This window comes from Ovis aries, chromosome 1 (genome assembly GCF_016772045.2).
Source record: "Ovis aries strain OAR_USU_Benz2616 breed Rambouillet chromosome 1, ARS-UI_Ramb_v3.0, whole genome shotgun sequence".
Classification (NCBI taxonomy): Eukaryota; Metazoa; Chordata; class Mammalia; order Artiodactyla; family Bovidae; genus Ovis; species Ovis aries.
The window spans coordinates 265,519,888-265,589,319 of NC_056054.1; the positions used below are offsets into that span (position 1 = coordinate 265,519,888).

The window sequence follows — 69,432 nt, forward strand, 5'->3', positions numbered from 1 at the left end:
ATGCGTGGGCTTTCTCTAGTTGCCACAAGTGGGGGATCCTCTTTGTTGCTGCGGTACCTGGGCTTCTCATTGAGGTGGCTTCTCTTGTTTCAGAGCACAGGCTTTCGGTTGCAGGGGCTTCAAGAGTTACAGTACACAGGCTCAGGGGTTGTGGCATGCAGACTTAGTTGCCCCGCAGCATGTGGAATCTTCGAGGACCAAAGCTTGAACTTGCGTCCGCTGCAATGGCAAGTGGATTCTTAACCAGTGGACCACCAGGGAAGTCCTAATTTATTTATTTTTAATTGAAGGATAATCGCTTTATGATATGGCAGGCAGATTCTTAACCAGTGGACCACCAGGGAAGTCCTAATTTATTTATTTTTAATTGAAGGATAATCGCTTTATGATATGGCAGGCAGATTCTTAACCAGTGGATCACCAGGGAAGTCCTAATTTATTTATTTTTAATTGAAGGATAATCACTTTATGATATGGCAGGCAGATTCTTAACCAGTGGACCACCAGGGAAGTCCTAATTTATTTATTTTTAATTGAAGGATAATTGCTTTATGATATGGCAGGCAGATTCTTAACCAGTGGACCACCAGGGAAGTCCTAATTTATTTTTAATTGAAGGGTAATTGCTTTATGATATGGCAGGCAGATTCTTAGCCACTGGACCACCAGGCAAGTCCCACTCATGGAGCTTTTGAAAACATTACAGTTTTTTTTTTTTTTTTTGAGGGGAGGGTCTATATCTGGATTTACAGAGCAATTTCTCATTAAATGTCCTGCTTCTACTTCCTAACGCTGAGCTTGGGGGAACAATTTAACTTCTTTGCATTGGTTTCTTTTCATGTGATAACAGGAATCAGATTCTCTACTCCTTCCCTCCCAGAAATGCGGTGCAAAGGTGAAACTGGCTCCATGAGCTGAGAGAAGGCATTAAGGAGGAGGCAGAGGAAAGCATGGCAGCTGGGGCCTTCCTGGGGGGCGGAAATGTGGCACCACTGGCTCCTGCCCACTTGTGAGATTTCGGGGGAACATCTGAAGAATTCTCTCCTCGCTCCTTGCCAGGATCCCTGGGAAGGTCCATGAAAGCCCACTTTCAACCCATTCTCCGCCACGGGGATCCCAGGCTTCAGCCACGTCTGATCACCTGCCACTTCCTTGTAGTCATCCATATTGTCTCACCTGCATGGTGGGCTATGAGACCACCCCCCACCACCCACACATTCCATCCTGAAGGGTCCCACCTAAACCCTGCTGGCCTGTGGACCCCTTGTCCCTGCTGTGTTCCTAACTGGTCAGGAGCTGTCCCTTCCTCTGGCCCCAAGTGGCACTTTAGAGGCAGGTGTCACATTGGTTGTGCAGAGGTGAAGGGCAATGGCTTGGGTGGGTGGCCTGGGACTCAGACGTGAAGCCAGACCTTCACCCACCAATGAGAACACTGATCACAGCGCTGTCACCCAGCATGGGGTTGCAAGCCACATGGTCACAGAGGAAGTGTAGTGGGTCTGGAGGGTGGCAAGGGGCAAACTTTCCTGGGGAAGAGCATATAGCACCTATTTTTGGCCTGGCTGGCCATGTGACCTGTGGTGTGACAGCCGCAGTCCATCATGCTGTGAAGAAGCAACTGGGTTTAAAAATGGGCAGAGGGCCAGTCTGTGGGTTGGGGTTCCCAGAACTCACTAGAGATCAGCAGTTCTCTGGGAGTGGGGACACTGGGGGAGGGACGGGGGAAGGAGCACCTGGGTGCCTGTTGGGAATGCAGTGGATGCTTGTCCAACCCACTGGATCAGACTCAGTGTGGGGCCAGGGTATCCGTGTAACAGAACCTAGTGGCAGGTCATCAGCAGGGGGGACAAGCCTGAATGGGACCCTGAGCCCCATGCCATGCTGGCCTGCATGGGAAGGTGCTAGGCACTGGGAAGGAAGGAGAGGTGGGAACAGAGCCTGAGACCACCCGACGCTGAAGCGGACCCCAAGGGTCATTTCTGTCTTGGAAACCTCTCTTGGCTTTCCTTGTCATTTCAAGACTCCTCCTCTTCCACCCAGAACCTCCCAGGGTGCACTAGTGGTAAAGAATTCACTCGCCAATGCAGGAGACACAGGAAACAAGGGTTTGATCCCGGGGTCGGGAAGATACCCTGGAGGAGGAAACGGCAACCCTCTCCAGTATTCTTCTTGCCTGTAGAATTCCACAGACAGAGGAGCCTGGCAGGCTACTGTCCACGGGGTCACAAGGAGTCGGACACGACTGAGCACACACACAGCTCTTCCTCCACTGCAGCATCTCACTGGCTCCCCAGTTCCCACTGAAACCTGAAGGTGGGTGTTGCTGTGCCTGGCCCACTGGGCTCCCCTGGCATCCTTGCAGGCATCTTCCAGGAAGTGGCCATGTGCCCCCTCTGCACACCTGCTCCCTCCTCCTTTCCTCCCCTTCCTCCTCCCTCCCCTCTGGTTCTGGGTGCCAGCCCAGTGGCAGCCTCTTGGCTCAGAAGGACTTCTCCAGAAAGATCTCACACCCTCCATCACTGGGAAGCCCTTGCAGCTCAGGGTGGCGGCGGGGGGAGGGGGGAGTCTGCTTTCTGACTTCTCCCGCTTATGTCTTCTTGCTCAAGGAACTAGCTGCATGGGCTCCATGGGTCAGCCTTGCTGCTGGCACCCAGAGGTGCAGGGTGAGTGAGCAGTGGGGGGCTCCGGGTCGGGGGGGGGGGGCTGGGGTGGAGGACCAGGTACACCCCTCCCCACCAGGACAAGTAGCTGCAGGGTCTTAGACCAGTTCCTCGAAGGTGCCCTTTTTTATCTGTAAAATGAGGGTGGGGTCCCCCTCTCAGGAAGCTGGGATGAAGTGCAGGAAGCTCTCAGCAGAACCTAGGAACATGGAGGCTGGGCGAGGTCAGGGCCAAGGCCAGGTCCCAGCCCAGCCAGGCTTTTGAGGGAGGCAGGGCGGAAGGGAGGAGGGGAGAGTGTGACACCCAGAAGGCGGCCACCGCTGGGGTGAGGCAGAGGGCAAGCAGGAAAGGAACATTTGCCTAGATCTGGGTGTGGCACCGCCCTGCAGGGAGTGACCCTAGGAATCACGTGGGTGGGAGGCCGGCCTGGCTAACAGGCCAGCCGGCCGACCCTGGGCTACGACGTGCTGGGTGGGTACCAGGGAGACATAATCCCTTCAGTTCAATTTAGTTCAGTTCAGTCGCTCAGTCATGTCCAACTCTTTGCGACCCCATCAGTCGCAGCACGCCAGGCCTCCCTGTCCATCACCAACTCCCAGAGTTCACTCAAACTCACTTCCATCAAGTCGGTGATGCCATCCAGCCATTATCAAAATTCCTATTGACTAAGGCTGCACTATCGGCGCGGGTGGGGGCAGGAGAGGACAGAGGCTGCAGGCCTGGACACTATGGGGAACCTCTGGGGAAATGGGATTAAAGGGGTTTTCACTTTAGAAACGGATTTCTGTATTCTCCAAATTGTCTATGAGAGCCACGTAGTAATTTTATAATCAGAAAAGCATGCGACTATAAATCAAGTTTATGAAATGGAAAAGCAGAAACCAAGGGACCCACCCTCTTCCCCATCAGCGGGCTCTCTTCCTAGCTGCGGGAGGGCTGGAAGCAGGGCCTGAGGGCGATGGGCCAGGGCCCCCGCGGAGTCAGGTGGGAAACCTACTGCCCGCCTCATCCTCTTGTCCCTCCCTCTCCACTTCCTTCCGATCACCCCGGCGACCACATTTAGGGCGCACTATTTCACCCCAAGAGTTTCCCAGTGCAGCAACTCCACCACCCCCATAGTTTGCATCAGATCTTCCTGTCGTGTTGCTGGGCGTGGACGGGCACAACCCTCTAGCACCGCGGTGGCCGCCCGCGGAGGCACACCGGTGGGGCCCCGGCCAAGAGGGATTCGTCCTCTTTCAGGGACGCTCAGACGACAAATGGCCCCACAAAGGCCCAAACCGACCGTTTTCAACTCCAATGCCGGCCTCAGTCTAGCAGTCTAGCCAGTGGGGGGAGTCACTCCTCCGCAGCCTGGGCGGGTCTCAAGCCCCGGCATGCTGGAGCCTCCTTCCGGAACCCCTTCCGTAGGGGCCCTCGGGGCGGGGCAGGAAGGTCTGCAGTTCACTCGCGACTTTTCTTTGACCCCCGCCTGGCTCAGGCGTCCCCAGGCCCGCGCGCGGAGCCTCCGCCTGCCGCGGGGCGACCTGCCGGGTGCAGACAATCAGACCCTGAGCCTCACGCTCCGCCGCGTGCGCTACGTACGCACCGGCTCGCAGCCCTGCAATCTGAGCTCTGGCCGCCCGCAGGTGCTTCCTGGTGCTTTACCTGTCGGCCTCAAAGAACCCCTACAGCCGCTCAGTGTAGTGATGGGGAGACAGGCTCCTACCTTGCTCAGGTCACCTCCGAAACTGGCCACCTCCCTGGGGGAGCGTGAACCGGGCCTCCTCTCGGAGGGGAGGCCAGGCGGGGGCTGAGCGGAGAGGAGTGTGGCCGGGGAGGGGGCAGAGAGGACGCATCCCGGGGCTCAGCAGGGCTAAGACAGGCTTATCTGTATTCACGTGGGGAGCTGGTGCAGCAGGCCCACCCAGGACGGACGTCCTGACACAGGGCACGTGGAGACGCGTAGGGACAAGGCACTGGCCAGCGTCCGGATGTATTGGGCCCTCGGGCTTCACGTCCCAGCAAGATCGCTGGCCCGGGCGGCGCCCACGCAGCAGGGAGCTGGGCGCTGGGAGGGGCAGGGGGTCAGAGCCTAGCATCTGCAGCCCGGCTGTTCGCAGGTCGCCGTCCGCTCTCACGTGCAGCCCGGTGGGGTTTGGGAATCCCGAGGGCAGAGCTAGGGGCTGGAGGTCATCAGGAAGTCCTTGCGGCGGGCCCCGAAGGACCCAGTGGACAAGGATGGACTGCGGGGTGTTTGCCCCGCATCCTTCCACGACTGCGTGGGACCCCTGGACCCGCTCGGAGGACCGCGTCCTGCGGAGGCTGAAGGCGCTCGAGGGCCGAGGAAGGGCCCGCACTGGGATCCATCCATCCCCCCAACCCCAGCATCTCCGAGCGTCTGCGGCCTCCGCGCCCCAACGCCTCTGCAGAAACCCACGAGGGCCGTGGGCGCCCTCGCGCGACAGAAGAATTAACTAGCACCACCAGCACGAGGCGCAGGGTCTGTCCAGGGACCATCAAGACCGCGAGGTCCCGCTGGGAGGCCCTCAGAGGAAACAGAGGAGCTGCGGCTCAGAGCTGGGAAGGGCAGAGCTGCTGAGGGAGAGGGCGTCCCGGGAAGCGCAAAGCCGGGGGTAGGCTTTCCAGGGTGACCATAGCCACGACCCCTGGGGAGGCAGGGGCTGCTGTAAAGCTGAAGGGGCCCCATCCTGGCCAGTGGAGGAGGGAGAGGGCAAGAGGCTCCAGTGAGGTGACCAGGGCAGAAGCCCAGTGGGGGTGGAGCCTGGGGGGGGGTTGATATGGGGGCTGCTCAGTTTGATGTGACGGGGGGACTGCATGCAAGCAAGGCGACATGTAAGCCAAGGTGGCACCCTGGTTTGGGGTTTGGGTGGCTATGTGAGTGCTAGTGCCATTTCTTCTGAAGGGGGATATACTGTGAGGGTGGTGGGGCAGGTTGGGAAGGGAACCAAGAAGTCCACTTTAAGATTGCCTTAGTTTCGGGTGGAGACCCAGAGAGAGGTGGAGGCTGCAATGAAAGTGTCAGGGTATTGGGATGTGACCTCATCACCCAGGAAGATGAAGGCAGAGAGGGAAGGGACCCCAGGATTAAAAACTAACATATCCATTTTGCAGCAGCTGGACAGTCTTTTCCTTTAATTGAGAAAGCATGGACTGCACAGAAAGGGCAAAAAGCAAACCTGAAATGCACGCTGCCTTGCAGGCCTCTGGAGCTGGCCAGGGGCCAAGCCACTGGGGGTCAGGCAAGGGAGCAGGCCTTCAGGCCAGGGGCCAAGCCGGGGGCCTCCCTGCCTAGATGGCTCAGGAAAGAAGCCTGATTGGATGCAGAGAATCCAAGTGTTGATGATCAGGTCCAGTGATGCTGGGACCCATAGAACAGAGCTGTTCCTAGAATGCGTCTCCTAGTGTCTTGGCACTGGCTGCCAGGAGGTCGTTCCTGGATGCCAGCTGGATTAGCATGGTGTCTGCATGCACCCCGGCCCTAAGTGTACCCAACAGTCATTACTCTGTGTCTTCCTTAGATCAGGGCTTCCCTGGTGGGTCAGATGGTAAAGAATCTGCTTGCAATGTGGGAGACTTGGGTTCGATCCCTGGCTCGGATCTCTGTGTCAGAAAGATCCCCTGGAGGAGGGAATGGCTATTCAGTCCAGTATTCTTGCCTGGAGAATTCCATGGATAGAGGAGCCTGGCGGGCTGCAGTCCATGGAATCGTAAAGAGCTGGACATGACTGAGCGACTAACACTTTTTCACTTTCACTCCTTAGGCCTGGCACAGCTGCAGAACCAGAGAATGTCTCCTGACACACCTTAAAGAAGTTGCACGTGCCACCAGATGGGTGGGGATATGACTGGGTGCTGGGTTCGACCTTTTCCACGTTCCAGGAAGCCTCCCCAGCAGTTCCATTACTCTTGGTCACAGCCTGGCAACAGGTTCTAGCCAAAGGAAGCTGGTCTAGCAGGCACTGGTCAGACACCCACCCTGGCCCTGCAGAGGCGGTGATAGCAGGACTACAGACAGGGTGGGAGCGCCGGACCTGAGAGCTGGCTTCTGGGGCTTCTTCCAGGGACATTTCTCTCCAGCCCCAGTCCAGATCCGTAAGTCCTGGCACGATGTCTCCGAGGTGCCTGCAGTCCTCAGTCCTCTGCTCTCTTCCTTCCCCGAGGGCATTTTTGACAGGCACAAGCAAACACACTCGTGTACTTCAGCACACTTGATCCCCTCCAGCGTTCTAACCCATCATTCCCCAGATCGCACTGAGGCTGCGATTAACCAACCACATCTGCCCTGGGCGGTGGGGCGGGGCCGAAGGCGGGACCAGGCGCCCCACGACTCCGCCGTCAGCACCGCAGCCTCGCCCCTCTGTGGCCCCGCCCTACTCCTCTCTGAAGCCTAACAGCCGGCGCGGGCGGGATCGCGACTCCTGTTTCCGCCCGGCGGTCAGAGTGCCGGACCAGCTTCCGGCAGCGTGTGCTGCTTGAGCTCCGCGACTTCTAGCCGGCTGTGAGTCTTCGCCGGGAAGATGGGGAAAGTGAGGAGCCTGAGGGCCCGGGTGCACCAGGTTGCCGTGAGGCCCACGGGGGAGGCAGCGCCTGGCCTCGCGTCCCCCGCCCGGGAGGTAGCCCCTCTGCAGGCCTCGACTGGTGGAGTCGCGGGGAAGGTAAGCTGAGGATACTGCGGGCGGTAGGGGTGGGAAGGGGGAGCGGGTGGAAGAAAGGGGCGGCGGGCCGGAGTCGGGCGCCACACTGTGCGGCCCCGGGACCGCCCTCGGCGGGCTTTGCCGCACGGTCTGTGAGCCTTCCCGGTGCACGAAGTGTCGTGGCCTCCGTGGAGGTTGACTTGCTCCGCGTCTGGAGTTCTGCGAGGGAGAACCAGAAACCTTCCACCTCGAATTGTAGAAATCTGCGCGAAAAAGGTAAATATTCCTTTACGTCGTAGCTGCGCTCCAAGGAAAGGAAAGGGGATTCGCAGGATTAAGGAAAAAAGGGAAGAGCAAACTGAAGAGATCACGCTGTGCCCTGGAGCTGTTCCCTCCTCCTCCCCCATCCCCTGCCTCGGCGGTCCCCTCAGCCCTCCCGGCCCTGAGCAGCCGCTCGTCTTTGCCTGTGTCTGTACATTTCACACGGATGGGGTCGTGTAGGTTTCCGCCTTTGCGTTTGATTTTTTGGACTTAGCACAGCGTTTTCAGTGCTCACGCAGGTTGTATGATGTTTAACAATGCTTCATTCTTTTTTATGGTGGAATCACCTTCCACTGTGTTTTGTTTATCCAGGCGCTGACCCTGGAGCTGCCTGGAAGCATTTACTGGTGTTTGTAGTCAAGGGGCCAACCCTGGACAGTGGACAAAATCCTCTTGGTTTGTGGGAACAGTGGCTTTGGGTCAGTAATGCTGAAGAGAACAGCCATGTTTGTTAAGCATTTGCTATGTGCCAGTCACCTTACAGGAGAAGGCAATGGCACCCCACTCCAGTACTCTTGCCTGGAAAATCCCATGGATGGAGGAGCCTGGTAGGCTGCAATCCATGGGGTCGTTAAGAGTCGGACACGACTGAGCGACTTCACTTTGACTTTTCACTTTAATGCATTGGAGAAGGAAATGGCAACCCACTCCAGTATTCTTGCCTAGAGAATCCCAGGGATGGGGGAGCCTGGTGGGCTGCCGTCGATGGGGTCGCACAGAGTCGGACATGACTGAAGCGACTTAGCAGCAGCAGTCACCTTACATCTTTGTAACAGTCCCAGCCCTCATTTTGCAGGGAAAAAACTGAGAGTTTAAATGAACTCCCAGGGGCATTCAGCTGCTGATGGAGGAGCTGATGTGTGATCCCAGGATCTGGCATCAGTGCCCTGGCTTTCATAAAAGCCAGGGATAGAATTCATGTCATAAAATTCATCCATTTAAAGTGTACAATTCATTGAGCATTTTAAAAAGAATATTCACAGATTTGTGCAACCATCACTACCAATTTCTGAATGTTTTTGTCACTGAAAAAGGAAATCCCGTACTTACTATCAGTCATTCTGGCAACCACAAATCTGCTTTCTGTCTCTATATATTTGCCTCTCCTGGGCATTTCGTATAAATGGAATTAATACGATATGTGGCCTTTTGTGTCAGGGTTTTTTCACTGAGCATGTTTTTGAGGTTTTTTCTTATAGCATTATTTTTGTAGCACATATTTCTCTGTTGTCCTCATTCTTTTTAATGGCTGAAAAATATGCCATTGTGTGAATAAACCAGACCACACTGCATTTTGTTTATCCATTCATAAGTTGGTGGATAGATTGTTTCTAATTTTTGGCTGTCATGCTACTGCTCTGTACTAATTTTCCTGTGGATTCATGGAATGGAATTGCTAGGATGTACAGAATTCTAAGTTGAGCTTTTTGAGGAATTGCCAGTTTACTTTCCACAATGGTGGCACCATTTTCCATTCCCACCAGCAATACACGAGGGCTCCAATTTCTCCACATCCTCACCAGCAATTGTTGTTGTCTGTCTTTTTGATTATACCCATCCTGCTGGATGTCAGGTGGTATTTCACTCTTTCGAATTGCATTTCCCTAAGGGATAATGAATAATGTTGAATTTTTTTTTTTTTCCTGGGCTTGTTAGCTGTTTATCTTTGGAGAAATGTCTTTTCAAGTCCTTTGCTCACTTAAAAGTCGCTCACTTAAAAGTTTCTCTTTCTGTTGAGTTGTCAAGAGTTATATATTCCGGACACTAAACTTTATCAGATAAATATGGTTTGCAAATATTTTTTCCACTTCAGTGGGTTGTCTTTTTATTTCCTTGCAATTGCCCTTGGAAGGACAGAGTTTTTAATTTTTGTAACATCAGTTTCTCTTGTTTTCCCTTGTTGCTTGTCCTTTGGGTGTTGTGAGATGTCAGGGTTTAGTTGAAAAGCTCAGGGGAGTCTAAGCAGTTTGGTTAAGGCTCTGTCTCTTTGTTGGTATTCTCTGATGAGACATTGTCATACTTCCTGGTTCTTTAGACATGCTCTCTTTCAGTCCTGTGACCGAGATGAGGCCATTGCCAAGTCCAACCCGTGGACCCCTCGGACACAGCTTCTGTTGCCTAGGTCTTGTTCCCAGTCCCTCTGCGTGCGTCATGCTGGGTTGTTCTTGAGAGCTGGCTGTCTTCGGTAGTGCATGTCAGCACTGACTGGGCTGACGTTTGCAGGTAGTTTCGGTTGTTCCCTGGCCTGGCTCAGTTCCCGTGTGACTGAGTCCATTCCGCACCAGTGTGCACCCTCCTGTCTGCCTATTATGTTTTCTTGTTTTTGTGTTGTAGCCTGGCAGCCTGGGTCGGCGCAAGCCTCTTACTGTCAGATTGTGCTTCAGCCCCCGTGGCCATAGAAACCTTTGCCCTTGACCGCTGGATGCGCCTGTGTGCTGGGAGGCTGCCTTCACAGTTCAGTCCCACCTTCAGCAGGGACTGGAGGCTTTGCGAGTCCAGCTGGTCACTCCTGAGCCAGTGCAGCCTGGCGCTCACACTGCCTCCAACCTGCCATCATGCCGCTTCCTGGAAGCTGCCCCCAGGCCAGGGCAGTGTGGTGCCTGGCCAGTGTCTGCTCAGAGGTTGTGCCTAAGCTGCTGGATTACTGACACCCCTTCCAAGGCCCCCGTCCTGGAGCTTGGACCTGAATGAGGCGGCCGGGCCTTGGAGGTGGGGTCTGGGGTAGCATGGTGTGCTGGGCAGAGTGACCTGGAGGGTTGTAAGACCTTGGTGTGGGATGAATGTGGTCAGAGACCCAGAGATTGCTGGGAGAGTGTGGAGGTGGAGGAGCGGCCATGAATGACAGGAAGAGTAAGACGGTGGGAGGTTTGGGAGGAAACTGGGTCCCCTCACAGGGGCTCCTGAATGTTGAGATTGTGGTTTGTAATTGTTACTGATCCTGGGTCTGGTCTCAGATGATCCTGAGGCTGGAGCCAGGCCCGGGGCGGGGGTTGTGGGGTCGGGGATGAGCTGAGGCTGCAAGGAGTATGTGACCTGAGAGTCCTGGGGTTGGGGGTGGGGGCTCAGGTTCCTCTGCAACTCCTGCTCTGGAGAAGCCAGGGTCTGGCCCTCGCTGAGAGGTCTCTGAAGCTGCAGAGCGAGTTTTAAGTCTCCCCTCTTGCCTCTTCAGGAGTTGGCTTGCGTGAACGCTAATGTGTTTGCTGGGACCACGATAGAACCCAGTGCCTTGGTGCAGAAGCTGGATGTGGAGACGAGGAGCGTCACCTCCGTCAGGAGAGGTGAGAGCTGAGAGCGGACAGGGTGGACCTTGGGGTGGGGAGCTTTCAGTGTGAGCCAGCTTCCACATGCTCATAGGCACAGGCCAGAGCGCAGCTCAGGTCGGCCTGTGCACCTGATAGGTATTTTTATTTGTTTATTTGGCTGCTTCAGTGTGTTAGTTGGGGCCTCCTGCGTTGGGGACGCGGAGTCTTAGCCACTGGACAACCAGGGAAGCCCAAGAGGTGTTTTTTGATTAGTGGAAAGTTTTAAAGATGTGCTGAACAGAAAGATGGTATAACGCATTCCGTGTGCCCATATCCTGCGTTCTGATGGTATAGAGCATTCCGTGTGCCCATCTTCTGCCTTCCGATGGTATAAAACATTCCGTGTGCCCATCTCCTGCCTTTAGCGCACACAGTGCTGGGCTATTTTGAGGCAAACAGCATTTTCATCAGGAATCTTTTAGTCTGTATTTCTTAGGGCTCTTAGAAAAAAAAGACATAAACCCATACAGGGCTGTTAGCACACCTGAACGCATCGGTTGTAATAACCTTATTTCAGGTGAGCAATGTAGAAGGAGCCCCCGTCTTCCTGCTGCCTCAGTCAGGATCAAGGGTGCACTGTGGCCCCCCAAACCCCTCTTCCTTCACTTTTGTATCATGGGGAGAGGTCTTCTTTCCGACAGCACACCCCCCATTTCGGGCTTTGTGACACTGTTGGCCTGGTGTTCTGTCTGGGCTGGTCCTGGAGCAGGGGGCGGCTCTCCTGCCCTGGGCAGCCACACCTCATCCGCTCTCGCGGGTGAAGCCTTCATGCCGCCTGTGCTAGCTGAGTGATTGAGAGCAGAAGCGTCCTCAGTCCTGTTGAAGCACTCTGGCCTTCAGGGCAGGGCTTCTGGTGTTCCGCATAATTTTTCTGAATTTCCATGTGCAATCTGTGAACTGCTGCTGGAGTTGTAATTTGTAGTTACTTCACAGGTATGCCTGTGTCGAGTGTTTCCCATGAGATCATGTTCGCAGCTTGGTTTGGATTTTTTTTTTTAATTTCACTGGAGAGTTTATCCGAATCTCCTTGCTATTCTTTGTACATTGAGACTGTAGGGACGGAAGCCTTCTCGTGTATGCCCTCCTAGATTCTTGGCTAGGACCCTGCAGGTTAGACTAAAAGAAGACAGATTAACAGGAGAAAAACAGAAAAACTGCTGTGTGCAGGTCACATCTCGTGACCGCGTGCAGGCTTCTCCCAAGCCTCAGTGACAGCTCAGAGGCGTGGTGAGAACCTGGGCCTCTGGAGTGTCTCTGGGGCGCAGCGGTGCTGTGAGCGGTGAACACGGCGGGGGGGAAGGTTCGTGTGTGCAGCTCTCTGTGCTCCGGATTCTGGCATCCTCATGGCGGTAAACTTCCCCGGAGGAGGACCCAGGCAGTCCTCATCTCAGAAGCTCCCGGCTTGGGTCGGATGAGGGGAGTCGCAACCTGCCGGCTCCGTTGGCTCCAACCCGGAGTAATCCAGACGCCCAGAGCGGTGTGTTTTCAGCACCATCTTCTCGCCTTCAGACCCTCCTGCTGCTTCTTGGGCTGGATCCTGCAGAGCTCTGGCTGTGTCCTGCCCGAGTACTTTGCCGTCCTGTCCGAGTACTTTGCCATGCTCAGGGGTGGGGATCGGGGGCCACCATGGGGACTTGCTGTCGGGAGGGCAGGAAGGGTCTGGAGTTGGGGCCACTCAGGCCCCTTTGGTAACGCACACGATCCAGCAGTTTTGCGTGTTAAATGGTTCTCCTGTGGTTTGTGTGCTGGGCAGTGTTGGTTGCTTTTCTTAATCCTGAAGAATTTTTATGTGTTGTGGAGGGCAGCTCTTTATCATTTTGGGCAAAAACTTGCAGGGTTTTGAGTTGCTGAGGGAGCTAGTCCTCCAGGGAGCTGATGGGTGCTGCCGTCCCTGCCCTCCTGTGTGCCTCTGTCTCTCTCACTCTCTGTCTGTTGGCAAGTGCAGGGCACTTGGTGCTCAGCATGGCACTCGGACATCTCACCTCCGCCCGGGGCTCGGGGGAGGGGCTGCTGAGTGGGAGGCTTGCATTCCTGCGGCAGTTGACAGACGTCCCCTCGCTGTGAGCCATGTCCACAGAGGCACAGCGCGCATGGTTCCCCGCTTACCCGAGATGGCAGGTCCCGCAGGGAACAGCCTGCAACCCAGGGCCTGCCTCTGACCTCCCTGTAGCGGGACCTCCATGTGGGGCTCAGGGGACCCAGCAGAGAAGCCGTGCTGCCACTGGTGTCCCTGAGGTGTGCAGAAGTGGAGGGGACACAGGGCCGTGCTCTGCTGGCTGTTGGTTCTTGAGCGTTTGTTGACTGCATCCGTCAGGCGAGCGTGGCATCTGCCGGGCAGGTGTGCTGTGGGCCTGCTCGGGACTCGTCCGGGCCCCTTCAGCCTCACGCTGGTGAGGGACTGATGCACAGGCACTGTCTCCTGTGCAGACGAGGCTGCGGTACCTGGGGGTGGGGGGCGACGTGGCTGAGCTCAGAGCCACGCAGCCCGCCCTGGGAGTGACTGCGGGCCTGCCCCTGGCACAGCTGCTGTGCTGTCTCAGCTCTTGCTGTCCTTCCCCCATGCACCATGTGGGTGGGGTGGGTCTGAGCCTTTGCACCCAGTTCGGGGAGGCCTGGGCCGGCACTAGGACCACTGGGGCCCATCCCAGACCTGCTGAACCTTGTTTTCACACACCCCTCCAGGAGTCTCTGATGCTGCCAGGTTTAGGATACTGGCCCAGAGCCTGGCGGGTCCCGCCTCTCATCTGTGGGAGCACAGAAGTGCCCATCTCCTCCCGGCCCCAGGGTGCTCTTGGTCTTGAGCTGTGATGGGCTGTTATCAGGTCTCCTGAGCAGTCCTCGTGGTCCTGGTTGCTGTCTCTGAGGTAGCAGCGCCTTGATGCGTGCCTGTGGCCATGAGAGCTGTGCTCACAGGACTGTCTCTGTGTGCGGGAGACACTCAGTTACCGAGCCTTCACACTGAGTCTGAGGGGTTGTCGGAAAGGCCGTCACAGACAGCGTGGGCTGCCCGGGGAGCATGGCTGATCAGAAAGAGTGAGGTGTCACTTTGAGGTGGAGGGGACACTAAAATCTGAGTGGCGTGGACTGAAAAGCATAGGGGTGCATGAGGGGCAGGGAGAGAAGGGAAGGTGTTTTCTTCTATGGGCTGGTCGGGAGGAGGAGCAGCACTGAGGAGAATGTCTCTTATAGTCCGAGGGGCTGGCATGCAGGGCCAGGAGGCAGAAGATGGGGACTGGCCGGCTCTTGGAAAGCAGTCTCTCCAAAAAAAAAATGTCATAAAGTACAGAAAGCTAAAGGAGAGTGACAGGAGGAGACGGCCCGGAGCTTGGAGCTCAGAGCAGCGGGCTCTGTGCCTGTGGCCTTGCGGCTGCCAGAGCCCTGAGAGCCCCAGTGTCGAGGGTGGAGAGGGTGGGTGGGCGGCCTGAGGCCCCACGCCGAGCCTCCCGCTGGAGATCGGGGTAATGACAGGCCTTATTTGCTGTGTTGGGGTTCAGACAAGTTTGTAAGAATGGAATATTGGGAATGGTGCCTGGGCCTGGCCTTAGGATGGTGAAGCTGTGGGCCTTACTGCCCACATGTCCCATTGAGTGGACCCCCTCTCCACTGTCCTAGGCGCCCGGTTCCCCGTGGCACGTGTCTGTCACCATGCCCACTTGCCTCCACATTGGCCCGTGCCCTGGCTCCCTTGGGCGCTGGGCCTGGCAGCCCCCCGGGTTTGAGCTGGACTGGTGGCCAGGGCAGACACAGGTCATGGGGAACGTGGTGTCCGGTGACTCAGCTCTGCTCGCGACCTGCTGGGCCATGCAGGCAGGGTACGTGTCCACCTGGACGAGTGTCCTCGCCGTGGGCTGGGGCGCAGGCAGCTCTACTGCCTGCCTCCCTGGCCCCTGTGGTCACGTGCTACGCTGCCCTGTGGTCATGTGATCCCAGAGCCTGGTGGTGCCCCCCTCCCCTGAAGCCTGGACACAGTGGGGCTGGTGGACCCCAGGGTAGGGGGGCTGGTGGGCCTTGCTGGTGGCATCTCCATTAGCTTCCATGGGGAGCCTTTGGGAGCCCTGCCGGCCTAGGACTGCCCCCACTTTTCCTTCTGATTCAGGCAGGGGCTCAGCCTCCTAGGGGGAAACACTGGGCTCTGAGGTGATGGGCCTCCCCACCCCACAGACCACCCCCACCCACTACCAGTGGGACTCAGCTCTGGGTGGGGACTGGGGACTGGAGGGCCAGTAGAGATCTGGGGCCCTTCTGGGCTCCACGTCCTCTTCCCATGGGGTGCCACCGGCCAGTTCTGTTTCTCGTTCTGTATTCCCTTGCACTGCGACCATGCAGGAAACAAGCTCTGTGCTCAGATAAGTGTCTGGGTGTCCCCAGTCCTCTGTACCCTGGGCTGGACAGTCCCAACCCCTAGATGCAAGCAGAGGCGTGAGCAGGTGGAGGACAGGCCTGGTCAGGGATGCAGGAGCAGAAGGACCAGAGAGAGGAGGTGGCCGTGCAGCATGTCTGCAGGGCTCTGGGCGGAGAAGCTGGGGATGTGATGGTGGTGAGTGGACCTGCTGGTCTGGAGGTCGCGGTGGAGGGACCGGGTTTTGGGGGCACCGGTCTTGTCTCCCAGGCAGAGAGCTCCGCACTTGACCGTCCCTCTCTCTGTAGCAGAGCTCCCCCTGCTGACCGGCCACCATGGTCTCCTCTGAAACTCCCAGGCAGGTGCTCAGCAGAGGGCAGCAGCGCTGCATCTGCTCCTCAGGCCTGTCCTGCCTGGGGGAGGAGAAGAGGCTTGAGCAGGCTGACCTCAGGCATTGGAGGATCCGAGCACCTCCCAGAGGGGCTTGTGATGAAGCTCCCCATCAGACCTCCCCGCCTTTCCTGCAGCTGTGAGGTCAGGGCTGTGACGGAATCCAGTTCTCCTCACTCCTCTCCCCCAAGTGCAACAGGAATAGGAGGTGTCCAGGCTGAGAGGAAGCTGCCATCCATTGCATCCGGCCCTGGGTGGGATGCACTTTGGGTGGGAGGCTGGTGGTTGGCTCTCCCCTTGGTCCCCCTGGCCTCCGGAGGACGCGGAGAGGAGGCCTGGAGGTCTTCGGTGGGCAGCAGTGTGTGTGGGTCTGGGAGCTGAAGGATACCACACTGTCCTGGTCTTGGCTGTGGTGCTGGTCACCTGCTGTTGGAGGCGCTGTGGCCTCTGTGGCCGTAAGCTCTGCACGCCTCTCCATCTTGCCCAGGCTCTTGCCTCCTTGCCATGGGGAGGCTCTGAGGGGAGGAGCCCACCGCCTCCGGGGGCACCCTGACCCTGACTGGCAGGGCCAGTTCTGGGTACTCGACCAGCAAGTTGGAGGGCACAGGCCACTGCGTTGGGCCTGCTGGCAGCTGGAGGCAGGGAAGGCCACTGCTGGGCTCGCCTTGCTGTCGTCTGATCAAGCCCATTCTGCCTGACAGAGGGAAGCTGGGAAGGGCAGTCAGGGTCCAGCCCGGAGGACCTCGCCTGCATGGCATCAAGGGAAGGGCTGGGCCCTCGGGCCAGTGGGAGGAGGAGGAGGAGGAGGAGGAGGGGGACAGATGTTTCCCAGGGCCTCTTCCTGGCTCTGGTGGGCTTGGCTGGTGCCAAAGGCAGGAGGATTTGGCTGTGGCGTGGCTGCATGAAGAGGCATCTGGACAGGCCCGGGGTGCCGAGGAGCCGAGTGCGCAGGGACCTCCAGTGCCCTGCAGGCAGGGTGGGTCAGAATCACAGGGCAGCACGGTGGGTGGCCGCTGGCCTGTTGCGCACAGCGCAGGACACAGGTGGCCAGAGGGGGAGACGCTGGCAGGAAGCGTCCGGCCTGGCAGCAAGTCCCCGCCGTCCTCCTCCTAGTGGGAGGGCCGCCCTCAGGCAGTGCCTCTGGATCAGCCCTGAGGCTGGGCTCAAGTCCCTGGGCTCAGGTCTCTGTAAGGAGCAGTGCTTCCCCAGGGAGGGGGCTGGGCTTCATCAGCCGTGCCTTCTGTCCCAGTGAGTTTTCACCTGAAGTGACCCTCTCACCTGAAGCATCACTAAGATGCTCACGGCTCTGCAGCGCGTGTTTCACAGCAGCTGACGTGGAGGTATGCGCTGGTCACCCAGGCTTCCCCAGCGCCTGGGCCTCAAACAGGGTTGGCATGCTGGGACCTGTTTCCTAAGTGTGAGTGGGGGTCCTGGCTGCCGAGAAGGGGTCCTGGGTACCGGTCCTGGGTGGTACAGGGTGGTCTTGACCCACCTGCCACCTTGCCCCTTGATCACAGGCTGTAGACTTAGAATTCCGTCAGTCCACACTTGTCGTAGACTCTTTTTCTTTGAAATGATTTCAAAATCTTAGAGAAGTTATGGGATTGGGGCAGAAAAGGTGGCTTCCTGGACCTTTGGGGACGGGTGTTCGGCATGAGTCTCATTGTCCGAGGTCCTCATGTGGGGCCGCCCTCTGCCTCCTGCCACTGCCCCCCTTACTCAGCTCTCGTCCCAGACAGGCCGTCCTCACCTCAGCCCCGCAGTCTGGCAGCCGCATGGGCCCTGCCGCGCAGCCCCTCTGTCCCATCGCCCCACCTGTGCACCTGCAGCCCGCTGACTGGCCCCGGGTGACTGGCGGCCCTTCCTGCTGGGGATGAGGGGCCAGGGTGAGGGGGGAGGAAAGTGGGTCAGCTTGGGGCACGGGCAGAGGTTAGGCGTGAGGCTGGGGGTGTGAGCTCTGACTTGGAGAAGGGGTGGGAGCCCGTGGGAGTCCTGGCTTCCCTGAACTGACTGAGCAGTAGGCCACCCTGACAAGCGCGTGTCCTCTCAGCTTCTACTTAGATGCCGGAAGTCTGCGGCCATTGGATCTTGCGAGTGCACCCCGCCGGGTGTGTGCATTGTCTCTGGGGAGACCAGTGAAGGCCCAGTGCGCGGGGCAGCCTGCAGCCCCTGGGTCCTGGGTGTCCCGCAGCCACGGCCAGGGGCAGTGGCGGGCGCCCTGTACATAGGTGCAGCCTGGGCTCCTGGTCTTGTCCTGCTCACGTGTGTTCTCTTGGCAGGTGCTGAGGCCAAGACTATTCTGCCCAAGAAGGAGAAGCTGAAGCTGAGGCGTGAGCGGTGGCTGCAGAGTAAGTTTCCCCGTCCTGTCCTGTCCTGTCCTGTCCTGTCCCTGGTGGACCCTTGTCCTGGGCTGGCTCAGAACCCGGCCTCTGGGTGGTCTGGGCCTTGGAGGAGGCGGCCTGTGCTACGACAGGCAGATGGCCCCATGACGCCGGGGTGGCCCTGTCACCCGTGCGAGGGTCTGCACGGCCTTACCTCACTCCCCACCAGGAGTGTCACCACCGCTCGTGGGTAAAACGCACAGAGGGGGTGCCTGAGGGTCAGGTGATTTATGACACGACATTTCTCAGATTGCTTTCCCGGCCTGCGTGTGGCCCTGCAGGCCCTTGCCTGGGTGTGCGACCCTCGGGGTCCCTGGTAGAAGCTGCCATTCACCCACTGGTGGGGTCAGGGACCCCGGCCATCACCCTCTTATTGGGGTGCCTTTGCCTGCCTATCAGGGTGAGTTTCTGCTTAATAATTTTGGAAAATATACTTAATTTTCATGTTGCTGAATATTTGCTGGTGTTTTTCTGAAGGTTTTCTTGTGAACATTGTTTTATAGTTTTTTTTTTTGCAGTTATCTTTTTAGTCTGATTTTGCTGACTTCTAAAACTACTTTGAAATGTTTTTTTATGTTCTCACACAGTTAAAATATGACCAGAATTATTTTTTCCCGTGAAGGTTTTAAAGAAATTATATGTTTCATAAATTAAAATTTCTTAGAGAAATGTATCCGTTTCCTCCATAATTGTTAATGTTAATGTTAAGTTTTCTTTCAGTTTTTGGATGTGTCTTAAGGAAATGTCCCTTCATGCATTTTCTTTTCCACGGTCTGTAGCATGGGGTTGTGCAGAATATTCTTTGTAAAATGGATTTGGAAAGTTGATAGGCCGGGACCACTGGGCCCCTGAATGTTCTGGGCCATAGTTCTCTGATGACGTTTAAGTTTTCTTCTGTGACGGTTGGTCTTTTTTTAACTACTTGAGCTAATCTGGGTCACCCACTCATTTTCCCAGAGAACCATCTAATAGATCTCAGCCTTGATTGGCGGAGTTGCTAGCTTGTCATTATTTCACCTCTTTGTCACTTTTTGTTTGTATCCCCTCTCTCTCTTCTGATTGGTTTCATCTGCTCCAGGAATGCCTGTCTTCAGTTGCCATCTGCGGTTTTGTTTTCTGATCTGTCAGTTTCTGTTGTTTAAATATCCTGTTCTTAGTTTCTCCAGGTGGGTTTTAGTGACTTAGTCATTTATTTTTGAATGAAAGGCTAAATGTTAGCCTCTGACTGTAGCTTTAGCTATGGCTCCCGAGTTTCTTTCCCTGAGTACTTTATTATGAAAAGTTTTGTACAGAAAACTAGGAAGAATTTTACAGTGGACGCCCATATGCCCACTGTCCAGACTTTACCATGAGCTCCTCACTTCTTTTATCACAGCTGTCTGTCTGTCCATCCCATCTGTCTGGTCCAGCCACCAACTCTTGTTTTAGCTGCATGTTCCAAAGTGGATTACAGATTGAGCGCACTTTCTCCCTGGTAACTCTGCTAGAGTTCAGTATTTGTTTACGGTTCTTTTTAGTTTTGATTTTGAGGTGACGTTTGCGTGTGGTGGCCTGGGCCTTCAGTGTGCTGTGTGGTGGCTCGGGGCCAGTGTGCGTGCGCACAGGAGAGTCCTCTAGGGTCATGGGCCGGCCCCGTCACCCTTCCCGGGCCCCGCCCCCCAGAGGCAGCCCCTGTCTGCTCTTTTCAGGTCGAGTTCAGGCTTCGCTTCTCTGGACATCGGGTAAGGGCAGTCTTTGTGTGTCTGGGTTCTCCTGCTCAGCTGGGCATTGGGCTCATCTGTGCTGGGTGGAGCTGTAGTCTGGGCCTGTATGTTGCTGAGAAGTGTTTCCTTATGTGGACACGCTGTTTGGTATCCACTTTCCTGTGGATGGACACCTGGTGTCTTTTCTCTTTTTAGCTGCTGTGAATAGGCTGTGATGAACATTCTTCACGAGTCTTTTTGTGGACATATGTTTTCATTTCTCTTGGGTAAACACTTGGAATGGAATGCTGGGTCATAGGGCAGGTGTATGTTTAGTTTTATAAGCAGCTCCCAGACGTTCCTCTCCTGTGGTTGTGCGCTTACGCCCCCGACAGCGCGGGGGAGTTGGGGTTGCTCGCAGCTGTGCCGGCTCGCCCGTCCTGCAGTCCTGGCCGTTCTGCTGAGTGTGAGGTACCTGTCACTGTGGTGAAGGGGCGTTTCGTCTGCTGCTGCCCACTGGGGCGTCCTGACGCCCAGGGCTTGTTTCCCGAGGTTCCTGAGGGCTTTTTACTATTGAGCTCCAGGAATCCTCTGTCCTGGAGGTCAGTCTCCTCAGATGTGTTTTGCAAATAATTTTCTCCCAGACTATAACTTGCCTATTTAGTTTCTCAACAGGTTTTTTTTTTTTTTTACTGAACGGAAGTTTAACTTTGAGGACACTGATTTTGTCTTTTTTCTTTGCGTGTTTAGTGTGTGTGCACGTGCATGTGTGTGTGCACGCCTGCATGTGCCTTGTTTAAGGAAACTGCCCGGTCCCAAGACAGGAGGATAAATCCTACCCTTCTGAAAACGTTATGGTTTTGGCTTTGATATTTAGATTTCTGATCCATCTTGGTTTAGCGTTTGTCTGTGATGTGAAGCACTCACTGGTTCAGGGTTTTCTTTGCTTCAGTCTCATCAGTGTTTGTTGTAAAGACTGTCTCCTTGTGCAGTCATCCTGATGTCTGTGGAAAGCTGACACCTCTCACCGTGGTTCTGCTCTCTGACCCTCCTCCCTTCCAGGCTGTTGAAGCTGCAGCTGTGAAGAGGTCCTGGGGTTGGACATGGGAAGTCCTATGTCTGTCCCTCTGTTTCAAGACCGCTTTGGGTGGTCCAGGTTCTTTGCATTTCCATGTGACTCTGATCACAGGCTGGTCAACTTCTTAAAGCCACTACCACCACCACCACCACCTGGTGTAGTCGTGACCTATAGATCATCGCTTTGAATCCGTACATCAGTTCAGAAGTGCCACTTTAACAATGCTGGGTCTTCATCCACAAACATGGTAATTTCTCCTTTAATCTTTTGCTGTTGTTCAGTCACTAAGTTGTGTCCGACTGTTTTTGACCCCATGGACTGCAGCATACGAGGCTCCTCTGCCCTTCAGTTCAGTTCAGTCACTCAGTCGTGTCCGACTGTCTGCGACCCCATGAACCGCAGCACGCCAGGCCTCCCTGTCCATCACCAACTCCCAGAGTCCACCCAAACCCATGTCCATTGAGTCGGTGATGTGATCCAACCATCTCATCCTCTGTCGTCCCCTTCTCCTCCTGCCCTCAGTCTTTCCCAGCATCAGGGTCTTCTCAAATGAGTCAGCTCTTCACATCAGGTGGCCAAAGTATTGGAGTTTCAGTTTCAACATCAGTCCTTCCAATGAATGCCCAGGACTGATCTCCTTTAAAATGGACTGGTTGGATCTCCTTGCACCCCAAGGGACTCTCAAGAGTCTTCTCCAACACCACAGTTCAAAAGCATCAATTTTTCGGCGCTCAAGTTTCTTCACAGTCCAACTCTCACATCCATACATGACTACTGGAAAACCATAGCCTTGACTAGACAGACCTTTGTTGGCAAAGTAATGTCTCTGCTTTTTAATATGCTATAGGTTGGTCATAACTTTTCTTCCAAGGAGTGTCTTTTAATTTCATGGCTGCAATCACCATCTGAAGTGATTTTGGAGTGCAGAAAAATAAAGTCAGCCACTATTTCCACTGTTTATCTGTTGCCCATGAAGTGATGGGACCAGGTGCCATGATCTTTGTTTTCTGAATGTTGAGCTTTAAGCCAACTTTTTCACTCTCCTCTTTCACTTTCATCAAGAGGCTCTTTAGTTCTTCACTTTCTGCCATAAGGGTCTTGTCATTTGCAAACCTAGGGTTATTGATATTTCTCCCAGCAGTCTTGATTCCAGCTTGTGCTTCCTCTAGCCCATCGTTTCTCATGATATACTCTGCATATAAGTTAAATAAGCAGGGTGGCAATATACAGCCTTGACATACTCCTTTTCCTACGTGGAACCAGTCTGTTGTTCCATGTCCAGTTCTAACTGTTGCTTCCTGACTTGCGTACAGGTTTCTCAAGAGGTAGGTCAGGTGGTCTGGTATTCCCATCTCTTCCAGAATTTTCCATAGTTACTGTGATCCACACAGTCACAGGCTTTGGCATAGTCAATAAAGCACTGCCCTTCACTGTCTCCCAAAGTTTGCTCTGACTCATGTCCATTAAGTTGGTGATGACATTCAAACATCTCATTCTTTGTCATTCCCTTCTTCTCTTGCCTTCAGTCTTTTCCAGCTTCAGGGTCTTTTTCAGTGAGTCAGCGCTTTGCATCAGGTTTCCAAAGTATTGGAGCTTCCGCTTCAGCATTAGTCCTTCTAGTGAATATTCAGGACTGATTTCCTTTAGAATGGACTGATTGGATCTTGCTGTCCAAGGGACTCTCAAGAGTCTTCTCCAACACCACAGTTCAGAAGCATCAATTCTTTGACATTTAGCTTTCTTTGTCAACCAACTCTCGCATCCGTACACAACTACTGGAAAAACCATAGCTTTGACTGTATGGACTTTGCTGGCAAAGTAATGCCTTTGGTTTTTAATACGCAGTCTAGGTTTGTCATAGCTTTTTTTCCAGGGAGCAAATGTCTTTTAATTTCATGGCTGCAGTCACAATCTGCAGTGATTTTGGAGCCCAGTAAAATAAAATCTGCCAGTTTTCTTTTTTTTCCCCCGTCTGTTTGTCATGAAGTGATGGGACTGGATGCGATGATCTTAGTATTTTGAATGTTGACTTTTAAGCCAGCTTTTTCACCCTCCTCTTTCACCTTCATCAAGGCCTCTTGAGCCTTTTTAGTTCCTCTTCACTTTTGCCCTTAGGGTAGTATCATATGCATATCTGAGGTTGTTGCTATTTCTTCTGGAAATCTTGATTCCAGCTTATGATTCTTCCAGCATTTCGTGTGGCGTACTCTGCATATAAGTTAAATAAGCAAGGTGACAATATACAGCATTGTCATAATCCTTTCCCAACTTTGAACCGGTCAGTTGTTCCATGTCTGGTTCTACTGTTGATTCTTGAGCTGTATACAGGTTTCCCAGGAGACAGGTAAGGTGGTCTGATATTCCAGACTCTAAGAATTTTCCATAGTTTGCTGTGATTCACACAGTCAAAGGCTTTAGCTTAGTCAGTGAAGCAGAATTTTTTTGAAGCTCCCTTGGTTTCTCCATAATCCAACGAATGTTGGCAATTTGATCTCTGGTTCCTCTGCCTCTTTGAAACCTAGTTTGTACATCTCCTTTCATTTAAATTTTTCTCAATTTCTGTCATCCCTGTTGTGTGATTTTCAGAGTAGAGGTCTTAGATTTTTTTGTTTGGATAAGCTTATTGCTAACTGTTTATTAGTTTATTGCTAATAGTTTTTGAAACTATTATAAATGGAATTCACGAAAGTTTCATTTTCCAGTTTTTACTATGTATTATTATACTATCATTTATTATTATTAACTCTGTACCCTCTGATGTTGCTAAAATTGTGTGTTCTGGTAATTATCCTGTAGATTTGGTAGAATGTTTTGCATAAATGATCATGCTACAATACTTAAGATACAGACAGTTTTACCTCTCTTTCCAGTCTCTGTTTTATGTCTTCTCTTCCTACTGCAGCGGCTGGAGGCGGTGAGGATTGTTTCTAGTCTCTGGGGGCCAAGGGCCCACGGGCACGGTCCTGTGAGCCTGCTTTGCTCAGGGTCAGTAACCTCAGGCCACGTTGGGGCATAAAGCCGGTGGTGCTCACTCGAGCTCTGTTTGTTATGGGTGAGCAGATGCGGGCAGGGAAGCAGGGGAGGGTGACCAGGGTGGACGGACCCTCCGGGGAGCTGTGCCAGACCTTCTGGCACCACGTGGACTACAGGCCCGGTTGGCACTGTGCAGGCTTGAGGTGGGGGGAGGAGCTGCTTGCTCCTGTTGCCCTCCCCGGGCTTGGAGTCGCCCTCACCCGGGCTTGGCTGGGTCAGCATGGGTTTCTGCACCGTCCCTCTGTGGCCTGCTTCACCAGAGAGTGGCTCGTGTGTGAGATGCGGTTTCTGGTAGATAGTCTCTCAGATTGGGGAAGTTCTTCCTGTTCTTGGTTTCCTGTAGATCTTTATCCTGAGTGGGCAGTGAATTCTGTCAGATTCTGTGGGCACTTCTTGTGGTGACCGTGGCCTTTCCCTTTGAAGCAGCTGCTGCAGCGACCCGCCAGCACGTGTGCCCGTGTCGTGCCGTCCTTGCACACCTCAGATGTGTCCTGGGGGGACCCCACCTGTTACTGACCTGAGACGCTGATTTGCTGGCTCCTCTGTAGGCAAACAGGTGTCCTGTGTCCTGTGAGGAGCCAGGCCTGCCCTGCTCTCTCTGGTTCCCTGCAGCTTTGGTGCTGGGCCTGCCAGCCAGGAAGGGAGCTACCTGTCCCTTCCCCTGCCTGACCCCCGACACCCCACTCCTCCTGGGTGCTGGGCCTGCCAGGGAAGAGGCACCAGCTTGATGAGCTGAGTAAATTGCCCTGGCAGCATGGAGAGCCCTGGATCGTTGCCTTTAAATCCTGGTGTCCCGACACTGGCCTGGGCCAGGGCTCAAGGACCTGGAGGAGGGTGGTCTTTGTTCCAGAGCCCAGCTCCCTGGAGTGAGGTGCAGGCCCCTGGACTCCGGCAGCCTCCTTACGTCTGGGGTAGGTGTGTCCTGCTGGGGTTGTCTGGCTCGCTCTTGCTGGGCTTCTCTGGGCCTTTGGGGGTAACTGCGAGCTGGGAGGAGCTGCTCCCGCCAGGCTTCCCAAGTAGTCAGTTTCTGGAAATTAGTCTCTTTTGGAGATGCCTGTGGGGTCAGCACGCACCCCTCACGTTTGACACACACCTCTTGCACTCGGGGTGGGCTGTCCTGAGTTGTTCAGCCCCCATTCTCCTGGCCTGCCCTGTGTCTGGTGTCATCACCGCTCCCCTGGACACCGTGCCCACCTCCATCACCTCTCACACCTGCCCTGAGGAGCAGCCGGGCAGCCACAGACCCACATCCCCTTGGGAGGGAGAGGTCCCTTGTCAGGCCCGCCTGGGCCGCTGGCTGTTGCCTCTCTCCTTGCTTCTCCTGGCCCCTTGGCCGCACTGAGTTCACCAACTGCTTGTCAGGAAGGTGCTTCCAGTTCTCTTTTTAGAGGAAATTCAGAGTCTGCAGCTGGTTATTTATAGCCTAGTAAAACTCGCACAGTAGGGAGGCGGGGAGTGTCTCTGTTCTGGTCCAGCCGTCCCAGATCTATCACAGCCTCATTTCCCAGCTTTTTAGAAGCAGAGCTTTTTTTTTTTTTTTTTTTAAAGGAATCTAATACAGAACAATTAACAAATCGCTTATCACAGATTCAGGCAGTCTCCTGGAGCAAGGCCTGCACACAGACTGGTGAGCTGGCGGGTCCACACACCACACTGTGGAGACAATGTGCTTGAGAGCGTGTTTTATTAACAGTTTCAGAATACACACCACTTATAAAATGGAATTCAGCTGTCAAGGCCCTTCTGTGTGTGGTGGCCACAGCCCTGCCGGCCAGCAGCGGCCTCACCCACACCCTGCCCTCCACCTGGCACCCCGGACCTGGGCCCTGTCACGCTGTCTCTCTGGCCAGTGCCCCTGCCCTTCCCCACAGCCCCCACATTGTGCAGGAGCACCCTTGAGACCTCCCCTTGCTTTGCACCTGGCCAGTGTTGGGGAGCCTTCACCCTGCCACCGCCTCCCATGGGGACCACTTCTCTTTTCTGGGTGCATCCCCAGGAAGCCGACTGGGGGCAGAGGGGAGGGTACCAGCTGCTCTGACTCTGCAGGCCCCTCTGTCTGCCCACCCCTCCACCCACCCCCTCCTCCAGGCCTCAGGGCCCTGGCCTCCTCAAGGGCATCTCCTCTGCCTGCAGCCTGTCTCCCCAGGCTTGTGATTCCACAGCCGTCTCCAGGGTTAAGGGGAGCAAGTCGCTCGGGCTGCACCCCTCTGCCCCCTCCCACCCTGGGTTCCCGGCCAAGCTCTGGCTCTGCAGGCTGGGAGCTGGGACCCGCTGCTGCTGGAGTCCATGGCCAAACACTTGTCCTCCCGGGTCCTCTCTCACTGACCCTGTGTCCCCCTTCCTCAGAGATTGAAGCCATAAGGCTGGCGGAGCAGAAGCGCAAGGCGGAGCAGAGGCGGAGGGCCACGGTGGTGGTGGGCGACCTGCAGCCCCTGAGGGACGCCCTCCCCGAGCTGCTGGAGCTGGAGGCCGGCGGCCGGCGGCCCCCCACCCGACGGTGAGTGTCGTGTCCGCAGGAGAGGCTGAGCAGTGGGGTGGCCGGGCTGGGCACTGACGCTGCAGAGGCCCGTCTTGACTTGGGACACCCTTGTCTCAGGCCCAGCCATGCGGCAGGGGCCCTGGGCCGTCTCAGGAGTGGGTGCCCGGTGGCACGTGGACGGCCTCTCACAGCCACTCAGCTGGGCGCTGTGCCTGGGGGTCCTTCCAGCTCCATTTTCCCACCCGTTGCCCAGCCACTGCCCTTGTCACCCCGGCCCCCTGCCCCGGGCTGGGCTGTCCTCCTGGGGCTTGTCGTGCTCCCTGGGACCCCGTGCTGTGGAAGAGCGTCCTGCTGTGCGCCAGCCAGGTGTGACCGTGGCTTGGCCTCAGGATGAATGGGGAATTGGAGTCCTTCCTGTCCTGTCGTGTTTCCTGGACCTTCATCACTTCCTTTGTCTTTGATTTTGTCTTTTTGAAATAATTCTTTTTCCTGCCAAATACCCCTCTGAGGAGGAAGGATTGGGGTGGCGGGTGAGAGGCTCAGGGCCCCTTGGCTGCAGAGTTAGGTGGTCAGTACTAGCCAGTCCGGGATAGGTGGTCAGTTCTAGCCAGTCCGGGATGGGAGTGCCCAGAGCGTGGGGTCCAGACGAGGAGTGGCCATCAGAGCTGAAGTTGGTGATGGAGCTGGAGCCCAAAATGCACATTCCATTCCTGGTTCTTGAACAAAAATGTGACCCGGTCAAGCTTCCTCACCCTGCTCGCAGTTTTCTCATCCAAAAAATGTGCTTGGTGCTCCCAGAGGGGAGAGAGCTGCGCAAACACCGGCCTGCAGCCGGAGGAGGACCGTGCGAGGCGGCCGGGGTGGGGGGGCGCTCTCCTGACCACTGTCACCCCCGCCCCCGGCCGCCTCTTGGCACCAGGAGCTGTCTGCCGAGGCAAGCGTTGTTCTAGAGCAGAGTCTGATGATGGAAGAGTTACGGTGGTGATGCAGAGAGTCACGTGGCTCTCCTCGCGTCTGATGTCAGTCTGTGTGTTTGTCACCATCAGGAACCAGCTTCATTCATAAATAATAGGCGGCTAAAAGCTCAGTCTGTTCAGACTCCTCATTTTCCTCGACTGACCTTCTGCTGCCCCAGGGCTCCAGCCAGGCCCCCACGTGACATGCAGCCATCGTGTTCCCTCAGAGCTCCTCTGGGCTGTGACAGTCTCTCAGACCTTCCTGTCTTTCACGACCTTGATGGTTTGGAGGAGGAGCCAGGTGTTTTGCAGGACGCCCCTCAGTGAAGACCACAGAGGGGAGGGGCCCTTCTCACCACGTGCCGTCCAGGGTGCGTGCCGTCACGTGACCTCCATGGTGGACACTGACCGTGGTCGCCCGGCTCAGGCGAGTCTGGCGGGCGTCTCCACTATGCTGCCACCTCCTCCCACCATCCTCTGGAAGCGGGTCGCTGTGCCCACCCCCACCCGAGGAGGGGCGCTCCCCTCCCCTGAGGACGGGGCAGCTGCAGAGCCACGTGGATCCTCCCGGTTTCCTTCTCCGTCACTTGTTTATGTCAGGCTGGCCCCGAGGGTATTTTTTTATTTTATGCTTCGGGTCGTGATCCAGTACAACTGTTCTGTTGCTGAGCCGGCTCTGGCGCTGGCCCTCAGGAGTTCCTCGGTTGGCTCCTCTGTCCCCCCGCCGACACTCCCATCTGCGGGGGCTGTTGTGTTTTGCTTCTGAGTACTTCCCTTCCTCGGGCACAAGATGCTCCAGGCTCATCTAGGCATTTCCTGCTCCTGTCTGAGAGTCAGTGTTCCTCCAGGGAGTCCAGTCCCTTCCGCTGGAAATGGAGTAAGACACCATGATCTGGGCGCCAATGTCTGACTACAGCTGGGGAGTCCTAGCCCCTCTCTGCAGGCTGGGGTCCCCAAGACCACTCTTGGGCCTTGCGATTCCCACAGGGGACTGTCACAGTCACGGTTCATTATGGCGGAAGGATACAGATTAGAGTGAGCCAAGGGAGGAGGGATATGTGGAGGGTCCAGGATAGTTGCTGCCATGGGCCCCGGGGGGCAGCCCTGCACTCTTGCCCAGGGTGGCAGGGTCCCTGCCACACTCGGCTCTGGGGTGGGCCACGAGGCGGCAGGCTTTGGCCCCGCCACTCCATCCTGTGCCCTCCTTCCATTGGCAGGGTTGGGTGGAGGTGTTGTCAGCCCTGGAGGTCTGCTGGGCCGGGTGTTTGGCCTCTTCCTGCTTCACGAGGCCAGGGCTTCCGGGCCCTGGTGCAGGAATGGTGCAGCTGGCAGTGCCTTCGGGTATGCCCACCCTCTCCCTGCCCCCTTCCCCCCACCCCCTCCCCCTGGCATCAGAGTTGGGCAGGATGTGTTATGGGGCAGCTTTGTGCCTGGGAACCCAGACCCCAAGTGCCTTGCCTGGGTCCAGTCACCTGCTGGGATACCCCAGCAGAGGCCCTGGGCTGCCCCAGGTTCGTCCCAAATCTGAGTGGTGTGGGGAGAGCCCAAGGCTCTGAGCAGGCCCAGTGGGCTGTTGGGTGTTCTCCCTGACAGGTGGCACTGCCCAGCACTGACCTGGCCCCCAGGCCATTGGAGAGCCCGAGGGGCCCAAGACCAGAGCCAGTGGTGCTCTGCCAGTGGGCTGTGCTCACCAGGGAAAAGGGTTGAGTCTGGAGAAAGTGGTTCCCCATGGTCCAAAGGTTGTAGAGGATGAGAGCAGGGGGCCTAATGCAGGGGGGGCCTGACCCTGGGAGCCGGCGCCTGTCACCAGCTGGGCTTCCTGGACCCTGGGGCTCCAGGGGATCACCCACCGGTGCTATGGATTGAGATGAGAGTCCCATTTGGTTTTGGGCCCCAGTCCCCTTGGGGTGGGTGCCACAAGGGCTTGTTCACATCAGAGGGGGAAGGACGGGGTAGCACAAGAGCCCCGAAGCTGGGAGCCCCCTGGGCCCACTTGCATCCCCAGGCACTGAGTGCTAGCCGAAGGGAGCCTGTCAGGACAGCGCTGGCCTGTCTTGCAGTCGGGGAAACAGACTTCTGCTGGAGCAACTTCCCCAGGGCATTCAGCACCCAGAGCCACAGCCCCCAGTGCTGCAGGGCCAGGGTCCTCTTCCAGCTCCGCGGGTCTCGGGAATGGGCAGCTGCTTCAGTTCTGGCAGGAAGGTCTCTGTCCACTCAATGTCCCTTCTCAGTGCGCTCGGCCCTGCTGCCAGAGCTAGACCCGGGTGCTGGGTGAGCTGGGGCCCTGGCCTTTGGAGTGGGTGAGCAGGACCTGGGCTGGTATCTGGTGTGAATGTCCCTGCCCTGGGCTGCTGGGGTGAGCAAGGGGGGGGTCAGTTCCCTGTGCCCCCGCGGCCTCCGGGAATCCACCCTGCCTGCCTTTGTCCACAGTGGAAAACCCCAGCAGGGAGGGGTGTGCCATTCCCGTGAGCAGCCTGCCAGGCCCTGGATGTGTCTTAAGGCTCGGGTGAGGGTCCTGCCTCTCCTTGCCACCCACTGTCACGCTAGGCTGCCCCTGGACCCTGAGGGGTCTCCCAGGGGTGTGCTTGTACCTTGGGGCCCTTGACTATCAGAGCAGGAAGAGGCTGTGGGAGCCCTTCTTACCTGAACTGGACAGGGATGAAGATTCAGGGCATGAGGTCCCCAGGCCTCCTGATTTCCCAGCACGGAGGTGCCACCTCCTGGGTGGGGGCTGTGGCTCGGGGAAGGGAGACCCAGGCTGTCTGGATCGGCAAGGGTGGGGCCTCCAGGGAGCTCGGTGGTGGACACAGAGAGGGGTCAGTGGTGAAAGGAACAGGGCTACAGTGTCCAGGGGCTGACACTGGGCCAGAAGGGGGCTGTCCTGGGGGTCTGGAGTGGGAAGGAGTCGGGATGAAGTAGCCACAGAGCAGCTGAGACCAGGGAAAAGAGGGAACGTGAATAAGAAATGAGGGCTCCTGGTCTGGAGGTAAGTTAGGTGGTGGTTCAGGACTCACAGGTTTTCTGAGTCCCTGCTCTGCCAGGTCCCTCCTGCCGTGTGGCACCTGTAGCCTTCCAGGCCAGCAGAGAGCCCTGTGTGGACTGTGGCCTCCGGTCAAGACTCAAACGTGGGCCATGCTGACCCCTTTCTTCGTGTCCCCAGCAGGGCAGCCAGCAGGCCCCGACCCGCCGAGCTGAGCCGGATGAGCGCTCAGCAGAGGCTTCAGCTCCTGTGAGTACTGGCCCCCCCCCCCCGCCGCCCCCCCGCGCCCCCGCCACACACACACATGCAAAGGACGCCTGGCGTCCTGCCTGCCTCTACATGGCCCATCCAGGGCTTCCCCCACCCGAGTCCTTGGTGTGCTGGGGCTCAGCCTGGGGGGGCGTGGATGACTGTCTCCAGGGACCAGGAAGCCCCTTCCCCTGGAGTGCTAAGGACAGCTGCTGGGTCTTGGGGGAGCTGCCCTTGGGACCCGGGTCCCAGGCGTCTTGGGAGTGTGGACACCTGGCCAGTCAGCCAGCCATCCGCTGGGGTCTACAGTCTCCCCGTCAGCAGCACAGGAAGCTGGAGTGTGGTGTGGTCTGACCTTGTCTTTGGTCATGCACCTGTGGAGGGTACAGGCTGGGCTCTCCTCCCTGCCTCGCCATCCCAAGGCCAGGGTCATCCCCACCACAGTGCTATGACGGGCCTGCTGCCCTGAGCTTCCGGACCAGGTCACCTCAGTTTCAGTGGCAGAGGTGTTGTCCCCAGAGGCACTTGAGCAGGTCGCCCCTGTCTGTGCTGGGCTGCAGGGCCAAAGTGTGAGCTGGCCCTGGCGCCTTGGGGAGGTGACGTGGCCGGCTGGGCTTAGGGATGGCCACAGAGAGACAGCCCCCCTGTGGACTCGGGGCCCAGGGCCTTCTGCGGGGAGGGTGGGCCCACTGCAGACCCCCAATACCACCTGGCCCGGCGCCCCTGCTCCTGCGAGACCAAGCTGGCGAGGAGCTGCCGTGTGAGGTCTTGTGTGTGCAGTGCGCATTCCCCGCCTTGGCAGCTCCTTATCACAGTCGTGGCGGATGAGGGGCCTGTGCGCCCACGAACAGGCCCCAGGGCAGCCCCTCCCCTCCTACCTGAAGTGCCCCCTCCCGCGGGCCTCAGACCCCCATCCGCCCCCACACCCAGACCCAGCAGGCAGAATCTCATAGCCCCACAGCCTGCCTCACACCCCACCCTGTCCAGCCCTGTCCAGCCCTGTGCTGGTGTCCCTCCCTGAAGGGTAGCTGTGCCGAGGCTGGCCCTGTGGTTGCTGGCTGCTCCGCACCCACCCTCCCCACTGACCTCTGCTCTCCATTCTTGCAGCGAGGAGGAACGGATGCGGTTCCAGGAGCTGCTGGCCAGTCCGGCCTATAGAGCCAGCCCTCTGCTGGCCATCGGGCGGCAGTTGGCCGAGCAGATGCAGCTGGAGGGCAGTGGGCAGCCCTGACCCCGCGGGGCGTGTGCGAGCGCTGAGGCCACCCACAAGGAGGCGCCCAGGGCCAGCTTGGCCACTGTCCCCTGGGCTGCCAGCCACTTCCTCCGTGACACGGCTGCTGTGCTTGGCACAGGCGGGAGACAGGCAGTTGACACGGGAGTATTGTGACGACACATTTATTTTTGCAATAAAAACACTGCTGGAAAACCCCAGATGTCCATGCCCACAGGAGGTGGTGTAGCCACGCAGCCAGCCTTCTCCTCGCCTTTCTCTTTCGTCTGGGTTTGTGGGAAGTGACTTGCACTCATGTGTCATATTAAGAGACAAGCCCTCTGGCTTGGTCCTCTAGGGGCTCCAGGCTGACTGCGGCTGGATGCGGCTTGGCCACCCTCTCGTGATGCCCTCTGTCAGGGCCTCTGGCCTCTGCCCGACGCCAGGACCTTCTCCTTGACCTCACCTGTGGGGCTGGGGGGAGGATGGGGAGGTGCGGGGCGAGCCCGACACTGCCGTCCTCTTCGGTGGCCACCCACTGCCCTCCACTGCGGCAGACTCGCTGGCAATGTGGCTGAGAAGCTGCAACCGTCTGGCGATGCCCCCCGCCCCAAGCAGAGTGCCCTGCCACCCAGACGGTTGGGGGTGGGGCGGGGAAGGAGGGCAGGTGGGAGAGACCCCCTCTCCCTCCCACTTCTTGGGAGCCTGCTGGCTGCCGTCTCTGACCTGGAGGGACTTCCCTGCTGCTTACCTGTGTTTTTAATCTTCATAGAATGCACTTGGAATATTTGGTAATAAAGTTAAGTGACAAACAATTGGGTGGTTTTCATGTGCATTTTAAACTCAGTTTGCTTTCGGGCTCTGAAGGGTTGGTGGGCCTGAGCTGGGGTGTCCGCCCTACGGGCCCTTTGAGGGGCTCTGGTCGCGGATGGGGCTCTCCAGCCAGGTGTTATGCAGCCCCCAGTAGTTGGCGGAGGCAGGGGCAGAGTCCCGCAAGCCCCCAGGCATCGGAGAGGGAGTGGGGGCTGGGGGAGGGGAGAGTGGCGCAGTGGAGGAGCCCCCTGAGGGTTGTGGCAGAGTGGCCTGGGCAGTGGTGTCACCCAGCGGAAGGAGCAGCGGCTACTAGCCCGAGGGAGCGAGGGCTCCGAGCAAGACAGATGAGACGCCAGGGCAGAGTCCGTGGCCGTGGGGTGGTGGGTCCCCTAGGAAGACGGACCTCGGTCGACATGACAAGCCGTGGGCGCCTGCTGCTTCCCTGAGGCGTAGAGGGCAGGATGTGAGCAGCAAGGAGAGGGGACTTAAGAGTGGGGGCAGCAGAGCCCTGGGGGATGCTGGTGTCCTGGGTCAGCGTCGCCCGGGCCCCCCAGTGAATGCCTCTGCTGCCGTGTGGGGCAGGGCTCAGGACAGGTGAGGGAGGAGTTGGCCTGGGGATGGGGGGAGGCGGGGTGGAGGGCTGGCTCGTGCTGGGGCCTCACCCTCTGATGTGACCCCATGGACTGTAGACCACCAGTCTCCTCTGTCATGGGATTCTCCAGGCAAGAGTACTGGAGTGGGTAGCTATGCCCTCCTTTAGGGGATCTTCCCCAACCAGGGATCGAGCCCAGGTCTCCCGCATTGCAGGCATTCTTTACCAGCTGAGCCACCAGGGAAGCTTCTGGCTTTGTCCAGATGGTCCCGCATCGGTTCCGGTGTCACCCAGCCTACAGCAAGGCAGCCATGTTTGTGCCTGGCATTGGGTGTATCTGATTTGGGGCCTTGGGTGGACATCCACCAGGCGGGGCCTGTCAGGGAGGGAGCGGTGCACAGACAAGCCGCCTGCAGCCAGATGTGCACGACTCCAGGTGTGCTGCTGCTTGAGCGTTCCTCGCTCACTGATAACGCCGGTGATGCAGCCTGGCTGAGGTCATGGTGTTGAGAGGCTTTCAGGGTTCCCAGGGTCTGGAGCTCTGAGGGCAGGGGTGGTGGCGGGTGGTGAGGGGTTGAAGGGCTTTCACAGCAGCGGCTGCCGCCCTGTCATGTCTCTTCTCAAGATGCTCAAGTGACAGGTTAGAAGGTCGGTTACAGGCATATTCCTGATGTTGGATCATGTTTCTTAAGTCTTCCTTAAGGTTAAGAAATCTTTATTTTTAGATTCTGGGGAGAAGTCTGATTATTTGTATCTCTGAATCCAAGTGTTCCCTCTGGTGCCACAGAGGCTTCCGGACCGTGGGCCTCCTGCCAGGCCTGAGCCTCATCCCTCCTGTTCCCCTGGTCCCTGGGGCCCAGCTGGGCCCTTCCCTCCAGAGGGAAACTGAGCCTGGAGTTGGCCTCCTTCCAGCTGGCGCTGCCCACCCCATGACCCGACTTAGCCCTTGACCTCGCCTTCAGTTCAGGCCAACACCAGGTGTGTCACAACACAAGGCTTGGAGTACCCCTTGGGAGCAGCCCCCCTGCCCCCAGTGCCCTTCTGCCTTGGGTCTGGTTTCTAGCTCAGCGGTAATTACTCCCACCTCAGCGTCTCCTGGGCTGGGAGCAGAGTAATTACATAATGATGTTTAATTAGAGTGCCAGGCCCAAGTCAGCCCTCCGGCTGCAGGGCTCCTACAGGGAACGAGCGGGCCAGCCTCCTGCGGGTGCCTGGGCCTGAGGACCTGGCCTGGATGACCCAGTACCCCCACCTCCCAGAGCTGATGCACCCTCATGCTCCTCGCATCAGCAGGGCCCACCTCCAGCTCCGTCTCATTTGGCCAACCCTTGCAGGCCTAATCTGTGGCCACCTGAGCCACCCCACCAGGTGAAGAGACCCCTCCTCACGAGGACCTCTGTCCAGTGGGGCAGGCCCAGCTGTCCTGTCAGCCTAGTCTGGGGCTGGAGGAGGAGGCAGGGTGGCAGCAGTGAGTGTGAGTGAGGGGGCACCAGCTCTGTGCTTGCGGAACTCACACCCCAGAGCAGACAGAGGCAGAGGCCCCGAGCAGGCCCATCCTGGCTGTGTGTCTGCATGGATGGGGCCTTCCTGTCTCTGCATCTGCACGGATGGGGTTCTGGAGGCACTGGGCTGGGTGGCGGTATGCAAGGGTGGTTTGCCCTGGACCTGGGATTACCTCAGAGCAGGCTGGGGACACTGTCCTGCGGAGGCCCAGGATGAGGGATGCTTTGCTCATCTGCTAGTCCCTACCACAGGCTGCTAGTAACAGAGAACACAAGTCACTGTGGCTGATGATGTTTAAAATGGGAAGGGTTGGCCCCTCGTACGATGAGGGTCTGGAAGCAGGCAGTCCAAGTCTTCAGGGTGTCGTCAGCAGCCCAAGTGACACCATCCTCTACTCACCCTGGTGCTAATGAAGCTGCCAGTGCCCCAGCCATCACGTCACACTCCAGGCGGGAAAGGGGGAGAGGCAGAGGGCAAACAGCAAGAGGAATGGGGAAACCTGCTCTACTCCCATTTTAAGGTCTCCTCAGAGGCCCACCAGGGATGTCCCCTCTCAGCTCGCTGGCCAGGACTGGGTTATGTGCCCTCCCCCAGACTCCAGGGGGGCTGGACAGGCAGGGACAGCCTCTGCTGTGTAGAGCAAGGCTCTTGCAGCTATGTAGGGGAGGTGAGTTCAGATTTGGACACCAGACAGGTCTGGGACACTCTGCTCTGGGCCTGCAGAGACCTCAGCTATGGCTGGGCCATATCCTGGGGAGGAGCTGGGCATGGCCCTGTCCTTGCCCCGGCCCCACTCAGGTGGCCCAGCTGTCTTCCCGAAGGCCCATCCACCCTCGACCTGTGGCCCAGGGCTCTGCTCACCCGCAGGCCCTCTGGGGCCTGGTCACTGTAACAGTGCCCCTGGGTTTCCTGCCTGGCCACAGGAGAGTCTGCCTGCTGGGCTGGTCTCCTGAGCCCCTGCCAGGCCACCTTCTTCGTGGAGCCCGCCTGTAGCCCCTTGGGTGGACCCATCCTCCTTCCCTCCCCAGCTGCCCTCTTCCTGTCCCCTGGGTGGACCCCAGGGCTCCTTTCCCAGAGTCAGGTCAGGCTGACCTGCTGTCCTCTTTGGGGGCCCCCTGCCCTGGGTCCCAGGCTCTTCCAGGAGAAGCTTACAAACTTGACCCGGTGGATTCCTGTCCACCCTTAGCTCTTATTGCCTGAGGCCACACGTCTGAGTGTCATCAAGCATCCCTGGGTCCCACCCCAGGGTCTCGTGTGTGTCCTGTTGGAGTCACTTCACTGAGTTCTGAGGTCACCAGGACACCTCCTCCCTCTGACTGCGTTGACTGGACACAGCCAGCTTCCCCTGCCTCCACCGAGGCTTAGGAGTTGCTTCTTAAATATTTAATATTGTTAAATATTTAATGTAATGATATGTTAACATTCAGTTACATTGTAAGGATCTGGACTGCAGTCAGGGTGGGTGGGCTTGCTCCTGTTCTGGTGGAGGACGTGTTTAAAAGCCGCACCTGTGTTGTAACTACGGCTGACGCTTGAGTTTAGAAGCAGACGCTGTAGGCACAAGGCAGGTGTTTGCTCTTGCCCTCGCTGAGCGCAAACAGGAAGGAAGCCCCCTGTTCCTAACTCAAGCGCTTCTGGAGATGCTGAGTTTTATTGAATTCCTTCTTGGCTCCTGCTCAAAGTCATGTGTTTTTGTTATTACTTTTCCTGCTGGGGGGTGGATGGTGCGATTAGTTTTCCACGTGCCACATGGCTTTGCATTCCTGGGATCACAGCTTGTGTTCACTCTGTTCACACGTGACCTGCACCCTTTCCTGGCTCCTTCCCGAAGCCAAGAGGTGGGGCACTGCTTTTGAACCAAGAGACTTTCAGGAAGCCTTCCACAGTGTCCACAAGCTTCCTCTTGCTGGACTGGGGAGGGAGTGTTTCCTCTAGTCCTTGTCCCACCCTGACCCCAAGGCTGACACCCTGCTCCCTACAGAGGGAGGGGCTGGGCTTCAGCCCCTTCTGCTGCGGGCACCCCCAGGAGTCCCAGGCGGGGCTTTGTCCTGGTCTGGCCCCCACCCTGAATTCCCCCTGGGGTGGGATCCTGTGCAGCCACCTTGGCCCACCCCTCGGATGTCCTGTTGTCTGGCTGATGTCCTGGTCCCATCATCTCAGAAGGAGCAGATGGCTTTGCCGGGACCACCACCTGCTCTGGGGTCCCACAGGGTCCCTAACCAGGGCCCTCCCCTCCTGCTTGACCTCTGGAGCCTGCTTGTGTCCCTTGTCATCCAGTGACAAAAACCTGTTTCGCAAGGAACATTTCCAGTGACAAAACCTGTTTCGCAAGGAACATTTCCAAGTCCAGTGAACAGTGGGCACCAGTGCCCTGGCCACATCAGGACAGACATGACTAGTCGATCACCAACACTCCCAGCACGATGGAACCTCAAAACTCGCCTCTGTGGGTGGTCTAGAAGCAGCTCCTCATGACTGGGCTGCAGGTAGGGCGCCCACCCCTTTGTCCTTGTCTCTGTGGTGGAGACCCCCTGTATTCCGTCCCGAGGCTGTGCACTGAGCCCCCTCCTCCCCTGACTCAAGGTGGGCCTGTGTCCTCCGCTCCCTGGGGTTGGGACAGCCCCAGACTTGATCTGGACATGACAGTGAGTGCACGTAACACACAGCACTGTGGGGGCAGCTTCCAGAGTCGGGGTGACCCTGCATGCCATGCGCTGAGCGGTATGGTCATCCCCAGTGCTGCAGATGGTGGCCTGTCCCCTAGCCTAGTCCTGTGTGAGGGTGGCTGGCTCACAGTGGCCTTGCTGTGCCAGCCAGGGTCCAGCCTGACTATGAGGCTGCTGACCTTGGGAGTGTTTGTCACCGCAGCAGAACCTAGCATTGTGTGACAGATACGCCTCCTCCTGGTTCCCACTGGGGAGACCTAGGAGAAGACACAGGTCATTGCTGAGAGCAGGGCAGGGCACCACCAGCAGGGTGGCCAGGAATATTGGGAAATAAGAATTTTCTGCAAGAAAGAAACAGCAGATCAGATGTGCTTCCAGGAAACAGAGGCTCTCTTGGGGGCTTTCATGCTGACTTTCATGTGGTCTGGCTGCTCCTGTCTGTCCCTGCTGGAGGCAGCACCTGGGGCGTGGGAAACGTACACCAGGCCAGTAGAAGAGACTCGGTAAGCTCTGAGTTCTCTGACACGCACGGTGGAACCAAAATTAACCTGAGTCGCACTCAGCTCGTGTGTGTGTGCTAAGTCGTGTCCGACTCTTTGTGACTCCCTGGACTGTAGCCTACCAGGCTCCTCTGCCCATGGAATTCTCTAGGTGAAAAGAGTGGGTAACCATTTCCTTCTCAAGGGGCTCTTCTGGACCCAGAGATCGAACACGTATCTCCTGCATTGCAGGCAGATTCTTTACCGCTGAGACACCTGGGAAGCCCTAGAGCTACACTCAGACAGCATGCAAAAAGAACAGATGTTCGGAGAGCCTTGAGCCCCAGGGAGAGCCATGGGGCATGACGGAGGCCTGGAAAAGACGAGCGCAGAGGACACTCCCCAGGGAAGCTTCTAGAAGGCAGCCAGAAATGCACTCAGAGGAGAACTTATCACTGTAAGTGTTTTCATTATACACAAGAGAGAATAAAAAATACATGAACTAAGCTTTCAATTCCAGACTGGAGGGAAGAAAAATAAGACAGCCCGAAGCCCAAGGAAGCAGCAGAAATATGTGAAAAAAGGGGAAAGTGGCTGGTTTGGCAAGGAGAAAAACCATAGAATTGATATGCCTGAGACCTTGAACGTCCTCGGGGAGCTGCTGTGGAGGCCTCTGGTGAGCCGGGTGTCTCCCCTGGGCGACTGTCAGGGGAGGGGCGCCTCCCGCTCGCTCCCCCGGGACTTCCACGCTGCCAGGAGCTCCATGCTGTGCCCTCCAAGCGCTGGTGGGGGCTTTGGTTCTTGGCTCATCCTGCCGTTTCCACCAAGGAGAAAGATTGGACCGCGGTGCTGGGAGCTGGGCCCCCAGGACGGAGCAGGGGTCATTGGCCGCCCAGGGATTGGTTGTTTCCCATGGCCGAGTGATAGCCCAGTGGTTTGGGAAGAGAGCTAGGGCTCCGATGGCCAGGCGTCTGGAGGCCTGAGGAGCCACGGGGGCCAGGAAGAGCCACGGGGACCGGGAAGAACCACGGCACCTCGTCCAGGGCCAGCCGAACTGGGGGCCTGAACCCACGGCTAGTGCCCAAAGGCTCCACACCAGGATGAGTCCCGGCCGCCCTGCCCATCCTGGCCGGGATAGCTGTCTACAGATATTAGGTGTCCAGGGACCTTGGGAGTCCATGGTCACATAGCAGGCCCTCAATACAGGGCCCCCGCCCTGAAGGAAACCAGGCACTGTCCTCCCACCTGCGCCCCAGAACCAAGCTCGGCTGGCTGAGCCCCCCTGGAGGAAGCAGGGGCCTCTCTGGAGCCTGTGGGGGGAGCATCGGGGGCGGGGCCTTGGCTGGGGACCCTCGTCCCTGCTGTGGCTCCTCTCCCTCTGCCCCTTGGCGTCGGCCTGGCTCCGGGGCCGCGAGCAGAGACACACAGCTGCTCGGAGCAAAGGGAAAGTTGTTTGTACGAAGCTGAACAAGACTGTCATATATTAAAGGCAGCTGTAAAACAGGACTTAGCCTTGTAATAATATTTTGGTTTTATTTGCACTATGCGCATCCTGAAAAATGTGAGTGTGACCTCAGCCCAGGGGTGGTCACACTCCGAGCCCTGGAGTGTTTCTGCTGCCGGTCAAGACTCCGGGGCCCCCAGTTCCAGGGGCCACTACAGGGCCCTCATGGATAGTGGCCTCAAAGGGGTGAAATACAGCCAGGCATCCTCCATGGCTCCCCTCTGGAACCGCGGCCCATGGGAGTTAACACAGGTGGCATCAGGGTGTTCCCTGTCCCCAGCTCTGGACCAAGGGTCGTCATGTGCTGTCTTCCTGGATTCCTTCTGGACCCAAGATGTAAATGCCACTGTTGTCCTGGGTCACACACGAGGACGCCAAGGCTCAGGGAGGCCGGGCCCCTCTTCCACCGAGGGGAGCCTGAGGCCCGGGTCCCCAGCTTACAAGAGCCTGCTGGCACGGCCCCCACGGCGCTGCGGCCTCGGGACAGACAGTCACGCAGCCCTGTCGACACTTGGGCTCTGGGAGGCTGTGCGGTCCCTCACAATGGGAGGAGACAGGCAGCTGCGGGCAGGGGCACCGCGAGGCTTCGGCCAATTCATGTCCTAGAAATGGACCCTCGGGCCTCCAACCTTCAGGCGGAGCAGCCAGAAACCAGGGAGAGCAGGCGAGCGGCCGTGTGAAGCTGCTGCTTTTGGGGCAATTTGTGAGGAGGGGACAGATAGCTCATACCCCAGAGTCCTGGACACCTGAATGAGGGGCGGCTTGGGCAGCCAGAGCCCAGCAGGCTGCCCCAGCCCTGTCCCACCACAGCCAACCCTCAGCCCCCCAAGGCGGAGGCCGACCTTGACCTTCCCTGGAGCTGGCTGCCCTGCAGCCCCGAGCTCCCCAGCCCGGCCAGACCCCAGCCAGTGTGTCCATGCAGGACCTGGCTCTTGTCCAGCACAAGCCCCTTGACCCCTGGCCAGCCCCACCCCCATCTCCTCCTTCCTCTCCCCAAGCCCACCCCAGGGCCTGGCCGTTCAGGGTGTCCTCACTCATGGCCCTAGGCCCCTTGCTTGCCAATGTCTCCTGGGACTTCATCCTGGCCTCACTTGTCACCCTCCCCCACCCCCAACTGCCCTTCCCGGTGCCTCTCCTGGGACCAAGGGGTTTCCCTGGATCCCAGCCCTGCTCAGAGGCACCAGAACCCAGGCAGGCTCTGTGCATCCCTCCCCTCCTCCTCTCCTGACTCCCACACCTGCCCAGGCCCCACGCCTGTCCTAGCATCCACAGCTGCCCCCTCCCCACACCTGCCCCTGCACCTGCCCCCTCCCCACACCTGCCCACTCCCTACACATATCTCCTCCCCACACTTGCCCCCTCCCCAGCACCTGCCCCCTCCCCTGCACCTGTTCCCTCCCCACACCTGTCCCCTCCCCACACCTGTCCCATCCCCATACCATGCCCCCATCCCCTGCACCTGCCCCCTCCCCACACCTGCCCCCTCCCCTGCACCTGTCCCCTCCCCACACCTGCTCCATCCCCACACCTGCCCCTCCCCATACTTGCCCCCTCCCCACACCTGCTCCATCCCCACACCTGTCCCCTCCCCACACTTGCCGCCTCCCCACACCTGTTCCATCCCCATACCATGCCCCATCCCTGCACCTGTCCCCTCCCCACACCTGCCCCCTCTCCACACCTGTCCTCTCCCCAGTGGGCATGTCAAGCTACCATTCAGGTTAGGCACCATGGGACACCGTGGGGATGACGGAACCCCAGGTGCAGTGGAGTGAACCAGGCAGCCCCTGCTGGCTGTGTACTGTGAAGAGGTGTGAGGTGCCATGTGGTCATGAGCACTGGACTCTGCCCATGGTGATGCCTCCAGAGGACCCTGGGGCTGGGACGAGTTTTTTCCACCCTTAGATGAGTCCTGGAGATTCCAAGACTCTGGAGGGAGTCTTGGCCACCAGTGACTGACCCAGGGGAAACCTGGGCCCTCCTTGAGGGTCCCCATCTGTTCAAGCACAGGGACCAGGTCTCTGCCTGTGTCCCCAGGGCTGTGGGCTATAGGTGGGATGGCTGAGAACATCTGGGGAGGGGAAGAGGGGTGACTGGGGGGTGGCTGTCAAGCACAAGCGGCTGGGTGTTTAGTCAGTGATTCTGCATTCCTGCATGCTATAAACAGAATTCCCACTTGACTTTTGTTTATGAGACTTTATTAATGATTTACATTTCTGCTCAATTGTTTATTAGGTGTTAAGTTGATATTCCTACAACTGCGCCCTGCTGCTGAGACTGGGGCCTCTGAGTGTGTGCACGAGTGCGTATGTATACTTGTATGTGTGTGTCCAAACGTGTGTGCACAGTGCATTCACATGCGTGCGGGCTCACACATGTGCCCCTTGCACATGTGTGGTTACGCATGTTTGTGTGTGCTTGCTCTTGAACTCCTGGGTCCTGGTGTCTGTTTGCTTGAAGGGTGATGACCTACAGAGGGAGATTCTGCAGCCAACTGATGCCTGGGGAGCCATGCTCTGAGGGAGGGTCCCCCTGGCTCTGCCATTTCCCCGTTTAGAGCCGCTCCCGCCATCTGCCTCGAGGGACCCACGTGAGCCGCTGCCTTTGACTGGCAGGTCCAGACAGAGCCTGTTTAATCAGATGGTGTTTCCAGGAACAAATAACAAACACACTTTCTGGAAGCAGCAGGAATAGCCTGTCTCCCTGGAGAGGAAGGAAAACAAGAAGCTGCTGGGGGCCACAGCCGGGACAGCTGGAGCCGCCGGGGCCTGAGCTCCAGCCGGCTTGTGGGAGGCTCCTCTGCATGTGCAAAGGCCCTGAGCACGGCAGCCTGCAGCCTGAGTCTGGGGGCCCAACCCCAGCCAGAGCAGGCAGGGTGAATGGGTGGGGTGGAGTGCGGCTGGGGCCAGCACTGGGCTGGAGGAAGGAAGAGCAGGGGCCCAAGACTTCGTGTGCTGCTTCTGTGACCTGGGGCCTCTGGGTGGGGCTGGCGCATGTGCGTCGCGGGGGCTCTGCGGGCTCTGGTCGGGGGCAGAGCTGCCCCTGCAGGGCTGGCTTCAGGTACCCGCTCCCCAGGCAAGCTCCTTGGAGGCGCCTTGCTTCCAACATCCCTCCAAGCCCGGCCATGGTGTGGGGGAGGGGACCTTGCCCTCAGAGGTAGGTCTGTGGCTTCTCCCCACCCCACCCCTGACCCCCTCACAGGGAGGAGGACAATGTCCTCAGGCAGCAGGGGCTCCTGACCCAAGTCCTGCAGGATTCATGTAGAACTTTCTTTAGAAAGCCGCAGATTTCCTTCTAAATCTCAGTCCTGCTGAGAGTCAAGAGGAGGCTGTGCCCACGCAGCCCTCTCTGCTTCTTGGAATTTGACCTGTTCCATTGTGCACCCGAGCCACCTCACTCAGCTCCAAGCCATCTGCTGAGGCCACAGCCTTCAGCAGGTTGAAGCAGCCAGGGGGTGGAGGGCTCCCATGGGTGGGCTCAGGGGGCACCGTCCACTCTGCCCACCAGACAGAAATGGGAGGGGTGAGCAAGGGTCTGCAAACAGTGAAGTGCTCTGCACACACTGTGCTCCAAGGGCCAGGTGGCTCAGTGGGGGGCAGGGGGTGGGTAGTGGCGGTTGGGGAGGGTGGGGCAGGGACTGCCGTGTGCAGCGGCCTCCTTATGGTGTGGTGCCTGGTGGCCAATACTCATGGTGAAGGAGGAGATTTGGGGCCCTGGAGTCTGTCCAAGGCCGTGGCTCCCAGCTGTGTGCAGGCCGCCTTGGGCCTGAGGTATGGGTTCCCTGGGGCTAGGTGGAAACAGAAATCCAGATCTGAGCCCTCTTCCGGGTGATTCTCATGTGCGGTGGGTGCGAGACCCGTTGGCCAGCATGCAAGTCAGGGAGAGCATCCTCTGGTGGTGCTCCTGGGGAGGCCGGGCTGTGGGCCCCAGGGGTGCAGGGAGGCCAGGAGCCGCTGGGCGGTTGGAGGCCAAGCCTCCCAGCCTCTAACTCGGATGGGCTGGGGGTGAGTTCTCCTCGCCGTCCCTGTGTGACCTGGAGGAGCTCGGGATCTCTCTGTGGTGGGGGCATCATCACAGGCCCGGCGCTGGGCGCCTCTGGGAGAAACACCTTTTATTTTTAGTCTGGGTTTTCAGCTTTGCAGGCAGCTGAGGACTTGGTGATGCTGTAACCTGGATCTCGCCTCTGAGCTAGGAACTAGGGTGTCAGCCCTGCACACTTCCCTCCCGCCTAGAATCATTGGTCCCCGAGGACACACTGGTGTGGGGGAAGAAGAGGGCAGCGGGGTCAGGAGCCAGCCCTGGGTGAGGGGCCACTGGGGGCAGTTTGGCCGCAAACAGTCAAAGCCCCTGCAGGCTGCAGCCCCTGGCTCAGCAACTGTGGGAGGCGGTGGGAGGTTCCCCAGGACTCGAACCCGCCCCCAATCCCCGCCTGGGGCTTGGGGACCGGGACACAGGGAACTGCCGCCCTGAGTCTGCTGGCCTCGGCCAGCCTCAGGTGCCTCCCTCCCGGCGCCCTGGACCCACGGCTACCCCGAGGACAGCAGGGGAGGGGCCGCTGCAGAGGCTGGGGGTGCCCCAGGCTCAGACACCCCGGCTCCGGGTGGGCATCAGGCCTGGCCTCTCCCGGCTGCTAGAAAGGCCCTAGCACCCAGGGGCTCTGGGTGCTGCCAGCTCTGGGTGCTGGTCGGGCCCTGCTCCCCTGCAGCCCCGGCAGACGGGAAAGGTGATCCGATGCCAAGGCCGTGAGCCCCAGAAACCTGGCTGGGCCGGCACCAGGCTCTCCTAGCCCCAGCCTCCCATGGGTGTGACCAGTGCCGTGAGAGGTGTCCCTGAGGGCGGTGGTGGCAACAGTGGGGAGTCGGCCTCCCCCCACCTAACTTCCCCTGCCCCCTCTCCATGGAGCTGCCATGTGCAGGCCAGCTGGCTGGTGATGGCGTGGGGACTCACTGACCTGGCCCTGCTTCCCGAGGGTCCTGGATGTGGGGGCCAGCAGGCCCCCAGCTGTCCCGGCCGGAGGGTGCCCCCCACCAAGTGCTGCTTGTCTTCTTTGGGGGAAGCTGTCGGGGCAGATGAGGGTTCCAGAGTGGGTATCTCACCCCCAAAGAGTATTTGGGGATGTCCCCCCTCAGCCCCGGTTTCCCTGATCTGCAGGGGCTGGATCACACGGCCTTGGAGCCTCCGCAGTGCCCGCCGCCCATGGGCTGCCACGTTCCTGAGGACCTGTGGTCTCCATATTCACTGACACCACAGCAAGGACCTCGGGGAGGTGACAGCCGCCTCCTCTCTTCCGGCTGGTTTCAGGGCTGGGAGAGGGGGGCGCCGCTGGAACCGGGCGAGTGACTCTCGAGCTATTTTGTACCCAGTCAGGTGCATCTCAGAGAAGGCGTTTGCTTTATCGCCTGAGGGAGAATGAGGGAGCAACTAGAATGAGGCTGGAGGAGCAGCTGAGGGTGTGGGGGCCACACGGCCCAGAGCTGGGGCCAAATAACCACAGCCCAGGGTCTGGGCCCCTCCCCTGCCTGCAGAAACCCCAGATGGCTTAATGATGCAAGACAAGCAACTCAGGCCACCCCTCTGTGCGTGTCTGTATCCTCACCTCTTCTTATGAGGACACCATCCCTGTTGGCCTGAGTGCCCCCCTAGTGATATGATATCGTTTTAACCTTTAACCCTTTAAAGGCCCTATTTCCTAATATAGCACTGTTCTGAGTCCCTAGGGTTGAAGGGTTCACCATCAGGTTTTGGGGGCACAGCTCAGCCCATGATAGGGGTATTAACAACCTCAGGTTTGGGGTATACTGGCTGCCCACCCACCCATCTGGCCGCTGGCATGTCTGGGCTGCAGGAATGTTTAGGGTCACAGAGGCTGAGTTTCTGATGTGAAGAGGGGCCGGGTGGGGGACATGTTGCCTGTGGGCCTGTCCTGAGCTGGGTTCACACCCCCACCCTTGTTGGTCCCCCCAGCCCTCCCATCTGTAAGAAGAGCCACGTCCGCTGTTGAGCAGCTCTGCGAGCCCTGCCCACCACACACACAAGGGCTGAGCGCACCCACTCAGGATGGGGACACTCAGAACGGGTATCACAGGCCCCCCTCAGCATGGGGCAGGGCCCTGTGTCCTGTTACCTGGGTCTGTCTGCCCACTGCTGGCCCTGCCTTCCTTCACACTGTTTGGGGGGCTGCAATCTGGTGACTCAGATTGTGAAGAATCCACCCGCAATGCAGGAGACAAGGGTTCGAGTCCTGGATTGAGAAAATCCTCTGGAGAAGGGAATGGCTACCCACTCCAGTATTCTTGCTGGAGAATTCCGTGGACAGAGGAGGCTGGTGGGCTACAGTCCATGGGGTTGCATGGAGTTGGACACGACTGAGCGATTAGCACTTTCACTTTCCTCCTCTGACTGTCTGTCTTCTGTGTTTCAGGCTTGGTGTTCACTTTTCTCTGCTGGGAGAAGGGGCCATCCAGCCCAGAGCCTAGAGAAACAGGGAGAAGCGGAGAAACAGGGCCATCATGTGGCCCACGTATGAGGGAGGTTTCAAAGTCCTCTTCTGAAGGAAGCCACCATCAGGAGGCCAGGACCAGTCTGACCCACCCTCTGCGCTGTTATTCTGGTGCAACTTCATCCAAGGTCAGTGTCAGGAGCTCTGGGTCAGTATCAGCTGTTAGGTGAAAAGTGGATTCTTTGGTCAAATTAGTTTGGGGGATGCAGAGTTAGGCAAGGTTGAAAACAGGCCCAGCAGCAGACTTAGCAGTGCCTTTAGTGGGCTAATGTGAACTCTGAACCTCAGGAGGGTGGCAGCAGGATTCTCAAACTAATTGGTGTTTTAATTCTGGGGGAAAATTTCATGAGGCCAGTGTCTTATGAATATATTTTGATAATGCTGCTTTAGAATAGCCAACAGCAGAAAATATAGAGAGATCTTTAAAAAACTACACCTTAACTCTTCCTCACTTTTTTCTTATTGTTTGAAATCTGAGAAGGGACTTCTCAGTCCAGCCTCCCGCCTCACCTGTCCCTCTCCTGCAGATGTGGCGGTGGGGGGTGGGACTGGGCAAGGTCCCCTCTTGCCCAGGAAGAGACCAGCTGCCAGGCATTCTGGCACCTCTTCTCTCTAACTGGATTCTCGTTGGGTTTCTTAGGTCCTGAGGATGCCCTCGACGCTCCCTTGACTTCAGTGACCCCAAATGCTCTTTTCTTTAAAAACGTCACAAATACAGGATTGTTGGATTTGAACCAGTGTCCACAGGTGCTGGGGTGTCAGGATGCCACAGCATCTGGCCACTTTCTCCAGCATGATCACGGCAAGGGATGGGAGTTTGTGTGGGTATAGATGGCCTGCCACAGGGTTGCAAAGAGGTGGACACGACTTAGCAACTGAACAACACCAAAAAGACAACCTGCCACCTTGCGCCCCCCAGCTGCCCGGCAGAGGCCACCCTCCACTCTGTCTCTCCAGCCGTAATTGTGTGCGGCTTTCTCATTCCCGTCTTTGCATCCTGGGGTTTCCCCCAAGGACTGATGGAATCACCACGGGAGCCTGGCAGGCCGGTGAACCAGGAGGGTCTCTGGGACTCCGGCCAGTGCCAGCTTCAGGGCTTGGCCTCGCCAACACAGTTGATTAGAAGCCCTCCCACAGGCACCACTGTCCTTGACCAGGGAGGTGGAGGGCACCAGGCCAGTCTCCTTTTGGCATTGAGGCTGGAGACAGTGAGAGGTCAAGGACAGGCAGAAAGAGCAGCCCTGTTGCTCCCTTCCATGTTGACCTCCCTTTCCAGACGCCCCCACAATGTGGGCAGCGGGGTGAGACCCATGGCAGTGGCCGGCGGAACCCCGGATGCATGGTGCTACCCTGCCTCCTGCCTGCAGCCTTCACGCCCGTTGGGGGCCTGGAGGTGGTGGGTCTGGGCTTGGCGCTGTGCCAGTGGGAAGGACCACAAGGAGTTTGAACAAAGGCAACCAAGGGGAAGCATCCATCTAGCAAGTTCTGAGCTGTGTTTCTGCAAAGCTGTGCCTAAATGGCATTTTGGTAAGTTAATTTCCCATCGACTTGGTGGAATTTGGGCAGTACTTTCTCTTTCTCTCATCACGGTTGCGTTTCCCAGGTCGTGGTGGGCCCCTGAGTGGCAGGTGCACGCATAGCTGCATGCTGGCTGGGTGTCCTCGCCACGTGTGACACCCAGCGAGGTCATCGTAAGAGGACTTTCCTGAAGGATCGAGGATGCGCTGGGGGTGACCCTGGGGGCTGGAGTCCAGGTCGGGGTTGGCTGTGGCCCTCTGGGCTCTTCCTGGGTCAACCATGTCCTGGCTGCATTAAGGCTCAGGGTCAGAAGTGTCCTTCACGTGGGAAGTGACCACAGGCTTTGGGGAGTGACCACAGGCTCTCTGAGACCCCACCCCTGCCCTCCAGGTACCAATCAGCTTCAAACCCCACCTCTCTCCTGGGTCCACTGTGGCTCGCTGACCCTGTGGACTGTTCTCCAGGTGGCAATCTGGCCTTTTCAAGTTGAGCTGCTCTGAACCCACGCCCCACCCACCTTGTCTCTCCCACGCTGCACCGCACCACCCCCACCTCCGCCATTCTCTCTGTCTGGTCCTGGGGGGCAGAGTCCTGACCCCCAGCTGTGCTGACCTCTCTTGGGCAGCAGGGGGTCCCAGAGGCCCCAGCTTGGAGCGATTAGGGCTGTCACAGGCACCCAAGCCCCCTCCTTGCAGGCTGCATTTCTTGTCTGCTCTGCCATGGATATCAGCCTGCTTTGGCCCAGAAGGGAGTGTCTCACTTCCAAGCAGAGGTGTTCAGGGCCCTTGTGTGGTCAGCAGGGTCCCGCTCTCTCCTGCTCTGGCCCTAGAGTAACTCCCTGGGCGACCCTCCCAGGCAGGGAGCGTGGTGGGGTGGGGGGCTGTCGTGAGATCTGGGGCCTGCTGGGGACGCAGGGTGATCCAGCCCACTCTGACCCCCAGGACACACACGGAAATCAGGAAGGTGGCAAGACATAGCTCCAATCTCAGGGGACCATGGCCCAGAGGCACCGGGGTTTTTAAAACTGCACCAAAATGAAACTGGAGCTGCGCCACGGGCCTGGATCTACAGATGAGCATGGCCTGGACTTTCCCTGTTTCTTTCTTTCTCCAGAAGTTCTTGGCGAGAGAGCTGATTGTGTGAAATTTTTTCCAGGCGAGGGTAATTTCCAATTATTCTATGATATTTGCAAACACTGCGAGAGCAAGCAGATCTGTGCTGTGACGTTTTCCAAGAAATAAAGTCTCTCCAAGTGGCCCTAACTGCTTCCTCCAATGTTGCAGAGAGAACGGGGCCCTCTGCCTGCTCACTCGGCACCAGTCCTGCAGGCAGTCTCAGCAGGCATCTCAGGCCCTGGTCTGGGAACGTGTGCGTTCCTTCTCTGAGTTCTTTGTGGAAAGGCAGAGCCAAAAGCTCAGATACAGCCTCAGCACAGCCCACCTGTACACTCAGGCCAAGGTGGCCTATGGCCTGGTCCCGGCCACCTGTCCCCTCCAGGTGTCCCCAGGTGGGCTCTGTGGTGCATGCTCCTCTTCTGGGCTGATGCCCCCGCCCCAGGACCCAGCCCACCACCACCCCAGGACCCCCGCCCCAGCCCCTGCCATCTGCCTCAGCAGGCACTCCCCTGAGATGACTGGCTCTCCAGATTTAGTTCAGTTCAGTTCAGTCGCTCAGTCGTGTCCGAATCTGCAACCCCCTGAATCGCAGCACACCAGGCCTCCCTGTCCATCACCAACTTCCGGAGTTCACTCAGACTCACGTCCGTTGAGTCAGTGATGCCATCCAGCCATCTCGTCCTCTGTCGTCCCCTTCTCCTCCTGCCCCAATCTCTCCCAGCATCAGAGTCTTTTCCAGTGAGTCAACTCTTCGCATGAGGTGGCCAAAGTACTGGAGTTTCAGCCTTAGCATCATTCCTTCCAAAGAAATCCGAGGGCTGATCTCCTTCAGAATGGACTGGTTGGATCTCCTTGCAGTCCAAGGGACTCTCAAGAGTCTTCTCCAACACCACACTTCAAAAGCATCAGTTCTTCGGCGCTCAGCCTTCTTCACAGTCCAACTCTCAATCCATATATACAGGAAAAACCATAGCTTTGACTAGACGGACCTTAGTTGGCAAAGTAATGTCTCTGCTTTTTAATATGGTATCTAGGTTGGTCATAACTTTTCTTCCAAGGAGTAAGCATCTTTTAATTTCATGGCTGCAATTACCATCTGCAGTGATTTTGGAGCCCCCCAAAATAAAATCTGACACTGTTTCCACTGTTTCCCCATCTATTTCCCATGATCTGATGGGACCAGATACCATGATCTTCATTTTCTCAATTTTGAGCTTTAAGCCAACTTTTTCACTCTCCACTTTTACTTTCATCAAGAGGCTTTTAGTTCCTCTTCACTTTCTGCCATAAGGGTGGTGTCATCTGCATATCTGAGGTTGTTGATATTTCTCCCGGCAATCTTGATTCCAGCTTGTGTTTCTTCCAGCCCAGCGTTTCTCATGATGTACTCTGCATAGAAGTTAAATAAAGCAGGGTGACAATATACAGCCTTGACGTACTCCTTTTCCTATTTGGAACCAGTCTGTTGTTCCATGTCCAGTTCTAACTGTTGCTTCCTGACCTGCATACAGATTTCGCAAGAGGCAGGTCAGGTGGTCTGGTATTTCCATCTCTTTCAGAATTTTCCACAGTTTATTGTGATCCGCACAGTCAAAGGCTTTGGCATAGTCAATAAAGCAGAAATAGATGTTTTCTGGAACTCTCTTCCTTTTTCAATGATCCAGCGGATGTTGGCAATTTGATCTCTGGTTCCTCTGCCCTTTTCTAAAACCAGCTTGAACATCAGGAAGTTCATGGTTCACATATTGCTGAAGCCTGGCTTGGAGAATTTTGAGCATTACTTTACTAGCGTGTGAGATGAGTGCAATTGTGCGGTAGTTTGAGCGTTCTTTGACATTGCCTTTCTTTGGGATTGGAATGAAAACTGACATTTTCCAGTCCTGTGGCCACTGTAAGAAGAGATAAGAAAGCCTTCTTCAGTGATCAGTGCAAAGAAATAGAGGAAAAGAACAGAATGGGAAAGACTAGAGATTTTGTCAAGAAAATTAGAGATACCAAGGGAACGCTTCATGCAAAGATGGGCTCGATAAAGGACAGAAATGGTATGGACCTAACAGAAGCAGAAGATATTAAGAAGAGGTGGCAAGAATACACAGAAGAACTGTACAAAAAAGATTTTCACGACCCAGATAATCACGATGGTGTGATCACTCATCTAGAGCCAGACATCCTGGAATGTGAAGTCAAGTGGGCCTTAGAAAGCATCACTATGAAAAGCTAGTGGAGGTGATGGAATTCCAGTTGAGCTGTTTCAAATCCTGAAAGATGATGCTGCACTCCAGATTTAAGACGGTACTTAGTCCCCGCTGGTGTACATGTCCACAGTCAAGCTAATGCACTTGCCCAGGTGAACTGGAAGCTCGTCCTCTGTAAGGATGAGAACGCGGGAAGAAGTCAGGTGCCTCCAGCAGGCACCATGTCCCTATGGTGGGGTCATTCATAGGACAGGAAGGACCACGCTGGCCTTCACACAACATGGACCAACCTTCAGTGCATTTCTCCAAGTGAAAGAAGCCAGAGCCCAGAGCCCACTTCCTGTTGGAGCCCATTTCTGTGACATCCTGGGGAAGGTAAGACTGCCGCCTTGGAGAACAGGTGCTACTCCCCTCTGCCGGTTGGTACTGTGACAGTCTGACCCCACGGGAGCCGGAACCCGGAGCCGTGGACATTCATGTGACCAGAGGCCCAGTGGCCGTAGCTTGGAGCCAGGACACAACCTCTGGGCACGCCGTCCACTCTCCTTGACTTGTGCATAAGCAGCCAGCTCCGTGGGTTCTACGTCTAGAGTCGCCATCCCAGCTCCTGGCTTGTCTTCCTAGAAGAGGCCACTTTTCTGAGTTGGCCTGTTAAGGAGGGGAAGCTGGCACTGGCTCTGGGGCTTGGGGGGCCTGTGACGTCTGGTCCAATGACTGCCAGGCACAGGCACGGTGATACGGTGGTAGGAAACCCAGAGAGAGTGGGTTGGGGTAGGGGGCACTCAGGAGCCAGACCTGCCTCTAAGGTCATCCTGTCCAAGTGGCCTGGCTGGAGGGGATAAGACTTGTGGAGACGCAGGTGGCTTATGGCTCAGCCAGGCCCAGAAACCCCAGCTCCTGAGATCCCCCCTTGCCCCACAGTGTCTGCAGAAGGAAGAGCCCCAGATCCACCCGAGGGCATGAGGGGAGGCTCCTAAAGGTGGGGGTCCAGGGGTGGCTTCCTGCAGGCACATCAGAGACCAGCAGCGGGCCCGTGCAGGGGCAGGTGATCCTGGCAGGTGCTGAGCTGGGTGGTCAGGACCTTGGGCTGCTACTCTGCACTCAGGCCTCGATCTCTGGCCCTAAGCCTGACAGGCTGACTGGCGTGTCCCAGTGGGGTCTCAGCGAGCCCAGCAGGGGAGCTGGCATGCTCGGGTATGTGGGAGATGACCCTCCCACCTCCACAGGAATGAATGCAGGAATCATGTCCATCTGTCCTGATGTCTGCGTGCCAGGCAGGGCTGTGGACAGACGCACAGACCCCTGCCTGTCTTAGCACCTCCTTGAAGAGGAGGGCAGGGATCACAGAACCAAAATCCTCTAGGTCTCTCCAGCTGCATACCTTCTGCATGGTGATTGGTGCACAGGGGAGCCAGGTGGCCCTAATATTTCAGAGTCAGAGGATGCGTTAAATGTAGGAGTCTATAGCGAGCAGCTGCTGGAGAGATTCAAGGAGACTGAAGGCTGCCTCTGCCCGGCAGTGGGGCCTTGCCGGGCTCCCTCCTCCCGTCTCTATGCCTCCTCATACCCTGACACCAGGCCCTGGGACCCAGGTCAGACTCTGCAGACACAGGCACAGTAGCCGAGGGCCAGGCACACCCGGCACACTGCCTCCCCCACCCCAAGGTTGACTCCTGCGGTCTGCTCAGCTTACCACACTGTAAACACAACATCCTTCAAGTTAGAAATCAATGGCAGATGTGAGCAGATTAGGCCTCTGAGGGACAGGGAGGGGGGGAGGGCTGGCGGCCAGCCAAGGCCAGAAGAAGCTGCAGCTGCTGCAGCAAGATGCCAGGAGAGCCATGGCATGAGGGCGTCTGGGTCCGGACAGCCCAGACTGCTCCTTGAGAGCTGCAGAGGAGAGCAGCTCCTTAGTTCTGGTGGCCCTGGGCACATACTCCCCAAAGGTGGGCACAGGCCTGTCCCTGGGCTCTGGAGCACAGTGGACATGCATTGGCCTGCTTTTAGCCATAGTTGTCATCTTTTAAAGCAATCCTCTCTTTCAGAATTTAAAAAAACTGAGGTATAATTCACATACCTTGCAATTCATCCTTTAAAAGCGTCGTTCAGCATCATTTCGCACGTGCGCACTGTTGTATGAAGGACACCGTCTCGTCTCTAGTTCCAGAACTTTTCCGTGACCACAAACACAAACCCGGGCTTCCCTGGTAGCTCAGCAGGAAAGGATTCTTCTGCAATGCAGGAGCCACAGGAGGCCTGGGTTCGATCCCTGGGTCAGGAACTATTCCCTGAAGAAGGAAATGGCAACCCACTCCAGCATTCTTGCCTGAAGAATCTCATGGACAGAGGAGCCCGGTGGGCTACAGTCCATGGGATTGCCAAGAGTCAGACATGACGGAAATGACTGAGCACGCACGCACACTAACACAAACTGTGCTCACCAACCAGCCCATCCGTTCTCCCCCCACACCCAGCCTCGCCACCGCTGCTCTGCTATTTGCGTCTATGGGTTTCCCTATTTGGATGTTTCCTATGAATGGACTCAGACAGCGTGGGATTTTCTGAGTCTGACTTCCTTTCCTGAACATAGACTTTCAAGGCTCCTGCAAACTGTAGCAGGTCAGGGGCGTTCCTTTTCACGGCCAAGTAATATTTCATGGATGGACCACACTGTGTTCACCCCTTTTTTGCTGATGGACATTGGGGTTGTTTTCACCTTCTGACTATTATGAATGATAGTGAAATGAACATTCTTGTACAAGGTTTTATGTACATGGAAGTGGAATTTCTGGGTTGTATGGAAACTGTGTTTCTAACTACTTAAGATTGTAAACGGCAAAATACATTTGTTCCATCTTTTATCTTTACCTTTGCCAATGTTCTTTAATTTTTTTCTTTCTTTTTGGCTGTGCCAGGCTGCATGCCAGCTGATCAGGGATTGAACTCGTGCCTTCTGCATTGGGAGTGAAGAGTCCTAAGCACTGGGCCACCAAGGACGTCCCCACTTGCGTGTCTTAATTTCTCTTTCACTTTGCAGGGTGGTTTTACTGTGCATAAAATTCTTGGTTGACAATCTGTCTTTCAGCTCTGTGAATGTGGTCTCTGTGTTTTCTGATGAGAAATTAACTCTCAGCCTTTCTCACGCTCCCTACCTCTCTGCTGCTCCTTTTAAGATCGCTCCCTGACTTGAATGTTCCTACAGTTAAGTATGGTGTATCCAGAGATGGGGATCCCTTTGAGTTTATCCTGCTTAGAGTTGGTTGAGCTTCTACAGTGTGTAAGTTGATGTTTTTCATCAAATCTGAGAAGCTGTAGGTCATTCGTTTTTCAAATATTCTCTGGTCCTTCCTTCTCTCTTTTTCTTGACCCTTTGATGTGTATTTTGGGTGCTAGTGGTGTTCCACGGGTCTCTGAGGCTCTGTTCCTTTTGCTTTCTTTCCTCCCCCTGTTGTTCTGTTCCTCACCTATCTTCAAGTTTGCTGATTCTTTCTTCTGCTGCTCAAATCTGCCAGTGAGACCCCCGGTGAATTTTCTATTTCAGTCATTGTACTTTTCGACTCCGGAAATCCCGTCTGGCTCTTTTCATGTCTCTTTGCTGACAGTCCTTATTTGATGATATGTTGTCCTCGTACGTGTAGCTCCCCTCCCCCTCCCCAGATGTTTATTTGTTTATTTGGCTGCACCAGGTCCTAGCTGAGGCACTTGGGCTCTTCAGTCTTCAGTGCAGCACATGGGGTCTTCAGCCGTGGCATGTGGGGTCTTCAGCCGTGGCATGTGGTATCCAGTTCCCTGAGCAGGTGTTGAACCCAGTTCCCTTGCATTGGGAGCTCAGAGTCTTAGCCACTGGATCACCAGGGAAGTCCCTCTTCTAGTGTTTTTACTTGGCTGCCTTCAGTTCTTTGAATATATTTAAAACAGCTAACTTGAAATCTTTGATAAGTTTAGTGTCTAGACAGCACCAGGGACAGTGTCCATTGGTCGCTTTGTTCCCTGTGTATAGGACGTGCTTTCTTGTTTCTTTACATGCCTCTGTTGTTGTTGTTTTGTTTTTTTTTTTTTGAACTGGACGTTTAAAATAATGCAGTGGGGCAACCCTGGAAGTCAGTTTCTCTTCCCTCCCCAAGGTTTGTTGTCAGATCTGTAGTTTGGTGGTTGATGTTTCTGATTTTCTGAGTTAATCTGTAAAGTCTGTGTTCTTTGTCCTGTGTAGCTACTGAAATGTCTCCTCAGCTACCTTAGAGGTCAGCGGATGGCTGGACAGAGAGCTCCTCAAACTGCTGACCAATGTGTCTCAGTCATTGCTGAGGGGCTCTGTGTGTGTGTGCCGGGGCACTGTCAACACTCAGCCAGCAGTTGCCAACTCTGCCTTAGCCTTCGCTTCCTGCCTGAAGGTTGGCCAGAAGGGAGAATGCCGGGCTTCATCAGCTCCTCACCAAGCAATGCACCGCCCCGGGCATGTTTGTGGCCTTCCAGGCTCCCAGGAACACACGGGGGCTCTCCAAATCTCCCTGTGGACATCTGACTCCCCAGTGTCTCCCATTAAGCTTGTTTGTTTGTCTTTTTCTTGCCCCAGCTATTATGGGCTGCCTTAGGCAGCTACAACATTAAATGACTGCCTCTGGTTTGTTTTCTTTTCTTTTTTGGCAGTGCTGCACGTCTTGTGGGATCTCAATTCCCCAACCAGGGATTGAACCCAGGTCATAGCAGTAAAAGCCCAGAATCCTAACCACTTGCTTTTGATTAAGAAACAAATGTCCTTGGGGAAATGGCTGTTCCCACTGGGTGAGCTCCAGCTCAAGTCAGATGAAGATGGCCTTGCAAGTGTGGTCTTTGGGGACCACCAGACAGGTCAGACTGTGATGATCTTCTGGGAATTGATGGTTGGGGGCAGCACCTCCTTTCTGCCCCCTCCACCAGCTGCCAGCCTATTGGTTTTCCAGGCTACTGTGGAGGTGGGGGAGGCAGACGGGAGGAGGGCAAGTTAAAATGCCACAGAGCTCACTGTTCTTACTGAGATTCAGCTGTTTTTCTTGAATAAACATTCCTCATTGCAAGTCTTTGGTTGATTTCCAGAGGTCTGAAACAGTTGATTCTGATCATTTTTTGCCAAAGTTCTAGTTGCTTTTATGGATAAGAGGCTTTTTGGATGTCCCCATTCTGCCATTTCACTGATGTCATGACTCAGAATGTTAAAAACAGCCTAACTGAGGTAAAGCTGACATATTAAACTATACGGACGTAAAGCCCGATTTGACGAGTGTTGAACATACATGCGTGCCGGTGAAGCCATCGCCACAGTGGAGCTGATGAACCGTCCAGCCTCCCAGACTCCCCATGCGCCTCTGGGGTCCCCCCTTCCTACCCTCTGCACTGCCCTTCGTCTCCAGGAAACCACTGATCTGCTTTCTGTCACTGTAGATTAGTTTGCATTTTCTACAGCCTTATGTAAGTGGAATCATTCTGTCACTCGGCATCAATATTTTGAGATTCATCCATGTTGCTGTGTGAACCAGTTTCATTCCTCCTTAAAGCTGAACAGAACCCCATTGTTTGGAAACGATAGTTTGTATGTCTCATCCCCTGTTGATGGACACGTGTGGGTTGCTTCTTGTTTTGGGCTATTACAAATAAAACTGCTGTGGACATTTACATACAGGTCCTTGTGTGGACATGTTTTCATTTCTCTTGGGGAGTGAAATGGCTAGATCATATGCGAGGAATGTGTTTAACTTTTTAAGAAACTATTCAGTTTTTTCCAAAAGCAGTCCTATTTTACATTCCCACCAGCAGAGTGTGAATTGACCCACATCCTCATCTGTGCTTGATTTGGTCGAGCTTTTTATTTGTAGCCATTCTAATAGGTTGATAGCGGCATCCTGTTGCCGTTTTATTTTCCCTGATGGCTAATGGCGTTGAGCATTTCTGGTGTTAATATGTTGTGTTGCTCAGTTTCCACGTGTGTCTGACTCTTTGCAGCATGCCAGGCTCTCTGTCCTTCACTGTCTCCCAGAGTTCGCTCAAAATCATCTCCAGTCAGTCGGTGATGTTATCTAACCTTCTCATGCTCTGCCGGCCCCTTCTCTTTTTCCCTTCAATCTTCCCCAGAATCAGGGAAAATTTTACGAACTATATCAGTGTTAATTTGCAAACTGTGTATCTTCTGCGGTGAATCGTCTGTTCAAATCTAAACGAGGGTTATTAGTTTTCTTATTATTGAGTGTTGAGAGTTCTTCACATATTCAGGATTAAATTAGAAATATAGTTTGCAAATATTTTGTCTCATTTTATGGCTGATCTTTTTATTCTCTTAACAATGTCTTTTGAAGAGCAGAGATTTAAAAATTTTGATGAAATCTAGTTTATCAATTTGTTCTTTTATAGATCTATTGGTATTGAACCTAAGAAATTTTTGCCTAAACCAAAGTCACAAGAATTTTCTCTTGTGTGTTCTTCTACAAGTTTTATAGTTTTAGGTTTTACATTTAGACCTATGATCCATTCTCAGTTAATATCTGTATATGGTGCAGGGTATAGATAAACGTTCATTTTCCACCCATATGGCTAGTCAATTGTCCAGACACTCTTCGTTAAAAAAGAGACTCCTTTCGACTGATCTGCCTTGGAATTTTTGTCAAAAATCATTTGCATGAGGATCTAACCTGGATTTTATATAAATACTCTATCTTGGCTACTATCTTTATTAAGTTTTAAATCAGGTTCAGCATAAGTCCTCAAACTTCATTCTTCTCTTTCAAAATTACTCCGGCTACTACAGGTCCTTTGCATTTCCTTATGGATTTTAGGGGACATCTGTCAGACTCTACTGAAGAAAGAGAGCCTTCTGGGACGTTGGCTGGGTGTTTATAGATCAGCTGGTTGATATTGCAAGAACATCACCACTTCCAACCATGATGCAGAGTAACCTCCCATTTCTTTAAGTCCTCTGCAATTTTCCTCAGCGACGTCTTATTGTTTTCTGTGTACACGTCTTACACGCCTTCTGTCAGTTTTATCCTTAAATATTTTAAACTCACGTGACTATAAATGGGGTCTTCCTTCTCATTTCACTTTCTGGTTGCTCATTGCTCACTGTAGAAACTCACACTGACCTTGCTCTCACGACCTGGTAGACCCCCTCCGCTCCAGTCACTTTTTTTGTGGATTCCATTAGGTTTTCTGCATAGATGAGCCAGTCATCTGCAGACAAAGACAGCTTCATTTCTTCCTCTCCAGCCATGACCTCAGCCTTCCGTTCCTTTTTTTCCTGCCCCAGCGGGACGGACTGTGAGTGCAGACCTCCTCTCCTGTCCTGATCTGAGGGGCAAAGCACGCAGGCTCACCCGTAAGTATGACATCAGCTGTAGATTTTTCTAACTACTCTTTATCAATGGAGGAAGTTCCCGGCTATTTCTAGCTTGCTGAGAGTTTTTATCAGAATGTATGTTGAACTTTGTTGAGTGTTTTTTCTGTGTCTATGAGATAATCGTATTATTTTTCTTTTAGTTTTAGTATGCTGAATTACACGGATTAAATTTTGAATGCTAAGTCAACCCTGAATTTTTGGGCTAAACTGTGATGTATTACATTTGTTGTATATTGTTGGATTTGATTGAGTAAACTTGTTTGGGATTTTTCATCTATGTTCATGAGGGATACTTTCTGCATCTTTTCTTGGTAACTTCTTGTCTGATTATTTTCTTTCAGGATAATGCTGGTCTCATAGAATTTGTAGCTGTTGTTCAGTTGCTCAGTCGTGTCTGACCCTGTGCACCCCTATGGACTGCAGCACACCAGGCTGTCCTGTTCTTCACTGTCTTCCCCAGTTCGCTCAGATTCATGTCCACTGAGTCAGTGATGCCATCTAAGCATCATGTCCTCTGCCACCCTCTTCTCCTTTTGTCTTCAATCTTTCTCAGCATCAGGGTCTTTTCCAGTGAGTTGGCTCTTTGCATCAGGTGGCCGAAGTATTGAAGCTTCAGCTTCAGCATCAGTCCTTTCAATGAATATTCAGGGTTGATTTCCTTTAGGATGGACTGGTTTGATCTTGCTATCCAAGGGACTCTCAAGAGTCTTCTCCAGCACCACAGATCAAAGGCATCAATCCTTTGGCACTTAACCTTCTTTGTGGTCCAACTCTCATATCCAAACATGATTACTGGAAAAACCACTGTGTTGACTATACGGCCTTTATCAGCAGTGATGTCTCTGCTTTTTAATATGCCGTCTAGATTTGTCATAGCTTGCTTCCAAGGAGCAAGCAGCTTTTAATTTCATGGCTGCAGTCACCATCTAAAGTGAATTTGGTGCCCAAGAAAAGAAAATCGGTCACTGCTTCCACTTTTTCCCCTTCTATTTTCCATGAAGCAATGGGTCCAGATGCCATGATCTTAGTTTTTTGAATGCTGAGTTTCAACATAGTCTCATAGAATGACTTGGGAATTATTCTTTTCTTTTCAATTTTATGAAAGAATTTATGTAGAATTGCTACGAGTTCTGCCTTAACTATCAGGTAGAATCCTCCAGGCTGCCATTTAGGCCTGGACTTATTTGTGTGGAAAGGTTTCCAACCACAAATTCACTTTCTAACCTGTGCTCTTCAGTGGATGCGGGGATTCTGGGTCTCCCTGGGGTCTGTGTGCAGCTCTATCCTCACGGGTACGTGACTAAAGCTGTCGCTGCCTTGGTCTCCCTGGATTCTCAGTATCCTCAACCTGGGAGGTCCACCAGGCTCTGCTGGGTGCTGCTGTGCTGAGGTGTGGAAACTCTGCACGACAGCGGCCCAGGGCTCCTCTGCCACCATCCCCCTGGCTTCGTGGCTCTTTGTGGCCTGATGTCTGGGGCCCTGGAAACCCTGGTGTCACATCTTCTGTCTGTGGTGGTGGTTTCAGGTAGGAAACTAACCCAGTCCCAGTCACTCCATTTGGCGGGAAGTTTGCCATCTTTTCTCCTTTTATTAGACAATAAGATGTTTATTAGACGGTAAGAAGTAAAGAGCCTCTTGATGAAAGTGAAAGAGGAGAGTGAAAAAGTTGGTTTAAAGCACAACATTCAGAAAAAGAAGATCATGGCATCCGGTCTATCACCTCATGGCAAATAGATGGGGAAACAATGGAAACAGTGAGAGACTTTATCTTTTTGGGCTCCAAAATCACTGCAGATGGTGACTGCAGCCATGAAATTAAAAGACACTTGCTCCTTGGAAGAAAAGCTATGACCAACCTGGGCAGCATATTAAAAAGCAGAGACATTACTTTGCCAACAAAGGTCCATCTAGTCAAAGCTATAGTTTTTCCAGTAGTCATGTATGGATGTGGGAGTTGGACTATAAAGAAAGCTGAGTGCTGAAGAATTGATGTTTTTGTCCTGTGGTGTTGGAGAAGACTCTTGAGAGTCCCTTGGACAGCAAGGAAATCCAACAAGTCCATCCTGCAGATCAGACCCCAGTTTGAGCCAGCAGGGAAGCCCAAGAATCCTGGCGTGGGGAGCCTATCCCTTCTGCAGGGGATCTTCCCGACCCAGGAATCAAACTGGGGTCTCCTGCATTGCTGGTGGATTCTTTACCAGCTGAGCTACCAGGGAAAACTTTCAGGTTTAATTTCAACCAAAGTTTGGAGGCATTTCATGATCAGTTTGTCCCGAGGCCCTCGGTGGCTCATTCCCAGGTCAGGAGAGGATGCTGTCACGAGGCTGCTCCCTTCATGTGCTGTCCCCCGATGAGGCCCAGAGCCTCTGGGCTGCCTGTCTTAACTGGTTTGTTTACGCCCAGGAGATGAGTCCCTCATGTTGCTTCTTCCATAAAGTATTGCACGATCACAACCATTGATCTTTATGTTCAGAACTTCCAGCCTAGTGTCTCCCTGGGTGTCCTAAATCACTGCCTTTAAGGAGAATGACATACTGGCATTTTACTCCAAATTCACCGAAGATGTCTGTGTACAAGGCCAGTGGGGGATGGGAGTCACTATGACCCTGTACGGGACTGAGAAAGGGATGTCTTCTCAGAGGTTACGTGACTGGTGTCAGGAGGAGACAAGTTGATCTACATAGTTGAGTTTCCTATCCTTGGGGCGGTCTGGTCAACGCAGGTGAGCACTGAAGTCCAAAGGGCAAACAGAAGCTTTCTGCTTCAATTTTTCTTATCTTGCCTCAAAATGTGAATTTAAAGCTTTAATCAGCAGGTACGGGAAGCAGTGACTGGTGGTTGAGGGGAAGCAGACCTCACCCAACAGCCCACCCTGAGGACGGCCCTTCGCTTGGCTGGGCCATGTGACCCTGGTCCCCTGAGCCCCCTTGCTGTGGGCAGCTTGGGTCCAGGGGGGTGGCTCTCTGCAGGGAAGGGCAGGACCCCTCAGCTCTGCAGCCTGGCCTCCCCTCCCCTGGGCACCGCACACCCTCTGTTCTTCGGCTGGGCAGACAGAGGGTCAGGCCCCCGGAGCCTCCTGAATGGGACACCGGCAGTGGGTGTGCATGCTCGTCACTGGGGATGCAGAGCTGACAGGCCCCAGCTGCACTCCCAGAGACTGCCGCCCGAGGGCCTGGCCCTCTGATGGGAGCTCTGAGCTCCTATTCTAATGGGGAGTCAGGCAGCCAAGACGGAGGGCTGCAGGGGGCAAAGGAACCACCCACAGGTGTTGGGCAGAGAGCCGGCAGTGGAGCCTCGGGGGCTAGGGGGCGGATGTTCCCACGGGAAGGGCAGGACCACCGGAGGGTGGGCGAGGGGCTGTGCGGGCGAGGGGGAGGGACAGGAACCGCCCTAGTGTCCGGAGTGTCTGGGGAGGTTTAGGCTGGACTCTGGATGTGACAAGCACCCTGCAAGTTTCCAGCCAGGAGAAGAAGACCCCACCTAGCCCACCAGTGCACGTTCATGGACTGCTTTCGTGCCCATTACACAGGAATGAAGAGTGAGATCGGAGAGGCCTCCCGCAGAAGCCTCGGAAGCAGATGGCAGGCACCCCCGCCAGCCCGCCGACTCTGGGGCCACGTCCACCCCACACCACAGCAGTCTCCGTTCTTTCCGTTTTTGCTAGCCGGCTGCGTGGAGGCAGGCTGTCTTCTAAGTCAGCAAACCCCTACCCTCTGCGAGGCTGAGAGGCCAGATGTTCAGGGAATCACCCACCCAGAGATGGGGCCTCATTCACCCAGCAGCCCTCCGGGAACCTGGCCTGGCCTCAGGCCCTGTGCCCTGGCAGAAGCCCCTCTCCCAAGAATGGCTCCGCCCAGGAGGGGCAGACCAGCAGGCAGCCCATTTTAAGTAGCTCTTTCATTTGCCTGATGGATGTTTGACCAGAGAATTCAGAACTGAAGTGTAAGCAGCATCTACTTTGAAATGATTTATTCATCAGAGCAGACCAGGCATCCCGTGAGATCAATGTTCGGACTCCTGTTTTTATTTTCCTACCAGAATCATTTAATGCTGGCAGGGGGGCAGCAAGAAGCCAGGGAGGCGATCTGGGGAGGGACTTTGAGTGGGGTCTGTGGCAGCCAGGTTTCGGGGGGCTGTGACCCCGGATGGAGGCTGTGGCCTCATGTGGGGGTTGTGACCCTGTGTGGAGGCTGTGAACCCAAGTTGGGGGGGTGTGATCCCAGGTGGAGGCTGTGTGTGTTTCTGTGACACCACCAGACCTCTCGTTGCTTGGTGGAGTGGGTCAGGGTCCTGCTGATATGTCTCAGCAGCTGGTGAGTGGTGGGAGGGGGGCATCATGGGGAACGTGCCCTCTGCTCAGGGCAGACAGCGGGCCTGACCGAGTGAGGCCTGTTGTGAGGTCCTGGGCCCACAGCTAGGGAGATGGGGCCTCTGTGAAGACCCTGGGCAGCTGCAGTCCTCACCTTTCTTCTGCATGGAAGATGACCAGTTGGCGGGCATGTGGCGCCAGGCCATCCACGCAGCCCACCAGTGACCCCCGAGGGCAGCATTGTCTCCTCATGAGAGCACATCCGTCCCACAGCCCCTGCCGAAGCTGAGCCGGGCCTGGGGTACCCGCGGATGTATATTAATAGCTGTGCTTTCCCCTTTATTATAGAATTAATGTGTGCTCCTTTCAGAAACCCGAGAAAATGCAGACTGTCCAAAGGAGGACAGTAAACCCCGCGGGCCCCCCGCCCACTGATGGAACCTGTGCTGGTGTCCACTCTGTCGTGCGGCATTTCAGACACTGTGCGGCTGCCCTGTGTCTGGCACTGGTGGCCTGTTTCCTCATGCCACACTCTGTCTGTGCGTGTGACTGAGAGCCTCCCTGTGCGGGCCCCGGCTACTCCACATCCTGCCGGGTGTGCAGACCTGAGTGGGTCTAACCCAGCCCTGTGGTCAGATGCTGGTCTTTTTCTAGAGTTTTCACTCTGTGAACAACCCAGTGGTGGGCCCTAACCTTGCCCTGCAGTCAGCCTCGCGTCTAGAATCTGCCTCACCCCGTGCTGCAGTCGGCTTTATGTCTATTATCTGCCTCACGTCTGACGGGGCGCCCCTTTCTCAGACCACGTGCTTCGCTCCGGATTGGGCTCCAGACCTGGGTGTGTGAGCCAGGCTTGAGCCATCATCCTGGTCAGAATGGGTCAGGGATGGTCATGTGGTCTGGGCTGAGCCATCTGGACACTCTCTCTCTCCCCGGGGGGAGGGCCCTCTCTGTTCCAGCTTGCTAGCCATGGGGGTCACCCTGGGCCAGCCTGGAGGAGATCCTCTGCAGAAAGAAACAGGCCTGGGAGTGGGTGGGACAGTGGCCCGGGATCCACCTGGACCCCTGGCTTCCATGGCTCAGATCACCCCCCTCGCCTTTGTCATTGCTCCAGCCACCATGCTATTTGCTTGTCTAAGTGGGAGATACACCAGAGAGTGGACCTGGGTTTGCAACCAGAGCATCTGGACAGATGCAGAAGGGGTGCCAGGCCCGATGTTACACGTGGCACCAACGGGACAGGCAGGACAGGCATAGGGCTAGGGTGAGCGGAGGGCTTCTCTGCCTGAGCAGGGATCCCTGGGACATGCAGGGCCACCCACCGGACAGTGGCAAAGAGTGCCTCTCACCCCCTCACAGGACTCGGCATCAAGGCGCATCTCAGCTCGCTGATCCCAGAATCTCGCTCCTTCCCGTGAAGGAAATACAGCTGTGCAGGGATAGGGTGAGCCCCTCCCAGGCTCTCCCCAAGACAGCGGGGTCTGGTAGGCGAGGCAGGAGGGCTGCATGCTCCTCCAGGTGAGATAGCTGATGCTCTTCCTCCAGCTGAAGTGGGGCTGGGGGTGAGGCCCCTCCTTGCACCCCTGTCTTCCAGTCCCCAGGGTTTGCTGTCACGTGGGTCCTCTGCCGGCAGTCTGGGGGTGAGACATGTGCCCCTCTTCCAAGCCTGGGGCCCCTCATCTCTGGGCCTCTGGCCTGGGCAGGCCTTCAGGGCCAGTGCTGAGAGACCGACACCCCAGCCAGGTCTTGGTCAAATACCATTTTCTCTGTCGGTCACGGCTTCCCAGTCCTGCCCCCACAAGTGAGTGGAAACAGTCAGCCGATGGAGACCCAGATTCTGCGATCGAGGATCTGGTTGCTCCCACCTGGGCGGCCCTGGGCCTCTCCTCTCCCCGTGCCTTTGCTCCTTTCTCCCCAGTCCTGCCCCACCCTGAAACTGGACAGCTCCCAGCCACACTGTCCCACTCCACGTGTGGCCACTGGGGAAATGAAGTGACATTGTTAAGGGACCCAGAGCAACTGGACATGGCCCTCCTCCACTGTCCAGTTGAACTGTCCGGGCTGTGGCCTGAGGCCTGGTTCTGCTCACTTTTCGGCAATGCCAGGTCCAGTCTACTGTTTCCATGACCAAGATGTTCCCACAGAGCCAAGTTGCTCCATCCTGACCCCTTTCTAGGGAGCAAGTCACTTGGGGCTGCACGTGGCAGCCTCTGCGTGTCTGGGGGCAGGAGGCAGTTAGCCTTCCTTTGTGTGTCTGAGGAAGCAAGACCACCCTCTGCAGTCCACACATCTGTGGCCCTGGTGAGACCTCACAGGATGTGCCCCAAGGCCGAGCATGAGCCAAGAGCAAGCCCTGGATTAGGGGCTGGGACCCGTGGGAGGACGAGAGAGGGGCCAGGAGAGCAGTGGTGGGACGTCGATCGAGGAAACGTGGCCTCTGTGATGACCCCGATGGCCCCAGAGCCTCTGGCGAGGCCTGGGGAAAGGCAAAGAGATGGCACCATGACGGCCAAGGAGGTGCTGGAAGCTAGCACGATGGGTTTCCCACTGCGAGGAGGACAGAAGAGAAGGGAAACAGCCAGGGTGCTGGGCTGAGCGCCGCTTGCCCGGCCCCATGTCAGGCTGACCGCTGCGGGGAGAGGCAGGCAGGGCCGAGGCCCCCAGGGTGGTGGTGTTGTCCCAGAAGGGCAGCAGCTCCAGCTGGGTCGGGCTTCCTGTCAGTGCTGCTCGACCTTCACACTGAGTGCAGTTATGGTTCTGACCAGGTAGATGTGTAAAGGGAGGAATAGCCCTGGCAGTGTGCCCACGCTCGGCCCAAACCCGCCAAGGGACCCCCGGGTCCCATCCCCCTGCACTGCTCAGCCCGATGCTTGTCAGCAAGCCCGTTATCTCCTGATAAGCCTGGAGACAGGACGCCAGGGAGCAGAGGGACCTGGAGTCGCTCTGGCCTCCCCAGCCCTGCATCCCCCCTGGAAGCTGGATCTGGATGTGGAAGGCCCAAGCCCCTCCCTTCCCCCAGCCTGTCCTCTCCTGTCCCCTGGCGTTGGGTCCAGTGTGGGCGCTGCTAGTGCCAAAGTCAGCAGAGGCTGGGAAGGGAGCACGGCCTTATCTGTCCACTGTTTTCCTTGAGGCCCACTGTGCCCCGCTGGCTGCACACTCTCACCCCTGCCCGCCCGCCGTCCAACATTCCCAGACATTCTTCAGCCCTGGGCCCCTGGCATCCTGGTGGGCGGTGCTGGGAAGCGGCCCGGCTTCGGCTCCCACATGTACGCTCAGTCGCTGCTGTGCTCTGGCGAGGCCTTTGGTTACTGCTCTGTTTTTGTGGGCAGTACACCCTGGGGCTCCATTCCCACACCGCCCCCAGGCTGCCTGTTTCAGCCACCATGCATGGGACAGACGGGGGATGGCTAACCTGTTGCCACGAAGGTCCCTACCCCGCGGATGAAGCCTGAGGCTTCTGGGTAGTGGCGTGGAGGCAGTGGCCACGCTTGCCCTACGCGGCCTGTATAAGGAGGAGTCTGAGGCCCCAGCCAGGACGGCTTTGGAACAAACAGAGCTGTGGACCAGAAGACTTAGAGAAAAAGAACTAAGTTCTCCCCTAGCCAGTGAGCAGTGTGGCCACTTGCCTGGCTTGTCTGTGTCCTGCTCCACAGGACGAGCCCAGGGTGCCCTCATCTGGCACTCTATGTGGCCATGGCCTCCATGTAGGGACTTCAGCTTCCAACCTCATGTCTACACAGCCAACAGCAACCACCGGGGCCGGCCTGGTCTGTGGACACACCGGCCTTGGACATCAGCATGGGGCTGTGGCAGTGGCGGGGGACAGACACAGAGTTACTGCAAGTCCATTGCCACATACAGGCTGGTCTTGCTGTTGGGGGGACATGGTGGCTGTGGTCTGCGAGGTCACCGGGGGTATCCAATGGGCCTTGCACTGGGCCTTGCCTTTCCTGGAGGCTGCGGCTTGCTCGGGGAGGGGCACCCACCGCTAAAGATACCACCGTCCCCACCAGTCCCTGCCTTCAGGGCTCGTCACTCCTGCAGCCCCACTGGTGGGTCATTGAACTAAAACCTAAGGGCTCCAGGCCTGGTGTTGGGGGCTGCCTGCCCTTGCCCTGGGCCATGGCTCCTGGCAGGAGTGATGGGCTGGACGGGAGGAAATGGAGGGAGAGGCGTACAACGGCCCTGGCAGAGTAGGAGGTCCTAGGGAAGAAGGGCGCCCCTAGCAGAGGCCAGAAACCCCGCCAGAGGCTGCAGACCGGACACCCCATTTTTCCATCACTGCCATATAAGCGGATGTTCCTTGCAGTGCTGGAGGCCAGGTGTCGGACGGCATCGGCATCCCCAGAGCAGAACCACATCTGCCTTTTCCTGCTTCTCAAGGCTCTGAGAGTCCCGGACTTGTGGCCCCTCCTCTGTCTCAAGGTCTCGTAGGGGCCAGTCATCCCCACTCCCTCCCTCTGGCCCTCTCTCCCATCTCCTTCCTCCATGTCTAAGACCCTGATGTTTGCATTGGGCCCACCTCTTCAGCCAGGAGAATCTCCCCAAGGTCAGCTGTTGGCTCCCCTTCATCACATAGGCCACCAGTCACTGGTCTAGGGATCCAGACGTGGCCGTCCCTGGGGCCACTATTCTGCTGACCAGAGCCATCAGGGCTCTGGCAGGTCGGTGTCTTGGTGCTGGGCCTGGATGGCAGGAGCTGGCCTGGGGACCTGGCAGAGGACACTGGCCATCAGGAGAGGTCAAGACCCTGCCTGCGGGCCCACTGGGCAGTGGCGAGGGGAGCCGTGTTAAGCAGAGTCCACGGCTGCGTCTGCTCCTGCAGGGGCCCTCACCTGGGCCTCCTGGGCTTTTTGGGCTGTTCTCAGCGTCAGGAGGGCAGTGGCGAGGCCCCCGTCTCCCAGGGGCCATGCGGATCTGGGGTCAGTCGGGGTGGCCGGATGCCAACGGTGCTGCCCCGAAACCTCACTGTGATGTCAAGGGATGGAGGCGGGAGAAGGGGTAGCATGGTGCGGTCGGGAGCCGGGGTGGGTCAGAACCCAGGACGGCCTCCATAGCGTACCGGACACTTGGCCTCCAACCTGGCCAGTGCAGCAGGGACAGCCAGTGGACGGACCCTGGGGAGAGCAGGTTGGCCTGTCGCCATCAGCAGTGCTGCCCTGGGTGACGCTCCAGACCCAGGGGCACTGTCTGTGGCGACACAGCCTTGGAACCCGCGTAGCAACAGATCAATCGGACCGGCTCCTCCTTCGGAAGCATCAGAAGCCTGCTCTGGCACCCCTCCAAGGCAATCCGCCTCCAGCTCTACCCTGGCCCCCACCCCTACCCTGGATACAACAGCTGGAGGGCCACTCCCCAGGGCTCCCGCCTCCAGGGAACCTGGCCCCGCACACCCGCTTGCCTCTGACCTCACACATCCACCCAGCCACACACCAGCAGCACCGTCACGGTTAGGCAGGCATCTTCCTGTAGCTGTCTGCCCAGAGTAACCCCCTGGGGCTTCCTCTGCCACCACTATAACGTAGACCCCCACCCCTGGCCCCAACACCAACTGCCGGCATCCATTCACATCCTCCCAGCCACTCCAGCTTTCTCCCAGCACGTGACACCAGTGACTTGTCGCTGGTCGTCCTGGGCTCCCTGCAGATGGGAGCTGGCACCCATCTCTGGCAGCTGGGCTCCCTGCTCCGTTTGGCACCTGGGCGCACCTGGTAAGTGAGAGGTGCTGGTGGATAAGTGAGTATAGAGCCACGGAAAACACCCCCCAGAGAGGAACTGTCTAGAAACTGAGGCATGGCCAGGTCAGCACGTGTAGATGGGACAGATGACAAGAGGAGACACTGGTGGACAGTGACACCTGCCCGGACACCCAGCCTACATGGCAGGCCTCACAACACTTGCTTGTGCAGGGGAGCAGTAAGGGGCCGGCTGGGCACCGGGCACACAGCAGTGTCCCGGGAAGAAGGACGAATGGATGGGACAACGTGGCCAGTCAGAGAGGCGGCCTCTGCAGTGCAACTCGGCTGCCATGGTGAGAGGTCAGATGTGGGGACCGGCCTGGGCAGCCCAGTGTCCTTGCAGAGCAGGCCCATGTGCTGGGTCTGCATGGCCTCGCTATTCGCCAGGTGGATGCAGATTTCTCAGGGCAAACTCAAAAGAGGACTCATGGAGAATGTAATCTTAACCAATTCAAATCTTACTATGAAGCCACAGAGGCCAAAACAGTGAGGTGTCAGCCCCAGGGCAGACATGTAGACCAACAGACCAGACGGGGAGCCAACCCACGCACATGTGGCCGGATGGTTTTGACAAGGGCACCAAGACCATTCAGCAGGAAGGATGGTCTTTGCAACAAATGGTGCTGGGAAAGCTGGACCTCCCCATGTGAAAGGATGAACTCAGACCCTCCCCTAAAACCATATAAACAATGAACTCAAAATGGATCAAACGCCTAAATCTAAGACCTAAAACAAAACTCTTAGAAGAAAATACAGCACACAAACTCCACGACACTGAACTTGGCAATGATTTCTTAGGTGTGACACCAAAGGCACTTGCAACAGAAGGAAAGAAACGACCAGCTGGAGCAAGGGATCTGCTGGCTGTCCCGGAGCCCCATGTCTGTGCAGACCCACCTGGTCACAGGCCTCTGCTTCCACCCCCACCCCCGCCCCACTGCCCCCACCAACCAAATCATGCTTCAGTCTGCTCTCACATGTGCACAGCAAAGCCAGATGCTGTCCGGGCCCCCTGGGACCTGGCTGCTGATCCCCAGCCACTAGGATGAGCCCGGGGGGGAGTGTATGCAGCTAAACAGTTCATCGAAGCAGAGAAAAGACCGGAAATGCCTTTGACTTCTGTAGAGTCAAGCAGGGCAGAAATCTGCAGTGCTTCTCACACTCAGGTATGAGGGTCATGGGGCAGAACAGGCAGTTTGTCATCTGACCTCTGGGGAGAGGTGAGGCTTCAGAGTCCACGCTGTCCCTCACCTCGCCAGAGCTGGTGTCTGATCCCTAGCAATGACTGCCGTCAATGTGCTGAGGGATACGGCTCTGTGTGCCATCACCCTGAAGTCATCCACAAGCACTGAAGGCAGAAGGAGGTGGGAGAGGGGAGGGGGACAGGGCCAGGCCCGCAGGGGTCTCTCCATGCACCTGGAGCTCAGCAACTCTCCTGCCCATG

At 56.3% G+C, this 69,432-nt stretch overlaps 1 protein-coding gene across 2 annotated transcripts; it reads left to right on the forward strand.

Moving 5' to 3' along the window:
- Positions 1-7,100: 7,100 nt before the first annotated feature.
- On the forward strand, positions 7,101-32,512 carry SLX9 (SLX9 ribosome biogenesis factor). Of its 2 annotated transcripts, none has more exons than XM_027961111.2 (6): positions 7,101-7,318; positions 10,788-10,896; positions 17,929-17,997; positions 26,170-26,320; positions 30,419-30,487; positions 31,595-32,512. In XM_027961111.2, exons 1-6 carry the CDS (start codon positions 7,181-7,183, stop codon positions 31,716-31,718), a joined length of 660 nt encoding a protein of 219 aa, XP_027816912.1. In that variant the 5' UTR covers positions 7,101-7,180; the 3' UTR covers positions 31,719-32,512. The 2 variants fall into 2 exon arrangements, with proteins under 2 accessions (XP_027816912.1, XP_027816915.1); XM_027961114.2 differs by having other exon boundaries at positions 30,422-30,487.
- Positions 32,513-69,432: the final 36,920 nt, after the last annotated feature.

Coding starts and splice junctions, on each gene's coding strand:
- SLX9 (XM_027961111.2), top strand. CDS start 7,181: ATGGGGAAAGTGAGGAGCCTGAGGGCCCGGGTGCACCAGGTTGCCGTG. Junction 26,321..30,418: donor CGGCGGCCCCCCACCCGACG/GTGAGTGTCGTG, acceptor TCGTGTCCCCAG/CAGGGCAGCCAGCAGGCCCC. Junction 30,488..31,594: donor CAGCAGAGGCTTCAGCTCCT/GTGAGTACTGGC, acceptor CCATTCTTGCAG/CGAGGAGGAACGGATGCGGT.